The following is a 72089-nucleotide window of genomic DNA, read 5'->3' as shown; positions in this document are numbered from 1 at the left end:
CCAAAAATTTACAAGAGGAAAATTTTATTCAGTATCACTTGGTCGGTTGTATGGTATTCAATAAGAAAATGTTGCCAAGGGTGTACTTCATAGCTCCAAATACTCATAATGATGCAAATCTGACCATAACCATAATTCATGATGTGCTTTCTCATTGGTCTGGTAATCTTCCTGAAGTTTTGTATCTACAATTGGACAACACTTGCCGTGAAAACAGAAATAAGGTTGTTTTTGGATATCTAAACATGCTTGTTGAATTGAGAATTTTTTAGAAGGTAAAGGTTAGTTTCCTTCTTGTTAGGCACACTCATGACCATATTGATTAGATGTTCAGTTGTTTTTCAGTCACATTGAGGAGGAAGGAAGTTGGGAGCTTGCCATCATTAATTGAATGCATTAAGAAATCATACATGCCAGAGCCTACTTTTGATGTGTTGGAAGAAACTGTTGACATGCGAAGGTTTATTCTGGGATCATATGGTGAGGGGAAATGCATTGAACAACTTAATGACATTAGCTTCCAACATCAATTTCGTATCAAAAAAATTGATGGGAAAACACTAATATGGGGCAAGAAGTATTCAACTACTGTAGAATGGGCACCGTCATCAGGTTTGCAATTTTTGAAGTTCATTCCAGATCATCCAATATTTGCATCAAAAATATTGTTATTACAATCAGTTGGTGAAGTTCATAATGCATGTAGACAAAATAGAGATATAAATTATTCTGATTGCCTAGAAGAAATTAAAAAATGTATTAGATATACATATGAGTACTTTGACATTGCTGATTCAGTTTGGTGGGAGTCATTTTTCAATAATCAAAGTGATATCATTTCAACAACAACAAATGAAGATAGACCTTTGAAAAATCCATTTATTTGGCTGCAAAATGTGTCGAATGAACATGAGCGAATAAACATTGTTAAACAACAACAATCTCAAGATATTATTAATTCTTCATAGGTAGAGGAAAGAGAGATGTATATTGGTTCCAAAAGGTCTCGTGCACACCATGAAGCCATGGAATACCTTTACAGGGGTTCAGTACAGGATATTAAGGAGGGTTGCATGATCATAGTGCTAGCAGATGGAGATCCCAATGGCTATCCATTCAATGTTGCTAAAGTTATAAAGGTCTTTATAGCAAATGAGGATGTTACAGGTGTTGAAGTACATTGGTATGCCACAAATACACACCCATTCAATGGTGTGTATAAGCCAGAGATGGTAGTTGACAAAAAAATGGCAAAAAGAGAAAAATGAAGGGTACAAATATAAATCGCTGCCACACAGATATATTAAAATTGGAGGATGTTGACATACTTGTTTATGACTTCAATTTAACAAAGAGAGGAACTCTTTGCTTCAAGACGATAGAAATTTTGAAAAGGTTGTTACCAGAAGGAACAGTGTTGACATGGGAGTCTACTGAAACCAGTCATAGATCTAGAAGAATTTTGAAACCTAAAATGGTGGGCATGCATGTGGACTCATATGGGGCACTAGTTGATGAAAGAGACGAGTATGGAACATCTTCATCAGCATCCAGTCACTCATCTGAAGATGTGAATTCTAATGGTGTGCAAGAAAATGAGTGATTTTGAATAATTGTTTAAGACAATTTATATAACTCATGTTTGCGTCGTATCTTGGAATAAATTTTTTGATTTCCATAGAGTGTTAAATGAGAAGTTATCAATCATTTTTATGTTGTTGGATTATATGTCTTAATTATGATAATTTTTATTGTTTAGAATATCTACAATGCAACATTAAATTAGAGATATAATATATGTTTCATTCAATACAAATAATGACTTTTGAATTCATTTAGTGATGTAATTTGTTCATAATTTCATGGTTTTTTAATTTTATGGTCGAAAAAAATTCAATTTCTTTTGTATCTAGCATGTTATGGTTGGGAAAATGTTGAATTTATACTTAGGAAAGAAAAATGTTATTCTACCGAAAACATTAGTGTGTTTTTCCTCATAAACTACTTTTTTTGGCACATAAAAATTCGGTTTTACTAGCATTTTTTTAAATTTTTGAAGATTGACCCTAAAAAAAATCATTGTTCCAGTATCATCACTTTTTCGGTTTCAAGCTATTTTTTGCACAAAAATTTCGTTTTCACTGCCATTTTTAAAACAAGTTCAAAATTGACCCTAAAAAAAAACCATTGTTCCAGTAGCCACACATTTCCTTTTTAGCATTGTTTTTGATGTTTTTTCGGGTTGTTTTGGCTAGAGTTCCCGTTTTGAGTTTATAGTTCCCGTTTCAAAGTTTACATTGTTAGGATAAATTAAATTTTGAGTTGTCACTCTCTTTATTTTTTGTCTGCTCAAGACAAATGTGACCAGAACACAATCAAGTAGCCATTTACTTGACTAGATACATTGGAGAGAATAGATCACCTAGTGTATATACTTTCAACAGGTGTGGATAACTATGATTCAAGTTTGAAGCCTGAGAAGAAGGCCCTAAGAATTTGGTGATGTGCTATCAAATTTCTTATTTCTTTTAAATTTTTTAGCTATGTAAGTCAGTTATTCAGTTTGCAGTCAGTTGGTTAATTTTTTTTCTTCAGTTTTTATGTTGAATCCATTGCCTAATTGTTAGGCTACTAGTCTGCTTTTGTTCTTAGCACCTCACATAGAGGATGCCATCCCCATTGGAGCCAATGTTAGGGTCATATTATATAGGGTTGAAGTGCCTCCTTCTTGCTATTCATTTTGCGAATATGATGGTCAATTTAGCCCATGGATCACTAAGTGTCATCGCCTAAATGTTTATTTGTCCAAGTAGCCATTCAGTCCTTGAAGTCTTGTGGTCAAAACAAGTCTAAATGTTTGGGATTTTTGTGCATATCAAGTTTGGTTTAAATCCTATTGCAATTGTTTTCATGATAAATTTATCAGAAAATGCTTTCTAATGGTATATCCAGTTCTTCAAACCGACTTCTAGATCAAAAGTTGGAGCAAGCTCAAGTTTACTCTTCAAAACTAGAAAAAGGGAAAATGCCTAAGTATGAGTCTCAGATCCTGCATATCGAAGATTTGGAGAGGAAAGAAGTAGAGGTCAAAGTGAAACAATGATTAGCGATCACTGATATCACATATCGATGATCAAAGGTTCCAATACATAACACAACAACAAAGCAATATCGACGATTTGCGATCACTGATTAGACATATCGGCGGGCCCCAGGTCATATCGCAAATTAGCAATCAGCAAAATGGTAAGCGGGGCATGTTGCGAAATAATGTTGTGGTCTGTGAATTGTGATACAAATCTGCTGCTAGTGTTAAAGCACCAGGAGGACAAATTATAACTTAACAAAGGATTTTATTGGAAAAATAGAGCAGGACGAGGCCTTTTCTCTCTGCTCCAATGGGATACGTGGTGAGAACCAATTGGTTCTAATATTCCATGTGGCATATGACATCAGAAATGACATGGCTATACATGGACATGTGGCATGCATATTTTTCATTTTTAGGGTTCCTAAGGGGGTAATTCAGAGTGACACGTGTCACCACTCACAAAGAGACAAATGGCAGAGGATGCCGTCAGGTCACAGATTGATAATCGCAGGTTGAGGCACATAACTGCATCAATGTTAAACCTTAAAATTGAGAATATATTACCCCTGTATAGAAATTACCTCCATGCAAATTCTAAAACACAAAACAATGCGAGAGCATAACACATAAAACACATATACAAAGAGATTTTCCCCTGGATCCCAAAACCAAGACTACCAGCTTGATTTTTCATTATGTTCCTTTCAATGTTACAATACATATTTATACATGCCAAAGCATCCAATACCATGGAATGAAAACCATTGCATCCAAAACCATGGACCGAAAACCATTGCGTCCAAAACCATGTGCGAAAATCATGCACAAAACCATAGGTAGGTCCACCCAACCTAACATAGGGTCCAAACCAAAAGTTTTCGGGGCACTACCTTGGACCCCATAGAGTGGGGTTACTTGCACCCCTCAAACCCCTTGTGACCCCCCTCCCCCCCCCCCCACCCCCCCACTATGCAATTGGTGCAACGAAGGGGGGCCTCTGCCCTCGTTCTAACCCCCTGATCAACTATGTCGGCTAGTCATGGAAAGAATATAATACAACCCAACATTCTCCCACTTGTTGTTTCTTTCTATAGGGGGCCATAGGAGAGCTTAGTCATTTTTACAGCCCTACAATGCCCATTGTTTCTATACACTGAGAGAACTTCTCAGAGCTCACAAATTTTTTCAATGCATCTGCATTATTCTTCAAAGTGTCCACCTTTACCAACAACATCTTTTTGTCTTCAATCATATCCCTCACAAAGTGATACTGAACATCAATGTGCTTTGTCTTTGAATTATATATAGGGTTCTTTGCCAAGAAAATTTCACTTTGACTGTCACAGTCTATCCATATTGCTCCCTGTACTAACCCCATACTTGAACACAATCTTTTCAACCAAACTACTTCCTTGCTTGCATGAGTGGCTACCATGCATTCTGCCTCTATAGTTGATAGTGCCACTACAGATTGTTTCTTACTCATCCAACTAACTACACCTCCAAATAGGTTAAACACATACCTACTTGTAGATCTTCACTGATCCAGATCTCCAACCTAGTCTGCATCAACAAAGCCACGAATATCCAACACTTTGTCCAATCCTGGTTTTCCTTGGTTGTTGTCCAGTGTTCCTTCCCTAGTTTTGTCATAAACCTGCTAAATACTCCCACTGAATGTGCAATGTCTGAACTAGTATAGACCATCGCATACATCAGGATAACAACTGCACTTGCATATGGAACACGGGACATGTCTTCTTCCTCTTCTTGTGTCTTGGGACATAGGAACCTTCACCGGTTTACTATCCTGCATTTAAACCTCTGCAATATTGTCTCGATATACTTCCTCTGGTTTAACTAGAGCTTCCTCTTTGTCCAATCTCTTTTAATTTCTATGCCCAAAATATAGTTTGCAGCACCAAGATCTTTCATCTCGAATTTTGAGGATAAATGGGTCTTCAAATCCTGGATAATTTCTTTTTCATTTCCAACGAGCAACATATCATCCACATACAAGACCAGATAAATAACATGGTCACCAATTAATTTAAAATACACACAATGATCTGCTTTACTTCTGGTGAAGCCAAGTCCCCGTATAAATGTATCAAATTTCTGATACTACATCCTTGGTGACTGTTTTAACCCATAAAGAGACTTCTTTAACTTGCATACTGGTTCTTTCTTACCCTTCACTGCAAAACCTTCAGGTTGCTTCATGTAGATCTCCTCTTCTAGATCCTCGTGAAGAAATGTTGTCTTCACATTCATCTGTTCTACCTCAAAATCAAAAGCAACAACAACAGATAGAAGTAACCTAATAGAAGCTACCTTGGCAACAAGAGAAAAAATATCACCAAAATTAATTCCCAGCACCTGGAAATAACTTTTTACTACCAACCGAGCTTTGTATTTCTCCACCTTTCCTTCTGCATTTGTCTTCTTCTTCAACACCCATTTGTTGCCAATGGGTTTTCTTCTAGCTGGTAACTCCACCAGATCCCATGCCTCATTTTTGTGCAAAGATTCCATTTCATCAACCACGGCCTCTTTCCAGAGTTTTCCATCCTCTGAATCTACTGCTTCCTTCACATTTCTAGGATCATCATCAGTAATAGATAAAGCAAAATTTGAATAGAAAGCAGATGGACTATACCTTTATTGTTGCCTTCTTTCTTGAACTGATCTTCTCACCCCTGGAGTTTGTGACTCTTCATCTTCTGATTCCTCCTCTATTGTAGAGTCTGAATCTTTCTCCTTAAGCTCAAACCCTGTCTTCTCAAGTTCCTTTGGTTGGACTTCATGTTTAATAACTTCTTTCACTTCTCTGAACACCACATCTCATATCTACACAACCTTCCTTGTTACTGGGTTCCAAAGCTTATAACCCTTTAAACCATCCTTATACCCAATAAAGATGCACTTTTCTGATTTACTATCCAAATTGGTTTTTTTCTCCTTTGGAACATGTACATATGCATCACATCCAAATACCCTCAGATGTGAAAGAGAGTATTTCTTACCAGTCCATACCTCTTGTGGAGTCTTATCCTCCAACACTGATGAAGGTGATCTATTGAATAGGTAACATGCTATCTCCACCACCTCTACCCAAAATTACTGTCCTAACCCGACACCACTAAGCATGCTTTTTTCCCTTTCCATCAACTTCTTGTTCATTCTTTTTGTAACTGCATTTTACTCAGGTGTGTATGGAGTAGTCTTCTGCCGTGCTGTACAACACTTCTTACAGAATTATTCAAATTCCTTCCTGCAAAACTCTCCACAGTTATCTGTCCTCAACACCTTTATCTTCTTCTCTGTCTGGTTTTCTACCACAACCTTAAATTCTTTAAACCTATCAAAGACTTCAAATTTCTTCTTAAGGAAATATATCCATGTATTCCTTGAGAAGTCCTCTATAAATGATACACAGTACACAAACTTACCCAGTGATGGAAACTTCACAAGTTCAAACACATCACTGTGCACAAGTTCTAATTTCTGTTTTTCCCTCTTACCACCAGAGGGGAAACTCATCCGATTCTGCTTCCCATATACACAATTTTCATAGAAATCATAATCTAGAGAGTTATTACCCATACCTTCTACCATACCTTTACCATGAAGTATTCGAAAGCCCTTCTCTCCAATATGTCAAAGCCTTTGATGCCACAACATGGTCTTCTCTCCAAAGACCACTAGATTTTCTACTCCACTCTCAGGAACCACAGAATTGTTGCACCCATCAGCAACAGTGCTACCTTGCAACTTGTACAGAGTTCCAATTCAAACTCCTTGCATCAATACTAGTGCCCCCAAACCATCTTGTAGGTGTCCTTCTCGAACACTGTTTTTACACCTGCATCATCTAGCTTGCTTACAAAAATTAAATTTCTGGCCAATGCAGGAATATGTAGAACACCCTGAAGTGTTCTAACCCTTCCACCTTGCAACTTCAACTTTACTTTTCCACGACCAATTATTCTAGCCTTCCTATCATCGCTTAAGAAGACATCACCACAATCGTATTTCTCATACTCGCAAAACCACTCTCTATGGGGAGTGAAGTGAAAGGATGCACCTAAGTTAATCAACCATGCCTCGTGATCTACATGTGTACTTGAAGAAGCCAAGTACACATCCCCACTTTCATCTGAGGTGGTTTTCGCCTCTGCAAAAGGAGCATCATCAGATCCCTTTCCTTTGTCAGGAGCTTTAGATTTACAGTCCCTTTTGTAGATACCTTCCTTTCCGCATTTCTAGCACACCACCTTTACAGGTTTTCTTGGAGATTTAGATCTCCCTCTAGATTTAGATCTCCCACTCGATGACTTATTTTTCTTTTTGTTCTGGGACCATCCTCATACAGACAAGGCATCACCATTCTGCCTCTCCATATTTTTCCATCTCATCTCCTTTGTCAGCAAAGATGAGACTATTTCATCAAACTACAAGGCAGTTGCATTGCTACCTATTACAATAACCATACTATCCCACGAATCTGGTAGAGAACACAAAAAACTAATGCACTTACCTTCATTTGAAATTTTGATATCAATAGATGATAATGGACTTACCACAGTATTAAACGCATTCATATGCTCTATCATCGAGTCTCCATCTTTCATCCCCAGGTTATACAACTTTTTCTATAGGAATAGTTTATTCATCAAAGACTTACATTGGTACAAAGTCCCTAACTTGTCCCATAAAGCCTTTGCCATAGCTTCCCCTGATACATTCAACAATACTGAATCTGAGACACACAATCGTATTGTGCTCTTTGCCTTCCGATCCAACTTCTTCCATTCTTCATCAGACACTCTTGTTATTTTCGTACCTGAATCTACCGCGATCAACTGATATTTATCCACCAACAAATCTTCCATCTTGAGTTTCCACAACTCAAAACTCTAACCATTAAATTTCTTGATCTCTATCTTTCCACTACTCACCATCTTCTTTCACCACCAGAATCAATCCCTCAGATCTCCCACTGAACAGGGTCTACCACAGGCCCAAGTGAAACCCCTTAGCAAAAAAGGCATCCCCTTGAAGCCAAAACAACTCTGATACCAAATGTGGGTTTTAAACCCGTACAAAAATTACCTACATACAAATTATAAAACATAGAAAATAAAAAATGCGAGAGCATAACACATAAAACACATATACACAGACATTTCCCCTAGATCCCAAAACCAAGACTATCAACTTGATTTTTCATTATGTTCCTTTCAATGTTACAATACATATTTATACATGCCAAGGCATCCAATACCATGGACCGAAAACCATCACGTCCAAAACCATGGACCGAAAACCATCGCGTCCAAAACCATGTGCGAAAATCATGCACAAAACCATAGGTAGGTATACCGAACCCAACATTGGGTCCAAAACCAAATTTTTTTAGGGTGCTGCCTCGCACCCCATAGAGTGGGGTTACCTGCACCCCTCAAACCCCTTGTGACCCCCCCGCTACGCAATCAGCGAAAGGAAGGGGGGGCTCTGCCCCCGTTCTAACCCCCCGATTAACTATGTCGCTAGTCGTGGAAAGAATATAACACAACCCAACAACATCTTTGCATCAAAGTTAAACCTTACAATTGAGAATCTATGATTAAGGGGTTCCGATGTGGGGGATGGTCCATGGTCACATATAATTTAAAGAACCAAAGGTTGGGGCTGATAACCAAGGGCTATCTCACATCAACAATCGCAAAGGTGGGTGACAATATGATATATGTGTGTGTGTGTTGTGTTTTATTTATTTAAATAAAAGTCGAGAAGAAAAAGAGTTAACAAAGATTTTAGATGATAAACTTGGCATGGGTCCTCTCCTATCACCTCTCCATGTCTATCAGGCCACATCACACATCGAAGATCAAAGGATTGATATTGTCACTGCTCCAAAGTAGAAAAATCTGATTGAAAGATCTGATATTGGGTTTGTAATGCAATGATATTTCAAAGAATCGACCCCCGTCCCAGCCACAGGGTTAAAACCCCTAAATGTTTTGGCCCTGAATCCCTAGGCCCTAATCATGTAGTTTTCGCCTACATCCCAGGAGCTAGATATATCACAAAGTTCACACCCCGTACAATTCAAAGTGGCACACTATAGAAAGCTCTGATTATGTTAAATTTCTTATGTAATAAGCCTTTGTCTCACCCATAGTCACAAAGTTAAGAAATGTGGGAATGTATTAAGGCACGCCAACAGAGACAGTTACTTAGTTACAATGCAACACAGAGGGGCCATTGTTTCTTCTTTTTTTCATACCAAAGGTAGAGGAAAATGATAAGACCAAAAGTGACCCGATAAGGCAGAAAGTGAATGAAACAAGGAATTAGAAGGATTTTTAGTAGGTTTTTTGGCACAATGGAAGGGAGTTCAGGATTTTCTGGAGGACTACAGGCAGATGAGGATGAAGATGATTTTCTGAGTTAATGTTGTTCCTATATTTGACCCAAATCTTGCTATTCTGATAAAATGTACCTTTTGATCCACTTAGTTGGATAAATGCAATGTACTTGGTCTTAGGCTGAAATGGTATTTAATGGCTAAATATACAATGTAATAAAATAATGGGGAATTGTTGAGAGTAGGAAGAGGCCCTGTATGTAAACATTTTTAATAAAAAAGCTTAGAGCACTTTGTTATCAGTTTCAAAGATTCTTGTGGTGTGCGTTTTCAAGTTTGTGTTTCCTTTGTGTTAATCTAATATTCATTTCTGAAGCTATTATCTTGAATTCATTCCTATATGCTCAAGATAATTGTGGATCTTATACATGATAGAATTATTTATTGCTCTATCATGGTTCTTCTAAATATTTGGTCATTAGTTATGTAACAAAATTAATAGCCATATGCTTTGTTACATTTGATTGAATAGTTTTGCGTTTCCTTCATTATTCACTATACTACAACTGATAATTGACTTGAAATATGTGCACCTAACTTACCTTTGTTATATAGATGGCACATGTATTCCCTGATGTTTTATGCTTTTATAATTCAGTGGCCCTTTCTCTCAACAATTTACATTAAATCTCATATCATTTAATTTCCAAACTAAATAACCAGTCTAAAATCCATATCCTATAAATATTTGTGATAGATAGTTGATCTAGTGAGAGAGCCCTCTCCAAGGTTAGGGACACTGGACCTTAACCTGCAAGTGCTTTGTGGTTACCTCTGGGATCCCTTTCCTCAACCTTAAGGGATTTACAGAGTGATAACATCTTCTATGTTCCTTTTTTAAATAGTAATGGTGAATTTATATTATGATATAGGCATTGTCCTTGATAGAAACCCACTTAGATGAAAGATCATAGTACAACAGGTTAATAGCAAAGAATTACAGATCAGTCTACATAGAATGAAGAAAGAGAGGTATACACAGGTTCACCTTGACCAAGGTGCGTATACATGAAAGTTCACTGACCACAAGTAGCGTATACATACACACGCACTTTCACAGAAGGAAAAGTGCGTATACCTTAGAAAACTAAGTTTTTGGTCTGAAGTATTTGGTCCATGGTATTGATCCAAGGTATCTGGTCCGAGGTATTGACCCTAGGTATTTGGTCCAAGGTATTTGTCCTAAGTGGTTTAGGTCCATGGTATTAAGAAAGGCCTAAAACTATAAAAGGAGGAGAAGATCATTAGGCCAAGGTGTGCAAGTATCGAATATCTGATGAAGTGTGAGATCTAATATGTAGGTTATTGGCTTATGGTGTTGTGCTTGATCTGAACCAGGGATGAACCTTAGTGGTTGATGGAGGATAAGATCTAATGATGGATTGAGATCTTAAGGCTTGAAATTAATTATCTTTATATGGTTTGATCATGTTTATTCTAGATCTTTATACTGATGCATGTGTTGTTTTGTAAATATTATGATCTGGGTTTAACTAAAATCTAGAATAGCTACAAAATTATGAATTAATATTTGCATATGTATGCGCTGGTTGGCTTTAAGAAAAGCGTGTATACATGCAGATTCGACATATGGAAGTAGCGTATACCTTATAAAATATGTTTCATTTGTTTCTGTTTGCTATTGCAAAGTTCTGGGTTCTGGTTATTGTATTCTGGTGACAGTATTTTGAATGATAAAATTGATGGGTGTCAAAGTGATTAATTTATTCTGATGTGGTTAGGTTAGAAATTGATTGGTTGATGCAGACGTATTTGATAATTGAATTACAGTTATGATGTTATTGATGGATCCATTCTGAAAATTTATGAAACGTGGTTCTTGGAGGAAGAAAGAAGGTCATAGCCTTCTGTAGGTCGCAGCCTACGTACTAGTAAACATATCAGCTAGTACAAGAGTTAGGGGATTGTAGCTCCCTTCTAGGAGAAGCTAGGGATCGAGAGAAGGTTGTAACCTTCTATAGGTAGAAGCCTGCGTACTGGTATAAGTCTGCACCAATACAAAATTGTAAACCGATTTTCTTATTATTAAAAGAAGACAGAGATGATAGAAGCAGGTGGTTTTCACCCACATTTGGTTTCCACCTTATATCTTGGTGTTCATGTGTGTTGCTTATGTGTGATGATTTATTTTGCTTTTACTGCATTGTCTAATAAATCTCTAATATACTGGTTAAAGTTCAATGCATGATAAATTGGGTAAATCAAAAGTTCTCTGCATATGTTGGTTTCCTTAAGTACAGTCACGTATATACGCTAGTTCACTTAGCTAAAGTAGCGTATACAAATTTGTTTGGAAAATTAAATTATTGATCTGATAATACTGATTCACACCCCCCCCCCCCCCCCCTCAGTATTATTTCCAACAATTGGTATCAGAGCAGGTCTTTCAGAAGAAGCTTGATCGCTTGAAGGGAGATCCATCATCATGAGTAATCAAGAAAGCATGGGATCCATCAGACCACCAATCTTTGATAGGAGAAACTTTTTTTATTGGAAGATAAGAACCACAACCTATCTACAATCACTTGGAATAGATGTTTGGGAAATCGTGGAAGGAGGATATACATTTCCATCAACAATTCCTACAGATATGGCAAGTAAAAATCAATATGAAACCAATGCCAGGGCTGTCAATACATTATTGGGAAGTTTGTCACAATCAGAGTTTTTCAAAGTTATGTAGCTCAAATTAGGCAAAGAAATATGGGACAAAATTGTTCTAAGCTATGAAGGAGACTCTCAAGTAAAACGTGCTAAACTGCAAACTCTCAGAATTCAATATGAAACTCTTAAGATGCACAATGATGAAAGTATAGCTAGGTATATATGATATTATTAATTGCATGAAGAATTTGGGTGAAGAGATAAAGGAAGTTACCTTAGTTGAGAAAGTTTTAAGATCCTTGTCTGCTAAATTTGAATCAAAAGTATTTTCCATAGAAGAAAAACAGGATCTACAGACTATCACTATGACATAGTTGCACAGAATCTTAACTGCCTTTGAGATGAGAAAAGGAGGCCCATCAGATATGAGAGAAGCCACATTTAAAGCTTCAACAATAGAAAAGGAAGAATTCAATGAATTAGGAAATATTTTATAAGAAGAAGATGAAGTAAACTTTGTTAAGAAGCTTCAATAGGGTTCCAAAGATTTACAGGTAAACTACCTTTCAAATGTTTTTCTTATGGTAGAGTGGGTCATTATGCTGCCAAATGTCCTCATAAAGATAAATATGATAAAGGGAAGGAATCTGCAAAATGGAATAGAAAACAAAGTTTGAGTAAAAAGGTTTACTATACTCATGAAGATAGCGATGGTTTATTAAATAGTGATGAAGATGAAAATAGTAATGACTATAGACTTTTAATGGCTTATGAAGATGATAATTTTTGGGATGATTTAGAAGAAGATGACCTTCATGAAGAAATCTCTAAACTCAAAATTTGTTTAGAAGAAAAGAATATGATTATAGATACCTTGATATACCAACTTGCTGAAAGAGAAAAACACAATGAAAAGCTAGAATTGGAAATTGTGGGTCTAAGAAAGGATCTTGAGAAAACCAAATCTCTCAATCTTAGATTTGCTAAAGTATTAGAAACCTTAAATGAAATTATCAAAGTGCAGTGTTCTCCTTTGATAAAGACAAGTATTGGATATAATGAAGAAGCATATCAATCACAGAAGCCATCAACCTCCAGTAAAAGCTATCTTGATGCAGCAAAGAACAATGAACAATATGACAATCGTCTGCAAAGGCATAAAGCAAATCACCAGGTAAATCAAGCTCAATTTTCATCAAGGATGAACATAAGCCACAACCAACCTCAGGTGAATCATACTCAATTTGCTTCAAAGAGGAATATCAATAGAAACTACAATCACCAGGTCAATAGATTCAATAATCGCAGGAGCTTCTTTAATGGTCAATGTTTCTCATGTCATAATTTTGGACACAAAGCTACTCAATGTGTTGTTTACAAAACTATCATGACTAGAGAAGCACGAAATCAAAGGAATGTGACAGGGATCAGGAAAAGTTCCTATAATAACGTTTCTCTTCTTGAAAATGAAATAGAATGCTCAATCTATAACAAATTTTGCCATGAGGAGTCTGAATGCAAGAGTAAATTTCGGCAAATATCTCAAAAGGAGAAAACTCCATTAAATCCCAAAATATGGAGAAAGGAAGAACCACAAAAAAAAGATGTGGTATAGCTTGTATGTAGAAGGACAAGAAAATCAGTGGTACATTGATAGTGGATGCTCAAAACACATGACAGGTGACAAGAAAAACTTCACTCATAATGCCTTGGAAAAGGAAAAGAATGTGTCATTTGGAAAAGACACTCATGTTGTCATAAAAGGTAAAGGCTCTATTTTCTTGAAAGAAAAGGTTAAAGGTGGGAATGTTATGTATGTAGATGGTCTAAAGCATAACCTGTTGAGTGTCAATCAAATGTGTGATCAAGGAAATGAAGTGGTGTTTCGATCAAATGGATGTGTTTTTCGTGAGATTGATACAGGAGAAACTGTGATCAAAGGTACAAGAAATCCAAACAACTTATACATACTCAAGGGAGGACAATAACAATGCTATCTAAGAAAAAATGATGAAAATTGGCTATGGCATAGAAGATTGGGACATCTAATCTTTTCTCAAATAAGAAAAGCATGTAGATTCCTTGTTGTTCGTGATCTTCCAATATTAGCATTCTTGAAAATACAATATGAAAACCATGTCAATTCAGTAAGCAAACAAGATCTCACTTCATTGAAAAAGAAGGGTCAGCTAGTAAGCCTCTTGAACTTGTTCATACTGATTTATGTGGACCATCAAGGAAAAAGTCACCTCGTGGAGAAGAATACTTTATATTGTTCATTGATGATATTTCCAGAATGTGCTGGATAGGTCTTCTAAAGCATAAAGATGAAGCATTTGAAAAGTTAAAAGCCTTCAAAGCTTTGGTTGAAAATGAATCAAATCACAAAATCAAATGCCTCAAATCTGATCGAGGAGGGGAATTTACCTTGGATGAATTCTTTGACTTTTGTGAACAACATGGAATAAAAAGGCAGTTCTCCACTGTAAGGACTCAGCAAAATGGAGTGGTAGAAAGAATGAATAGAATTTTTCAACAAATGGCTCGAGCTATGCTAGATGAATCTAGAACTCCTGCAACCTTCTAGGGTGAATCTGCATTCACTGCCATCACTATTCTCAACTAAGAAAATGTTGAGGTAAATAGCACTCAAACTCCACATGACCTTTGATATGGTAAGACTCCTATTGTAAAATAATTTAATGTTTTTGGAAGCAAATGTTACATCAAAAGGACTGAGGAGAAACTTGGTAAGTTTGAACCCAGAGAAGATGAAGGTATTCTTCTTGGTTACTCTTCCTGAAGTAAAGGATATAAATGTTATAATAAAAGACCTAGGAAAATTATTGAAAGAATTGATGTTGTGATTGATGAAGCATGCAAAATTCCAAAACATATAAAAAATGAAGATTATGACAATGAAGAAGATGGGGATTATTTTCCCACATCAAATCACACTGATTCTGAAGAAGAAACCAATGAAGCACCAGAAGAGGAGATAATAGTAGAAGAAAAGATTCCATCCATGTATGTTCAGAAAAATCATCCAGAAACTCAAATTTTAGGGGGAAAAGAGGCAGGTGTATAGACAAGAAGAACTATTACAGAAAGCTCAAGCTATCTAGTATTACTATCCTCCACTGAACCTCAAAATGTAAATGAAGAATGCAAAGACGAATGTTGGGTCAAGGCTATGAATGAAGAACTTGAGCAAATTGAAAAGAATAATACTTGGGAATTAGTTCCTAGGCCTCATGATAAGAATATCATAGGAACTAAATGGATATTCAAAAACAAGCTGAATGAAAATGGAGAAGTTATTAGAAACAAGGCTAGACTTGTTTGTAAAGGATATGCTCAACGAGACGGTATAGATTTTGAAGAAACTTTTGCACCTGCTGCTAGACTTTAATCCATAAGGATGTTCCTTGTTCTTTCTAGTTTTCAGAAATTCAAAGTATACCAAATGGATGTAAAATATGCCTTCCTTAATGGAGACTTAGAAGAAGAAGTCTATATTGAACAACCAGAAGGATTCATTCTTGGAAATGATGCAAAACTTGCATGCAGACTCAGAAAGGCTCTCTATGGTCTAAATCTGGCTCCAAGGGCCTGGTATTACTGTCTTGACAAATATCTCCACCAACGAGGTTTTTCAAAGGGGTCAACAGATAGCAATATATAGACAAATATTGACACTGATAAATTGCTAATAATTGTTGTTTATGTTGATAATATCATTTTTGGTAGCAATGAAGAATCCATGAGTCAGAATTTTGCTTTAGTAATGCAGCAAGAATTTGAAATGTCCTTTCTTGGGGAGTTTACCTATTCTCTTGGTCTACAAGTTCAACAAAATAAAGATGGTATTTTTCTTTCACAAACCAAATATCTCAAACACATCTTGAAAAATTATGGCATGGAAGATTCTAAACCAATATGTACCCCAATGGTAACGGGATGTAGTCTCAGCTCAAATGATGAATCAGCAGTAGTACATCAACCAACTTACAAATCCATGATTGGCGGTCTACTTTATCTAATGGGTACCCAACCTGACATCATGCACGAAGTAGGAATAGTTGGAAGATTCCAAGCAAATCCAAAGGAATAACACCTTCAGGCAGTTAAAAGGATTTTCAAATATCTTCAAGGAACACAGAACTTTGGTTTATGGTATCCTAGAGATACAGATATTACTCTTCATGCATATACATATGCAGATTGGGCAGGAAGTGTTGATGACAAAAAAATCACTAGTGGTGGTGCATTCTATATGGGTTCCAGGTTAATGTTTTAGTTCAACAAGAAACAAAGTTCAATTGCATTATCTACAGATGAAGCAAAATATGTGGCTACTGCATCTTGCTGCACACAACTACTTTGGATGATGCAAACCTTGCAAGACATTCAGATCACATGTACTCCACCCATCTCCATTCTATGTGATAATACAAGTACCATCAGTATTTCAAAGAATCCAGTCATGCACTCCAAGACCAAGCACATACCCATCAAATATCATTTTCTACGTGAACAAGTGCTTGAACAAAAGGTCAAATTGGAGTATGTTCCCTCCAAAGAATAGGTTGTTGATATATTCACCAAACCACTGCCCAGAGAGACATTTGAATATCTCAGACAAAAGCTGGGAGTAATTGCTACATCATCATGCTGTTAAATCCTATTTTTCAAAGAAAGGTTGTTATACGTGAGTTTCATGAAGCGTAGTCGCGTACATACGTGGGTTTCTGTGGGCACAATTGCATATATGTTGGTTTGAGGAAAAGCCGTGGGCCAAACTCAGAAAAAAGGGGTCTGATATGGTTCTGTCAATTATATGCTCTCTTTGATGATGGTTACAATCTGTTGATAACATGTGGAAATATATTGGTCCTCATAAAGTTGTTGATAACTTGATGTATATCTGATTGATGATGATGCTTTGATATTTCTTTCTAATATATGAAATAATAAGATATGATAGTAAAAATCTAGCAGTAGGTTCAAGGGGAGCATATGCTTCTAATAATGCATTGTTGGCATTATCTTAGAAGATCTTGGTACAGGTCTGCATAATTTTTTTGATTCAAAAGACTCTTTTGATGATGGAAATATACAGGTTGTTGATCCTGATGTTGCTGATGGTGCAAATCATATATGGTGTATGATAGTTGCTGATGACTATCATGGTCTTGTTGATGTCCTTATTATAAATTTCATGCATATATTTTAATGTAAATGTCATGAAAATACCTAATTTGTAACCCCACTATGCATGGGATGGATGATGTAATATCTATTGTTTTTGTCATGTATAAACAATTGGTATATCCCCACTTGGTTGGGTGGATGAGTCAAATTTGGTATATCCCCACTTGGTTGGGAGATGGATGTATGTATGAGTCATTGGTGATAGGAAGGTCATTGGTGATGTATGTATAGAGTCATGTACACTTCAGCATATCAGAGAATTCAGCATGTACTCAGGGGGAGCATGACTAGCATAATGTATGTTAGAGGGGGAGCATGACCCTTTGCCCTTGATGTCAAAGGGGGAGAGTGACTTGGTGTTGTTGTTTCCATCAAGTCCAAAGGGGGAGATTGTTTGCATTATGATATAAGTATTGTCCTTGATGGCAACTCACTCAGATAAAAGATCACAGTACAAGTTAACAACAAAGAATTATAGATCAATCTACACAGAATGAAGAAAGAGAGGTATATGCAGGTTCACCCTTACCAAGGTGCATATACATGCAAGTTCACTGACCACAAGTAGCATATACGTACACACACACTTTCACAGAAGGAAAAGTGCGTATACCTTGGAAAACTAAGTTTTTGGTCTGAAGTATTTGGTCCATGGTATTTTGATCCATGGTATTGGTCCAAGGTATCTGGTCTGAGGTATTGACCCTAGGTATTTTGTCCAAGGTATTGGTCCTAAATGGTTTTGGTCCATGGTATTGAGAAAGACCTAAAACTCTAAAAGGAGGAGAAGATCATTAGGCCAAGGTGTGAAAGTATCAAATATCTGATGAAGTGTGAGATCTAGTATGTAGGTTATTGGCTTATGGTGTTGTGCTTGATCTGAACCAGAGATGAACCTTAGTGGTTGATGGAGGATAAGATTTAATGATGGATCCGGATCTTAAGGCTTGAAATGAATTATCTTTATATGGTTTGATCATGTTTATTCTAGATCTGTACACTAACTTATGTGTTGTTCTATAAATATTATGGTCCGGGTTTAACTGAAGTCTGGAATAGATGCAGAATTATGAATTAATATTTGTAGATGTATACACTTGTTGGCTTTGATAAAAGTGCGTATACACACAAGTTCGACACATGGAAGTAACGTATACCTTATAAAATTTGTTTAAGTTGTTTCTGTTTCCTGTTGCAGAGTTCTGGGTTTTGGTTTAGGTTCTGGTTAGTGTATTCTAGTGAAAATATTATGAATGATCAAATTGATGGGTTGTCAAAGTGATTGATTGATTCATATGTGGTTGGTTCAGAAAGTGATTGGTTGATGTAGATGTAGTTGATGATTGAATTACAGTTATGATGTTGTTGATGGATCTAGTCTGAAAATTTAGGAAACGTGGTCCTTGGAGGAAGAAAGAAGGTCGTAGCCTTCTGTATGTCGCAGCCTAAGTAATAGTAAACATATCGGCTAGTACAAGAGTTAGGGGGTTGTAGCTCCCTTCCAGGAGAAGCTAGAGAATGAGAGAAGGTTGTAACCTTCTGCAGGTAGAAGCCTGCATACTAGTATAAGTCTACACCAGTACAAAATTGTAAACATATTTCCTTAGTATTAAAATAAGACAGAGATGACAGAAGCAAGTGGTTTTCACCCACATTGGGTTTCCACTTTATAGCTTGGTGTTCATGTGTGTTGCTTATGTGTGATGCTTTATTCTACTTTTACTACATTGTCTAATAAATCTCTGATATATTGGTTAAATTTCAATGCATGATAAATTGGGTAAATCAAAAGTTCTCTGCATATACGCTGGTTTCCTTGAGTACAGTCGCGTATACATGGTAGTTCACTTAGCTGAAGTAGAGTATAAAAATCTGTTTGCAAATTAAATTATTGATCTAATAATACTAATTCACCCCCTCTCTCAGTATTATTTCCAACAATTTGGTCATTAGTTATGTAACAAAATTAATAACCATATGCTTTGTTACATTTGACTGAATAGTTTTGTGTTTCCTTCATTCTTCGCTATACCACAACTGATAATTGACTTGAAATATGTGCGCCTAGCTTGCCTTTGTTATATAGATGGCACATGTATTTCGTGATTTTCTATGATATTATACTTCAGTGGACCTTTCTCTCAACAATTTTCATTAAATATCATATCATTTAATTTCCAAACTCAATAACTAGTCTAAAATCCATATCCTATCAATATGTGTGATAGATAGTTGATCCAGTGAGAGAGCCCTCTCCAAGGTTAGGGGGACTGGACCTTAACCTACAAGTGCTTTGTGGTTACCTCTGGGATCCCTTTCCTCAACCTTAAGGGATTTACAGAGTGCTAACATCTTCTATGTTCTTATTTTAAATAGTAATGGTGAATTTATATTAATAAAAAATTGTTTCTGAAACACAAAATAAATACATTGGAGTGGCTATTACAAATAAAATTTCTTCCATAAATATAAAAATAAAAGAGCTAAAAACCATCCTCTGCCCAAAAAAAGAAGGGGGGAAACATCCACTACTAAACCTTCTAAATATTACACCTACTGCTTCTTGAGAACATGAATAGATTCTTACAACATTTCTAGGATTTGAGAGAAATTGACCCACCACCAGACCCATGGTGTTGTCGGGAAAAGTGTCTACTCAGAACGCCCCTATCCCACTAAGGTGTGACAGTGCCTTAGCAAAAAACAAGGAAAACTACTTTCGTATTCTTCTTTATGAAATGTAACCGAAGAGGAATAGGATGAACCAACCTGTGTCTTGCGCTAGTCCTTTGATCCAATCTCTCTCCTCTTTGACAGCTTCCAGCTACCTGCTCCCTTACTTGCCCATCTTCACCAAGTTCTTGCAAGATCATAGAAGAGGAAAACTACACAAAGACATAGATTTACATTCATAAATAGCTTAGGATCAGATTTAAGCTAAACATGCAAATATAACAAAAACATCATTGATACACAAGCATGTAGGAGAAACTCAAATAGTTTTATTGATATCACAAGAAGGTCCAGGAGGAGTTACAACCGATGATTCCTGATCCAGCATCAACCCCCCAGCAAAGGAATCCCCTCTTCACCTCCAACAAAGCATAAATCACCCAATGCACTGATCTCTATCTCAAAACCAACAGCAATTCTCTGCAAAGTACCAAATTCCAGCCTCTGGATCTCTGGGATGAGGGATCCATATATAGATGTATGCAAAGAGGATGAGTCAGCTTATGATTTGACTTGTGGCTTCTCTCTGTCAGTTCTTGCTTCCACTTGGAGACTGAGAGCCTCTTACTCATCCTTGGTCGAACTCACTGAGGCAAGTGTCATTGGGGAAGATTCTGGAAGCTTCCATTGTCTGTCCACCTCGCGGAATGACACTGCCATTTGTCATTTCCCGCTCAGCGCACCCTGGTAGTGCATTTAGGTGTGTTGCAATGCACCTAGCTAGTGTACTGGGGTGCTATGCAACGTAGCTAGCTAGTGGAGCAGCTGAAATGATCCTGATTTGACTGGTTCTGAGCAGTTTCTGGTGGAGAACTTCTGGGAGAAGCTGTAATTGGTTCACCTTGTTCCTCTAGGGGTAGGAACAACACTTTTAGGGACTTAGGATCCCTTGTTTTATGGACATTTCATGCTTATAGCTGTAAGGCACAAAAATGTCTATAACACATGGGAGGCAACATAATTCTCGACACTAGTTTTTGGCGTTTTCTTGCTTTAATATTTCCTAATTCTTCTTAAGAAATAGGAAGAAAGTAGATTATTTTGTAACACATTTGAATAGGAAGGAGAAGAATATGTTATCTCATCCTCATCCTTTGCTCCAACTTCTTATTTGTTCTTTTCTATAAGAGGGATTTTATTAGTATCCTTGGACAAATACTTTTCCTTAAGGGATGAATTAATATTCTTTGGAGACACTTGACCTGGGATTGAATAATCAACTTGGGCCTCATCACCCATAAATTTTGCCTCTAGGGGCTTCAAAAATTCATACCTATTATTGGAGGGAGGATTCTGATGAGTTTCAAGCTTGCTAGAATGCAACCTCTTAGTCAAATGCTTCTTATGTTTCCTTGTAACTGGTTTGAATGCACCTTGCTCATTGTTACTATGAGGATATGGTGGATGATTGGGAGAAAGTTAAGAAGCTAGAGCCTTAGGACAACTTTTTTCAAAGTTCCCATACTCATGAAAAAAATTACATTTAAAGGAAACATGTTCATAATACGAGGCCTGAATATTGGACCAATTGCCCAAGTAAGTTGAATTGTCTGGACAAGGCCTCTTGAAATATCCATTTAAACACAAATTATGGCACAAGATAATTTATCCTCCTTGGCCATATAATCAGAAGTAAATTGGCACAATTTATCTCCTACAGTATTGAAAATACCTTCACCCCAACAAAGAATGAGAATATATAGTAATATGATTCACAATGGTGTAGAAAAAAATTTCGTCATGGCATTGAAATACAAATACCAGTGGATGAGAAACATTCCTCTAGTTCCAATGAAATAAGATACAAATCTATAGATCTGATCTTTATCCTCCTTGTTTTAAAAAATAAAAGCATAATAATTGTTTCCACAATAAAATATACCAATGGGCTCATGATTTACCCAATTAACAAAATTATAGCTAGGCAAAGGGCCAATGAACTTATCAATCAACCCTCTTTCCTTCAATGTAGTCAAATTCTTCTTCACAAAGGAGGAAAACCCAAAATCAAGAGATGGAATTGACTCTACCTTTTTAAAAAATCTGCATGGGAGACCCATTAAATAAGTAATGATCTCAACCACACAATAACTAGAGAAACACTAAGAAAAAAATCTGACAATAGGAAAAAACCCAACTAGCTACAAACACATGGAACAATAAAAGAACAAACGAGCTAATAGCAAACCAAGCTAGTTGAAAACATAAACAAACCCCGATTCAATAGAAAAAGCTCCAGATCTACCATGAAGACTGAAAAATTTGTGCTCAACCACAAACGAAACCCTAGATTTAACCTTGATTCAATAGAAAAAATTGTAGACCTAACATGAAGAATGAAAAGATATGCACTTAGCCACAAATGAAACCCTAGATCTATAAAAAAATGATCAACACGAGGGAGAGGAACAACGATGGCTAAGAAATACTAACCACTCACTCCCGTGATATCTCCAGCTCCATTGCTACTTTGTTCTGTGTTCTTAACATCTAAATTCTCTCCTCTTTTTCTTCTTTGTTTCACAATTAACTTTTATTTTCTTAACTTATATTGATTTTTATTTTATTTTATCAATATTTTATTCTTAATTTTTTTCTAATTGTTTTTTTAATAATAAATTTATATTTCTTCCCTTATTCTTACTTTTTCTTTGGTAGTATTTTTTTTCAATCTCTTTTTTTACTTTAACAATTTATCTCTTTAATTGTTTTTATGTTTTAACTTAAGTTTTATATATATATTAGTTATTAGTTATTTATTTCAATTTCCTTTATAATTGATCTCCTGACTTGTTTTTATGTTATAACTTAAATTTCAAATTTATTAGTTATATGTATATATAGTATTGTTATTTATTATATTATATATTACATCACTCTTTTGAATTTTTTAGAAGTATAATCTAACTCTTTAATGTTTTGGTCTTTTTTTGGGTATATTTTCTGGTTGATTTTGCCCAAAATATAATAGGACTTTGTTGGAATTTACTAAGGAACCATCTCTTCTTAAGTATCAAGTTAAAGAACAAGAATAGTTCATAGATAAGATACCTCTTTCATTTCCAAATCGGTAATTTTTTTTCCTTTGAAAATTGAAAGTAGGGTCCAATAGTTGCCTCTTATAACAACTATTAAGTCATGTGCCTTGGTCTTGTATTTCCATTCTTAGCCTTTTCAATAGGTTGGTCCATTTCTAGATCATCTTCGTACCCTTCTACTTTCGTTTCTAGGAAGGGTTATGACTTGAGTGTTGTAAAATGTAACTAGGTTCGGTCTTCATAATGACACAATATTTGTAAATGATAAAATAAAAGAAATAAAATTATTTTGGTATGCCTTGCTACATGGGTTTCATGAGTAAGAATTTTATTTGTTAGTGGCTCCTATTTAGAGCCTTATGATTTATTATTGAGTCAACGAGTCAGCGTCATATGAAGAAGCTCTTCTTGAGCCTATGTTTAATGTATACAAGTCTATAGAAATGTCTAGAAGCCCTACAAAGACAATCACAATCCCTCTTGAAGAAGTCGGCCTCCAAACAATATAAAAAGATGTTAGGATATTCCAACACATAGGAAATAGTTAAGTATAACATGGTCTAGTGTAGACTTAGGTAAAATGTGTTTCTTCCATATGTACTTTTGTAACTTACAAACCGATATTCATGATATGTAGTGATCCAATAGTTCATTCTCTCCTCAGTATTACCGACACTTGATCCATGGCTTAACACTCGATTTTTCCATGATCTCTATTTAAATAACATGGAGGGTCATTTGTAAGGTGACTGTTCATGAGAGAAGCTTATGTAAATTTCTTTCTCTTATTAATAAATTTCCTGAAGTGGTCGTGTTGGCTTAGGTTGTGGACTATTTCCCTCTTTGAGGGTTTTAACCACGTCAAGAATACTGGTGTATTGATCTATGATCTATTTGTGAGTGGTTTCCTTTGGTGTTCTATCTGAGGAACATACCCTGTAAATTCCTACATGGTATCAGAGCTATTTGAGATCCGCATCCATTGGTGATCCAAATCTAAAGCGGGTACAAGTGCATGTAACTATCGTTCCCTAGATCTACTGTTTCTAACTGCTTTCGGGCCGAGAGGATTGCTCTATTCTGTTAGGAGCATCTATTCCAATGAGGAACCCATTTCATTTCACGTGAAAAGGTTTGTGATAGCCCTAACTACGTCATTTTTAAGATTTGGAGGTATACAGTCTTTATTTGTAGTTTTCGTTATTCATCTCTTTGTTTATTTCGGTTTATTTAGCTCTTTTTTTTTTATTACTGGATCTATACCTTTCATTTATGTGTATGCTCTTTGCCTGTGACTTTGTACGATCTGGGCAAATCAGAAACAGAAAGGAAGGATTTTTCTCATGCATATGCTCTTTTCTACCGAGTGTTAGTGTGATCTCAGAAAATCAAAAACATTGAGGAAAATATTTAGTTTTTGGTGAAAACTAACTTCAAGCCATAAGGTTTGGTTTTTATTAATGTCCATGTTGAGTTGTGTGGTTTTTTGTTTTTTAGGCCAAAAAGAGCTTTTTGAAGTAAGCACGCACCCCAAAGCATTAGTGGCTAATAATAATAATAATAATAATAAGCACACACCCCAAAGCTTCAATGACAAAAAAAAAACCTAACCTCTTTTTCAAAAGTTACTAACCTTTTAAACTAGCTCACTTGGTCCAAAGTTGCTTTATGAGAATAGAGGTCTTGAGTTCAAGTCTTTCTTTTTGTTAAGTTACTTTTTCAAAAATCACATGTAACTTATGTTCTAAAGCTACTTTATGTAAAAGTGTTCTCACCCATTATAAAAAGTGAGTTAGTTCTAATTCTAAAGTCTCTTTATCCTTCATTTAAGTTACAATTTAGTGGGTAGCTCATAAAGTACCATTGTAAAAGTGACTTTCACTTATTTATAAAAGTGGGTCATAATTTTTTTTATTCTTTTTTTAAGTGAGCTAATTAGGTTAAGCTTGGAAAGGGGGGTATTTTTTTTTTTAAATATAACATTATCATTCACTTCCACACATTCACGCACTTCGTCGGCATCTTCAACAACTTTTCTTCAAAAAGCCATAACTTCTTCATCCAGAAGCCTTTTTTAGAGCCTATTTTTTTGAATCAGCCTAATTTTTAGAGATATTTCCATTGGAACGCTTAATTTCAGCATTTACAGCTTCAGTTTATGTTAAATTGGAAATTCCATGCCAAGTTATTCTTGACAGCACTAACTACTTCCAATGGTGGTCCTACATTGTGGATTTACTTAGAAGCAAAGGTGAAAGTAAAACCATTGAATTTTCACCACACAATGTTGTAATTAAGGACCTAAGAGATCCTAAATAGATTTTAACTACTGACATTGCTGATGATTCTACAAGGTTGTATAAGTTTAACAACTTTGGGTCATCAACTCTTCCCTCGGTATTTATTGCTCATAATGATGAAGTGAGCAAACTTTGGCATGAGCGATTCGGTCACTTAAAATATCGCTCCATTCAAAATCTATGTAAAGAAAATATGGGGACAGGTCTTCCTATGGTATCTTCCAAAGATAGTGTTTGTTCCATATGTGTACTGGGAAAACATCATCGAGATAGTTTTGAAAAACGTGCCACTTGGCATGCCTAAAATCCTTTACAACTTGTGCATAGTGATTTATGTGGTCCACTTCCAGTGGTTTCATTATCTGGCTACAATTATTTCTTAACTTTCATTAATGTTTTCTCTAGACACACTTGGATATACTTCTTAAAATTCAAGAGTGAAGTATTTAACATGTTCTTGGCCTTTAAGGAATTTGTTGAAAAACAATCTGGACACCAAATTCTTAAGCTAAGATCTGATAATGGCGGAGAATATGTTAACAACAAATTCATCAACTTTTGCACTGAGCATGGAATTCAAATGCAAAATATTGTTCCATATACTCCACAAAAAAATGGTGTAGCTTAAAGGAAGAATCACACATTAAAGGAAATGGCTAATTGTATGCTTCAATCTAAAGGACTTAGTCTTAATTTTTTGGCAGAAGCAATTAATTGTGCAAATTACATAGTAAATCACACTCCTACTAAGGTTTTAAAGACTATCACTCAGAAGAAGCATGGAGCTCAATTAAACTAGATGTAAGTCACTTTCATGTTTTTGGAAGTGAATCATGGACCCATATTCTAGATGAGAAGCATGGAGCTCAATTAAACCATATGTAAGTCACTTTCGTGTTTTTGGAAGTGAAGCATGGGCCCATATTCCAGATGAGAAACATAAAGCCTTAGAACCTAAGAGTGAAAAATGTATTTTTGTTGGATATTCTGAAGATGTCAAAGAATATAGACTTCTTTCACCTAAGTCCAAAAATATTATCATTAGAAGAGATGTAAATTTTGCTGAAAATATATTGGCCTATGAGCCTAGTTCCACAAATGTGCCACCTATCTCTATCCCTTCTACTTCTGAAAATATTTCTTCTTTAGATGATGACAGTGAGGATGACAATCATCCCCCACCTTCTCAAGATCCTCCTTACCCAAGAAGAACATCTTCCAAGGAAGCAACAAATCATCCTCATCAAAGGAGTAACCTTTTCTCTTGGAGAAAGGATTCTTCATTAGAAAGAAGACCATCCAAGATGAAGCTCTAATACATCTTCTTCAACTAGTGATCAAGTAGAAGAGTTACCTTCACTTGTCAAGTACGTACCTTTCATTCATTAATTTATTTGGTAAAATGACTTCATGGTTGCAAGGATATTTATAAGTTGGATAGGTCATCAAAATTCCTTGCATAAGAAAGGAGGATAGATATAGTCCCCGAAAGAAAATTCATTGATATTAATGGAAAAGTCTCTAAAGGTCAAGAATTTTTTGAATGCATGGAAAAGGATCAAGGGACTCATAGGATTCTTATGAAATTAGTCAAAGGTACTCTCATCCATATGTAGTAGTGGAGACATCCAAGAGATATACGAAATGCTAGAAGATATATTCTCTGAAAATGCAGTAAAGAAGGTCATATCACTTAGACCTGATCTACACAAAATTGAAGGTTTAAAAAATGAAGAGATATTTTTATAAGATCTCAATTGGGAGATCTGGGAGAGATGATAAGACTATAATAATTATTCTTAAATGCACTAAAGTTACCTCACTTGAAAACTTGTGGTCTCTATGATAGATAGAAAAAGACAAGTTGAGGGAAAAAGTGTTGAAGGTTAAAGGACTCAAACATTTGCAGAAAGGAAAGGTAAGTTTAGTCCTCAAACAAGACAAAACAATATAACTAAGATTCAATGTTATGAAAAGAAAGTTCGTATCATTAGAAAGATGGAAGAAGCTGAAGAAAAGGGCCAAGGAAAGAGGGAGTAACAAATCTCTACTATGATTGAGATGGTATCCCTCACAAAAGGGTCTTATCATAATATCCTAAATATTTTGTTATGGATATGACCATGATAAATAATAAGATGCACTATGACATCATGAAAGCATTGGAAGCAAGAGCTCATGATATCACCATGGGGAATCATGAAGGACGGAAGGATACAAAATCCGTGATAGTCAAACATGAATGATATAGCTCTTGGGAACCCCATTGAACATTGAAGGAAAGGATGAAGTCATATAGAACAAGGCTCATCATACATCAAGTCAAAAAGGAAACATTTTCTAGATAGGGATATGCAAGATCCTCAATATTCTTTGATGGAATCCTCATCGGAAGGTTCAGTAATCTATAAAGGAAGCAAGTGTTTCATCAAGAACTCCAACTTATGGAATTCATGGGATGATGGTACAATGACATGAGAAATGGAGCATATGAAGGGTTTGAGGATATTTTCAATCAAGGAAGTTGTTGGGAGAAGCCTAGATGACCTAAAGGTAAAATGAAGTTTGTATGCTTGTATTTAATATTATAAAGTCATGTCTTATGGTTGCGGGTAACATGAATCAATACTTCTATCTTGAGAAGCATTATCAAGGGAAAAGTAACTCCTCCTCTGAAAGGATGTAGGAAGACATAAGTCACACTAGATGAAATCAACATAATATGTCCTCATATGAAGTGTGAGGTGATTAACTACAATTATGAAACTATGATTGGAACCTCTTGGGAATGAAATGTGTAAGGAAGGAAGAGAATGTGAGATATTCAACCATGATGAAGGAAATCAACATCCAAAATATCAAGAAGATTTGACTAGGAAATATCCTAGAAAGATATGAAGACTCTCATGGAAGTCTAAAAAATATGGAGACCCTTGACAATGTATATCTTTGGGATATGTGTCAACATGTATGCAAGATGTTGATACCTATAGGAAGATGTCATGATGAAGAGCCATCTCATAAGGTACTATTTGACTTAATGTCATGTTTTGATTTCTTGAATAATATCTGGATGAGGTCATGCAAGGCTATTGGAATAAGAGTTGTAAGTGCAAGTATGACTAGCATTCATGTGGTGGATAGAAATTCCTGAAAGAATCACGATAAGAAAGAAGTAGCCATATGAATAAGGTTCTAGATATGTACCAAGAAGGTGAGTTTCCATGAAGAAAGAAATGACCTGATAACTAAGGAGGAAACTGATCGATGGCTAATGCCCTACAAAGAAGCTCGATTGAATTTCATGACATCAAGGAAATAATTGATTAAACAGCTAAAGGATCCATGAATAATAAGTTGACGATGGAAAGAGAGTCCCCAGTTGAGAGGGAGATCTAAAAAATACCTAATTAAGAGGGAGCTTTGGTACATTCCTTTACAGGAATGGACATATCTTCCCTAGTTGAGAGGGAGCGATAGACACAACATTCTTGTCTTCACTTGGGAAGAAAGAATGGAGGATTGGGTAATCATCTGGCATCTGATGCTCTTTAAGGATGTGTAGGGCATCCAAGATAAGAGTAGGCAAGAGGACCAATATTATTCGAGGGCTGGGAACCCAAGATAAGAATAGTTCTAGAAGGTCATACTCAATGGACACCCAGGTGGGTATGAACCTTGAGAGATAGTGATGAAGGTGTCTATAGTCATTGGTATCATAAACATTGTGATCTGATTTGATGAGAGATAGAGATGTCAATTAAGGCCTTGCTGTGGAAACAATGTTGGTTACTATGATGCTATACAGATGGGTTACCAATCTGATTCTTCTTATGAGAAATTATTTAGATTGAGAATGAGAAAGTATGATTATGAATACCTCCCTAGTTAAGAGGGAGTGTTGTAAAATGTAACTAGGTTTGGCCTTCATAATGACATGATCGTTGTAAATGATAATATAAAATAAATAAAATAATTTTTGTATGCCTTGCTACATGGGTTTCATGAGAAAGAATTTTATTTTTTAGTGGCTCCCATTGAGAGCTTTAGGATTTATTATTGAGTCAAAGAGTCAATGTCATATGAATAATATCTTCTTGAGCCTATGATTAATGTATACAAGTCTATAGAAATGTTTAGAAGCCCTCCAAATACAAGCACAATCCCTCTTGAAGAAGTCAACCTCCAAACAATATAACAAGAAGTCACGTCGGCTCATATAAGGAGACACAATGGTTCTCTCTCTCATGTTGGCTTATATGCATGACTAACCACTATATATAAGCACGTTAGGATCTGCATTACAAGAAGACAAAACTCAGATGCCTTTGAAACTTCAATGGGTAATTACAGGAGGTAATTACAGTTGCAAGACTTCACAATCTCAAAGAATTTGGTCATGCATCTCTCTTCTTCATATGGGTAACACAAAGATGAATTTTTTGGCCTCCTCACAGTCTTAATGACTACAGTCTCAACCTCCTCACAACCTTGGTGATCACAATCTCAACCTACCAATCCAGTGATCACTGAAGCACCCTTACAGTCTCAACATATTTGTGAAGAGGAGGATCTTGGAGGGACACTCTCTATCTCGACATACATTCTAGACGCAACTATAATCTCAGTATAGAAGTAATCATATAGACACAATCATGATCTTGATGGACACATAGCTACAAGGTCATGATCTCGGTGAATCTAGATGCAAAACTCTGATATATACATATCTCAGTATAATATCTCATTGTTATGGTGAATATCTCAATGAAGGTGCAACATAGTTTTAGTATTAATGATCTTGGTGATGCAGTAGTGATGGCCTCGGTGTTGTAGAAATGATGACTTCAGTAGTATTGCCGATGATCTCAGCAGTGACAAAGAAGAGGATTGGTGTATTGGCCTTGGAGTGGCCCAATAAGTCAAGGGTCATGGTCTCTGTATTTGTCAATTGGAATCTTTATAAGAAGAATTTTGTGTAGGTTTTCCTCTCAAAGAGTGAGAGGTTTTGGCCTTGGAAGAAAGCCAACATCTTGTGTTCTTGTCTCTTTTATTTTGGTAACTATTTGATGAACTAAGAAGGCCACTATAATAATAACAAGAAAATATTGTGCTAATAATAAAAGGTTAAAAGTACCTCACAAATAGTTATGATGGCGAGAAAAATCTTATTAACCTAATTTGCCCTAAATTCTTCAACATTGAGTCCCAAACCCAAGGCCTAAAAGGGAGTCCCTAGTGAGGGAGGTATCACCCTAGATAATCTTCCTTCTTCCATGGTTGGAAGAAAATTGAATCTAAATAAATCACAACAAAACATTGTTATGGACATAAAAAGAGGAAGATAAGTTACTATCACGAGGGCCCTCGGAGCAAGGAAAACCATGATCAAGGTAATGAGAGTTAGATGGTTAGATCTTGAGGGTTATATGGTTAGATCTTTCATAGACAGAGCAAAAGAATTGGTGCACAATTTTAGGGATTTATTCCAAGAACCTTGGGGATGCCTTGTTTAGGTAATTTTGAAAATAATTAGAAAGGTTCCTTGGTCTATATCAGATGAAATGAATGAATCTGTAATTGTCGAAGTCACAAATGGTTAAATCTTGAATGCACTTTCATCGATGAAGAGATGAAAGAGCCCTGGCCTAGATGGATTAATAGTGGAGTTATATATAGGCTTATATGAGTACATTAAAAAGGACCTCCCTAAATTTGTGCAGAATCTTAGCAATAGGGGAAATGCTTGAGTCCTTTAATTCCACTTTTATAGTGCTTATTCCTAAAAATCAAAATAATACCTATTATGATTATGACATTTTATTCCAACATGATGTAAAATGTGTTATAAAAGTGACATTGCATAAACTAAACCCCATATTAGGTGACTTCAGTTTAGAAGAGAAGTTCAATTTCCTATAGCACTAACACATTCACAATGTCATGGACACTTTCTAGAAAGAAATATACTCCATTAATAATTCCAAGCTTGCAACTCTTACTCTCAATTTGGACCTCGCAAAGGGCTTTGATAATGTTATCTTGATTTTTTTGAGCATGTTTCTCATCCAAATCAATGATCATTTTGAATATAATAAATTGGATAATGGGATTCATTTAGTTAGTTTCATTCGTAATATAAATCAATGGATTGAATTCCAATTTTCTCTGTGCTTTTTCATGCATTAGATAAGGACATTTTTTGTTTCCTTTCTTTTTTCTTTTAATGGTGAAAATTAAAAAAAACTATTAACGGATGATGCTAAATTGAAAGGGGATTTGAAAGGGGTAAGGGTCTCTAATTTCTAAAACCTTACTCATCTTCTCTTCATGGACAATGTTATACCTTTTTCCTATGGGTCCTTTAATAAATTTTAGACCCCATAGAGTATTATGGATCTTTTCTACAAAGCTTTGGGAAAGGTTATCAATTTATCCAAGTCTTGCTTTTCTTCTAATCTCATTCCTAATCCCTTGGTGAATTTTAGATAACCTTCTTCCCTTTCCCAAGTAGGAGTTTGATGCAGGATTTAAGCATCTTGGTTTTTTTTAAAGCCTAATTCATACTATTTCACAAATTGGATTTGGATTTACAAAAATATTGAAGCTCAAATCTCCATGTGGGTTAACAAGATGCTATCCCATGGAGGACACCTAATCCTTCTAAAGGTAATATTGGAATGTACCCCAATAGATTGGATATCCATTGAAAATGTACCAAGAGGATTTTACAAATATAAGGAAAAGGAGTTTTCAATTCTTGTGGTCAAGCAATTCTTATAAGGAAGGAATTCCTCTGGTGCAATGGTAAAAAAATGTGACAACTATAAAGCTAGGGAGTTGGGGTTTGAAAATTATTTATTTTTTCATCCAATCCTTAATAACCAAAAGTATTTGGATATTGATTCACGCGTCGTCTCTTTTGGGTAGGGTTAAGAGTTTGAAATATCTTAATGGATTGACAATGTATGAGTGGTACACAACTCCTAAAAACTCATGAAAATATGGTTCTATGATGCGGAAAGATTTGATAAATGCATTCAAAAAAATTGACACATAGACAATGTGGTAAGTGAGAAATGGTTTAAAGGTAAGAGTAGGGGAATACCCATGGATTCGAGTGGCGGAAAAATTCGAGCTTTCAAATCACTTATCCAATCTATTCACAATGTTGGTGTTTTCTCTCTAGCAAATGTAAGAGCTCAATCCTCACAGGAGTGGGGGTGAAAAGATTGGAATTATACCTCTAACTTAAGGTTGAGAGAGGAAGAGGTGGATGAGTAGCATAATTACATCAGTAATCTATATTCCATTTTCATAAGGATTTCATATGAGGTTGAAGATTCTCCATGCTAGTCTAAAAACCCCTGCATGATCTGATAATCACCCTATGCATGACATCAGTTGAGGATTTATTAAACAAAAAGGTATTACAGACCCATGTGCTGGTGTGTGTGATTTGTGTTATTGAAACAACAGATTGATTAGATTGCCAATATACATAAAATAAGTGGAAAGACAACAGAGAAATATAGTAAGCAACACAAAGACACAAACACTTTTTAATAAGGAGTTCACCCTATTCTCCAGGGCTACGTCTCCGGTCCAACTTCAGTGGTGGCCTTGTTTTATTGTGTCTTTCAATAGAGAAATTACAATACAGGGACTCAACATGAGTTCTCCTGAAGCAGATTTTGCTTGGTAGGCTGGTTCTTAGATTCCCCAAGCCACTCAGAGTACAAAGACTCTTTTTCTTCCTACCAGCTCTGTGACCCTCAGTCTACAGTGGAAAGAGCCAACTGTGATGCTCAATCTAGATAGATTCCTCTATGGGAAGGCTTCAATCTTCAAGCTCTCTGGTGCTCGACGCTGCCTGTGGTCAGCTAGGCCCTCTGTCTCCTCTGCTTGGCTTTACTGCTCTTTATGTTCAGTCCTCCTCTCAGGGTTCACTGTTCACTGTCTCTCTTGGTCACTTGGACTCTTCTCTATTCCTCCTCTCTCTGAATCTTTATTCGACTATCTCTATTCATGGCTTTAGCCATTTGATCTCCATGCATGTCTAGTTCCTCTCCCGCCTATGTCGATTCGCCTACTGCCTGCGTGCTTGGAGTTCCCTATTCGGCGTCAGCATGAATGCTCGGGAAGTAGCCATGTGTCTCCATCGGAACAGCGCCAGCCTGTTCGTCGATTCGTTTCTTCAGTTATGTCGTGGATACGTTCTTTCTCCACCGTGGCAGTCAACAGATTCCAAATCCCCTTAAATTGCGGCTTAATTCCCTATCAATTATGCTTTTGTCTATCGAGTGCAATCTCAGTCATCCGATATAGGCTCCTCCCGATCCAACGTCATACGCACGTCGAGCGCGGTTGACTTGCTCGACCGATAACACGCGATCACGACGGTTTTCTCTCACCTCCTCTGCCACGCATTGATCGCTAAGTGGGATCACTCTACTCTCCTCCAAAACCTCTTACCGTTCAAGGGCGCCCTGATCAAAACCGTCCGTTTCCAGGTTGTGGGTCCCACCTTGGTACGTTAGTGCTTTTTGTTTCTCTGCCCGCGGTTCTCTGACTCCCAACGTGACCAAGGGCTTAAGGCCCCTCCATTTCGGCCCTGTTTACCCAACGATGCGCAGTTAGCGCTAGGCGCTAATCGCGCATCGAAAATCAACTCCTTTTCCCATTCCAGGGCTCCTAGGGGCTACATCGACGTCGTGCACAGTCTCCATGGGCCTCGGTCAATGCTCTTTGACCGAGGTCCTCGTCGTTCCACACCGGCTGCCATGGCCACTAGTTCAGGGTGTTTTCAATTGCTGTTTTGGATTCTTCAAGGATTTGTTTCGTACTGATACAGTCATGGTTCTTTGACAGTCGTTTATGGATCCTATTTGGATCACGGCCTCCCTACTAAAAAAGCTTTTGGACCACCAAAAGTTGGTTTTCTTCAAGCATCGACTAAGTGAGGAAACTGTTGTCTCACTTGTCCAATCTCAATCCACTTCGTAGTGCTCGACTTCAAACCTTTAAGCCCAATCTTGAGGTATTCCACCTGTCCACTGCATGTCATCCTTACCTTCCTATCCAGCATTGTATCTTCCTGCAACTCGTTAAGATATTCAGGTAACAGTTCGTCAACAGAAGGTAATCGACTTTGCTCTTCAGGGTCCTCAATCATTGAAGGTTCAAACAACCTCAAGAAATCTACATTCACGACTGAGTAGATGTGCATGTAAGCTGGCAGGTCAAGGCGAAAAGAATTTTCACCAATCTTCTCAAGTATCTTGAAGGGTCCATACCTGATAGGTTTTAGCTTCTTACTTCACCTTGCATCTTGTCCTTGCTGATATATAGCTAGACTTGGTCTCCAACTTGAAAAATATGCTCCATCGGATGCTTATCATGCCTAGCCTTGTACTTGGCTTGGCTCTTTTCCAGTTGCTCTTGTACTGCCTGGTGGATCTCCTGGATCTGTTCAATGAACCTAGTTTCCCTGTCCACATCACTGTGCCTATCAACCATGGTATCTTTACCAAAGACAAAATCCAAGGGAGACCTTGGTATGAAACCAAAGCAGGTCTCAAAAGGAGATCTCTAGGTAGAAGAGTGTTTGGCTCTATTGTAAGCATGCTGCACATAACACAAGTGTTCATCCCAAAGCTTAGGGTGTTTGCTGCAATATCCTCTCAGTAACTGGATCACTGTCCTGTTAACTACTTTTGTCTGGCCATCTGTTTGTGGATGAAAAACTGTGCTTTTCTTTAATTTGGTGTCCATTAGTTCCCATAGACTAGACCAAAACTTTCCCACAAATCGGGTGTCTCGATCAGATACAATAGAAGTGGGTAATCCAAAATGAACCCATACATGTTCAAAGAATAATTTTGTAGTTTGTTCAGCTATAACCTGTTTACTACAGGGTATCAAAATACACATTTTGCTGAACCTATCCACAACAACATATAAATAATCATGAACTTTCCTAGATTTAAGCAGTCCTCCAACAAAATCCATGGAAATGCTTTCCCAAGGGTGAGAAGGAATTGGCAGTGGAGTGTACAAGCCTAGTTTTTTGTTGTTGGGCTTGCTTTTAGCACACATAGCACATCCCTTTACGTATCTAGAAACTGTCTCACTCATTCTCGGCCAATAACAGAACCTTTGCAGCTGTGCAACTGTTTTACTTACCCCAAAGTGGCCTGATATCAGAGAAGTGTGTGCTTCCCTAATTATCTTTGCTCTCTCAATTTGTGGAATGCATAGTTTCCCACAATGATATAAGAGTCGGTCCTTCACATGATAGTCCAATTCTTCTACTCTTTTTCCTTGACTCAAAGTTGCATATACATCTTTAAAATCCATATCCTAAGCATACTGTTCTATGTAGATTTCACGCAGCACAGAGTTATGCCTAAGTATGGTAGATGCATTGATAATGGGTCTAGATAACATGTCTGCAACCTTGTTATGTATGCCCTTTTTATATCTGATGACTAAATGAAACTGTTGTAGAAAACCCATCCATCTATAATTTCTTGATTGTTGCAGCTTAGTTTTGGAGTGTAGGTATTGAAGTGGTTGATGAGCAGTATGTATTGCTGTTTCTTTACACATTAAGTAATGTTTCCACTTTTTCACACTCTGAACTAATGCATACAATTCTTTATCATAGGTAGGATAGTTAATTACTGTAGGATTAAAAGTCTCAGAATGATAACATATGGGTTTACCATGCTGTGTCAACACTGCTCCCATGGCATAGTCACTGGCATCAGTTTGGATCTCAAATGGTCTTTGTAGATCTGTCAGTGCTAGTACAGGTGCTGTACTAATTTTTTCTTTCAAGGTGTAAAAGGCTTTCTGCTGTTTGCCTCCCCACTGAAACACCTTGTTCAATCCTGTCAAAGCATGTAAGGGAGTTGCAATTGAGGAAAAATTTGAAATGAACTTCCTCCAATACTATGTTGCTCCTAAGAAGCTTCTCACTTCTGTAGCAGAATTGGGTTTAGGCCAATTTACAATGACTGCCACTTTAGAGGGATCTATTTTCAATTCACCTCCCCCTACTATATGACCCAAATAATATAGAGAGGTTTTGCCAAATTCACATTTGAAGAGTTTAACATAAATTTTTTCTCTTTTCAAAACATCTAATGTCTGCTTAACATGCTTTAAATGTTCTTCCCACTTTTTACTAAAAATCAGAATGTCATCTAGATACACAATAAGAAAATCATCAAGAAAAGGTCTGAGTACATCATTCATTAATCTCATGAAAGTAGCAGGGGCATTGGTCAAGCCAAAAGGCATAACCAACCATTCATACAATCCCTGCTTTGTTTTGAAAGCAATATTCCATGCATCTTGCTCTGTAACTCTGACCTGATGGTATCCACTTTGCAAATCCAGCTTGGTGAAATAAACAACTTCCTTCAGTTGATATAAAAGATCATCTATGCGAGGAAGGGGATAACGATTTTTTATTGTTATTTTATTCAGTGCTTGGTAATCAATGCACATTATCCACGAGCCATCTTTCTTTCTCACCAAAACGATTGGTGACCCACATGGTGATGTGCTAGGCTTGATGAACCCTTTCTCTAGCAAATCCTGCACCTGCTTCTTGATTTCAGCATTCTCTAAAGCAGATAACCTGTACATCCCAATGTTAGGAAAAGGAACATCTTGTTGCAAAATAATATCATGTACTATTCCCTTTTTGGGTGGCAGACCTTGAGGTTCTTGAATTAAGACATCATACTCTGAAACAATATTTTCTATATCAGCGTGCTGATCAAAATTACAACCCTCAAATACATTGGTTTTATCAGTTTTCTTTTCCTTTACAACCATTAGTAAGAACTGTTTGTAGGAATTTATCATTATTTTCATCTGTCCTGAGTTTATGAGAGTATAATTATTTTTGAGCTTATGAGCTCTTACAAAGTATTCAATTCCATCTTTAACAAGTAGATACTTGTTCTCGGCTCTATAGAAAATAGCCTTTATATCATACTAGTAAGGACTTCCTAAAACAATTCCACATATATCCAAAGGAATTACATCTAACTCAACCTCATCTACAAATGCTGACCCAAAAGAAAACTTGAGTTTGCACTGTCTAGTCACTTGTAGTTGTGCTTTGTCATTCAACCATCCTAATGGGTATAGTTTCTTATGAGGTGTAGTTGCTAGTCCCAATTTCTTTACAATTGCTTCAAAATTCAGATTTACTTGTGAGCCACTATTGAACAAAGTATCAATCTTTTGATTTTTGGAAACAACTCGAATATGGAAAAGCTCATGTCTTTTTCTCTCATGTTCTTCATCAATAACAGATTAAACAGAATTAATAGTAGATGCTTCAGAATTCTTACCTTTTATACATGTGCCTGCAGTGGTTGTTTCATCTCCCGAGTCTGACCCCAAATCTTTCTAAATAGCTGCAACAGTCTTCTTCTTCTTGCCCTCGGACTTCTTAGGCCTCAGCTCTGGATGTAGAATCCAACAGTGCTTATCATCATGCCCCTCCTTTTTACAGTGAGTGCATGAAGCTTTTCCTTTCTGTGCAGTGTTAGCCTTCCTTTCTTTCCACTTCTGCTTTCTTTTCTCCTTGCTCTTGCTTACAGTGGGTTGGGATGGTCCCCCAAATTCTGGATTTCCATTCTTTCCTCTAGCTTCTAGATGAGTAGCTTGTGTAGATACCTCATCTATACTAGTGGGATTAAACATGAGGATGGTATGCCTCATGTAGCTGTGTAGACCACCAATGTACTTCAAAAGAGTTTCTGGTGAGTCTAATGAAATACCCAACATCAATGCTCTCTTTCTGAACTCTTGTGTTGGCATTATGATTCTGGTTTGGCTCTATGGTACAGGTGTTGTACTTGATGGAAACTCACTCTAGTAGCAAAACTCAGCTCAGGCTCTCAAAATTATGAAAATTACGAGGTTCGCAGGTGAGTGGTTCAAAAGGTGCGAACCCGCAGGTTCGTCATTCATGAAGTGCGGTCATACCCGCAGGTTACCCGTTCATGAAGTGCGGTCCCCCAGTTCACTCACGTCAAGGCAGAGAAGTGCACTCACATGGGGTTTCTTATGTTTGGCCCGTGGTATTTAGCCCGTCGTTCATGATCCTATGGTTTTGACCCCTAGTATAGGATCTTATTTAGCCCCGGTTTGGATCCCTTGTATTGGTTATTGATGGTTTTGTCCCATGGCGTGAATAAGGGCTTGACTATAAATAGGGAAGGAGATCTCTTGGCTGATACATCTTTGCAAGTTGAATATCTTAAGATCTGAATTTTTGGGTTATCAGCTTTAAAAAGCTAGATCTAAATCAAGGTAAAATTTAAAGGTGAATCTATTGCTAAGTCGCGATCTCTCGGGCGCATGATCAGATCTGTGGATCTAACTGTCTGTAGTACATTGGAGGACTGTTAATTTGGCCCTAATCAGAGGTTCGCAGGCGATCTACAGCGTGAGTGCAGGGGTACGCAGTACAGAAGAAGGCGCAGTGCAGGTATACGCAGCCCAGCTGAAGGCGCAGTGCGGGGTACGCAGTTCAGAAGAGGGCACAGTGCGGGTATACGCAGCGCAGATAAAGGCACAGTGCGGGGTACGCAGTACAGAAGAAGACGAAGTGCGGGTATACGCAGCGAAGCTGAAGGTAAAGTGCGGGTATCCGCAGGCTTATATTGGTGAAGTTGCAGACCTGTTTTGAAATATTTGTTGGCCGTCGGTTTTTATTTGCTGTTGTGTTTTGGGTTTAGGTTACTGGTGTTGGTTTTCTGTTTACAGCATTCTGAGAAGTTTGGGTGGCTCATTGGTTTGATCGTATAAGGAGATTGGTTGATTCACATGTACTTGATGTTTATTTGATGGTTAATGAAAAGTGGTCCTTTGAAAAAATAGGGGGTTGTAGCTCCCTTCCAGGAGATACTGGAAAACGAGAGAGAGTTGTAGCTCTCTACAGGTTGTAGCCTGCGTACTGGTAAAGGACTGCACCACTACAAAACCATTGTAAAAGGAGTTTCTAATTGAAAGAAGATAGAGACATATTGCAGCAGGTGGTTTTCACCCACATTGGGTTTCCACCTTATATCTGGTGTTCTTTGGTGTGACTATCTGTTTTTCTTGTTCATGCTCATAAGGATAAGATCGACAAGGGAAAGGAACCTATTAGATGGAACAAGAAACAGAATGCAAATAAGAAAAGCTACTACACTCATGAAGACAGTGATGGTCTATCAAATAGTGATGAAGATGAACGAGGTAATGACTATAAACTTTTAATGGCCTTTGAAGATGATGACTACATGGATGCTACAGATGTGGATAGTTTTTATGAAGATATTTCTAGACTCAAGACATGTATAGAAGAAAAGAATGTGATCATTGATACTCTACAATTTCAAATTGATGACAACAAAAAATTTCTTGAAAAGTTAGAATGTGAAATTGTTGGCCTTAGAAACGAAATTGAGAAAACAAAGGCTATTAATCTTAAGTTTGTCAAAGTATCTGAAACTCTGGATGAGATCATCAATGTACAGCGTTCTCCTCTAAACAAGACAGGTCTGGGGTATAATGGAGAAACATCTCAAGCATCCACCTCAAAGAGTTATCTTGATGTAGCAAGAAGGAATGAGCAAAAGCACAATGGAGATCACCAGGTAAAGCAGGGACGAATTACATCAAGAATAAACAAAGACTACGAGGTAAACCAGGGGCAATCTGTCTTAAGGGTGAACAAAAACTACAACCAGCCACAGGTAAAATCTTCTCAATTTGCCTCAAGAATGGATGACAATAGAAATTACAATCATTTGGCCGGTAGATTTGATAACCGCAGAAGTTTCTTCAATGGCCAATGTTTCTCTTGCCATAAATTTGGTCACAAAGTAGCTCAATGTGTTGCATATAAAACAATCATGACTAGAGAAGCTCAAAAACAAAGAAGTATGACTGGGATTACAAAAAGGACCTATAACAACTTTTCTGCTCTTGAAAATGAAATTGAATGCTCTATTTGTAATAACTTCGGTCATGAAGATTTTGAATGCAGGAGCAGACAAGCCTCAAGCACCAGAACATGGAGAATAAAGGAACCACAATCAGAAAGATGTGGGATAGCCTTTTATGCAGAGGGATAGGAAAATCTATGGTACATCGACAGTGGATGTTCAAAGCATATGATAGGTGATAAAGAAAAACTTGAATCATATTCTGCTTTAGAAAAGGGAAAGAAAGTTTCTTTTGGAAATGATACTCCTGCAGCTATAAAAGGAAAAGGCACAGCTCAGTTGAAAGAAAGGTTAAAGCTGGAAATGTTTTGTATGTTGATGGCTTGAAGCATAACCTTCTGAGTATTAGTCAGATGTGAGATCAAGGAACCGAGGTAATATTTCGATCAAATGGATGTAGTGTTCGTGATCTTGATACAGGGAAAACAGTGATCAAAGGTAGAAGAACTCCAAATAATCTATACATATTTGAAGAAGGACAACAACAATGCTATTTGAGCAAGGATGATGAACATTGGTTATGGCACCGGAGGTTGGGGCATCTAAGCTTTTCACAAATAAGGAAGGCATGCAAATATCAGGTAGTTCGTGGTCTTCCAGATATCAAAATTCCAGACAACACCATATGCAAATCATGTCAGTTTGGTAAGCAAACCAGAACCAACTTCTCGGAGAAGGAAGGATCAGCCAGCAGGCCTCTTGAACTAGTCCATACAGATGTATGTGGTCCTTTCAGGACAAGGTCACCTTGAGGAGAAGAATACTTGATATTATTCATTAACGATTTCTACAGGTTTGTTTGGTTAGGACTTTTGAAGCACAAAGAAGAAGCACTCGAAAAATTCAAATCCTTCAAAGCCTTGGTTGAAAATGAATCATGTTACAAAATTAAGTGCCTCAGGTCCGACAGAGGTGGGGAGTTTACCTCAAATGAATTTTTTGATTTCTGTGAAGAACATGGGATAAGAAGGGAATTCTCTACAGCTAGAACTCCTCAGCAAAATGGAGTGGTGGAAAGGATGAACAGAACAGTCCAACAAATGGCTCGTACTATGCTTGATGAGCTTGGAACTCCCACAACTTTCTGGGGTGAAGCTGCATATGTTGCGGTTGTTATTCTCAACAAAACAAATGTCCGACTGAACAACACTCAAACTCCTCATGAGCTCTGGTATGGTGAGACTCCTTCGGCAAAGCATTTCAAAATTTTTGGGAGCAAATGCTATATTAAGAATACTGATGAGCAACCTGGAAAACTTGAACCTAGAGCAGATGAAGGCATTCTTCTTGGTTATTCTCCACACAGCAAAGCATATAAGTGCTACAATAAAAGACTTGGAAGAATTGTTGACAGCATTGATGTGGTGGTTGATGAAAAAGGATACATTCCTAGGCAAGTAAATCATGAAAATATCGAAGAAAATGAAGACTACCCTCAAAGGCAGAATGATGAAGAAGAAGAACCTCAAGGAGCACTAGAGGAACAGATAAGGATAGAAGAGAAGACTCCATCAAGGTACGTTCAGAAGAATCATCCAGAATCTCAGATTTTGGGGTGGAAAGAAGTAGGTGTACAAACAAGAAGAACAATTGCAGAAGATTCAAGCTATTTGGCATTACTCTCCTCCACTGAACCAAAAAATGTAAGAGAGGCATGCAAAGATGAATGTTGGGTCAAAGCAATGGATGAAGAACTTGAGCAGATCGAAAAGAATAACACTTGGGAGTTGGTTCCTAGACCAAAGGATAAGAATGTTATAGGGACAAAATGGATCTTCAAGAATAAGTTAAATGAAAATGGGGAAGTAATAAGAAACAAGGCCAGACTTGTTTGTAAAGGGTATGCCCAGCAAGAAGCAATAGATTTTGAAGAAACTTTTGCTCCTGTTGCAAGACTTGAGGCCATCTGAATGTTCCTTGCTCTCTCAAGCTTTCAAAAGTTCAAAGTATTTCAAATGGATGTGAAATCAGCTTTTCTGAATGGAGACTTAGAAGAAGAAGTATACATTGAGTAGCCAGATGGTTTCATTCTTGGAAATGATCCAAATCTTGTATGCAGATTGAAAAAGGCTCTCTATGGTCTTAAACAAGCTCCAAGGGCTTGGTACTATCGTTTGGACAAATATCTTCATCAACAAGGTTTTTCAAAAGGATCAACAGATAGCAATCTTTATATAAAAATTGAAAATGACAAATTGCTAATAGTTGTTGTGTATGTAGATGATATTATCTTTGGCAGCAATGAAGAAGCTATGAGTCAAAGCTTTGCCTTGGTGATGCTGAAAGAATTCGAAATGTCTTTGCTTGGAGAACTTACATATTTTCTTGGATTGCAAATCCAACAAAATGAATGAGGGATCTTCTTGTCTCAAACCAAGTATCTCAAGCCGATTTTGAAGAAATATGGTATGGAAGATGCAAAACTTGTATGTACACCCATGGTCATAGGATGTAACCTCAGTGCAATTGATGAATCAGTAGCAGTGCATCAACCAACCTATAGATCTATGATTGGAAGTCTACTTTATTTGACAGGTACCCGACCAGACATCATGCATGCAGTGGGAATAGTTGGAAGATTCCATGCAAATCCAAAAGAAACTTATCTTCAGGAAGTGAAGAGAATTTTCAAATATCTTCAAGGGACTCAAAACTATGGCTTATGGTATCCTAGAAATACAGATCTCACACTTCATGCTTATACAGATGCAGATTGGGCCGGAAGCGTGGATGACAGGAAGAGCACAAGTGGTGGTGCATTCTTTATGGGTTCCATATTAGTATCTTGGTTCAGCAAGAAACAAAGTTCAATTGCTGTGTCTATAGCTGAAGCGGAATATGTGGCTGCTGCATCTTGCTGCACTCAACTCCTTTGGATGATGAAGACCTTGCAAGATTTTCAAATCACTTCTACACCACCTATCTCCATCTTATGTGATAATACAAGTGCAATCAGCGTTTCAAAGAACCCAGTCATGCATTCAAAGACCATGCATATACCAATCAAGTATCACTTTCTCCGGGAACAAGTGCTTGAACAAAAGGTCAAGTTGGAGTATGTTCCTTCTAAGGAACAAGTTGCTGATATACTCACCAAACCATTGCCTAGGGAGACCTTTGAATACCTCAGGAAAAAGCTGGGGGTTGTTGATGCATCATCTTGTTGTTGAATCTCTTCTATTTCAAGAGATTGTTGGTTGTATGCAAGGTTCATCTGGGGTATACGCGTACATCTGCCAGGTTGCGATTGGTCGAAGATCGAATGGCATAGGCTCAAGGGGAGAATTGTTGGCATTATGGAGGAAGTACTGAAGGAGATCATGGATACTGATCTGAATATTGCTGCAATATGTCTCTATCTCTTTCATGGTCATTTATGGTGTTTGGTGTTTGGTGGATTATGGTTTTTCTTGAAGAAATTTCTTTCCTTTGCAGATCTAGTTTATAGTCAGGGGGAGCATAACCCTTTTCCCTTGATGTCAAAGGGGGAGAATGACGTTGAGGATCGTGAGGTTGCCATCAAGTCCAAAGGGGGAGATTGTTGGCATTATGTTTCTGGTTTGGCTCTATGGTACAGGTGTTTTAATTGATGGCAACTCACTCTAGTAGCAAAACTCAATTCAGGCTCTCAAAATGATGAAAATTACAAGGTTCGCAGGAGAGTGGTTCAAAAGGTGCGAACCCGCAGGTTCGTCGTTCATGAAGTGCGGTCATACCTGCAGGTTACCCGTTCATGAAGTGTGGTCCCCCAGTTCACTCACTTCAAGGCAGAGAAGTGCGCTCACGTAAGGTTTCTTATGTTTGGCCCGTGGTATTTAGCCCGTCGTTCATGATCCTATGGTTTTGGCCCGTGGTATAGGATCTTATTTAGCCCCGGTTTGAATCCCTTGTATTGGTTATTGATGGTTTTGTCCCATGGTGTGAATAAGGGCTTGACTATAAATAGGGAAGGAGATCTCTTGGCTGATACATCTTTGAAAGTTGAATATCTTAAGATCTGAATTTTTGGGTTATCAGCTTTAAAAAGCTAGATCTAAATCAAGGTAAAATTTAAAGGCGAATCTATTGCTAAGTCATGATCTCTCGGGCGCATGATCAGATCTATGGATCTGACTGTCTATAGTACATTGGAGGACTGTTAATTTCACCCTAATCAGAGGTTCGCAGGCGATCTACAGCGTGAGTGCGGGGGTACGCAGTACAGAAGAAGGCGCAGTGCGGGTATACGCAGCGCAGCTGAAGGCGCAGTGCGGGGTACGCAGTTCAGAAGAGGGCACAGTGCAAGTATACACAGCGCAGCTAAAGGCACAATGCGGGGTACGCAGTACAGAAGAAGACGAAGTGCGGGTATACGCAGTGAAGCTGAAGGTGAAGTGCGAGTATCCGCAGGCTTATATTGGTGAAGTTGCAGACTTGTTTTGAAATATTTGTTGGCTGTCGGTTTTTATTTGCTGCTGTGTTCTGGGTTTAGGTTACTGGTGTTGGTTTTCTGTTTACAACATTCTGAGAAGTTTGGGGTGCTCATTGGTTTGATTGTATAAGGAGATTGGTTGATTCACATGTACTTGATGTTTATTTGATGGTTAATGAAAAGTGGTCCTTTGAAAAAATAGGGGGTTGTAGCTCCCTTCCAGGAGAGACTGGAAAACGAGAGAGAGTTGTAGCTCTCTCCAGGTTGCAGCCTGCGTACTGGTAAAGGACTGCACCAGTACAAAATCATTGTAAAAGGAGTTTCTAATTGAAAGAAGATAGAGACATATTGCAGCAGGTAGTTTTCACCCACATTGGGTTTCCACCTTATATCTGGTGTTCTTTGGTGTGACTATCTGTTTTTCTTGTTCATGCTCATTATTTTATGGTACTAACATACAATATCTGAAGAATAATTCAAAGTATAAATATATTGAAAAGAATTTGATAATATTGATTCAGCCCCCCCTCTCAGTATTATTTCCAACAATTGGTATCAGAGCAAGTCTTCTGAAGGAGCTTGATCGCTTGAAGGAAGATCTATCATCATGAGCAACTACGAGAGGGAAGCATCAATCAGGCCACAGATTTTTGGTGGGTCAAACTTCATGTATTGGAAGGTAAGAGTTACTGCCTATCTTCAATCGTTGGGTACAGAAGTCTGGGACATCATAGAAACAGGGTATACTTTTCCATCAGCTACTCCTACAGATCCAGCTGAGAAGAAGAAATATGAAACAAATGCAAAGGCAGTCAATACTCTTCTAGGATGTCTATCTCAATCAGAATTTGTGAAAGTTATGCAGTAAAAATCCGCAAAAGAAATATGGGACAAGATTGTTCTGAGCTATGAAGGAGATGATTAGGTAAAACGTGCAAAACTTCAAACCCTCAGGATTCAATATGAAAATCTCAAGATGTACAATGATGAAAGTGTGGCTAACTATTTTCTTCGTGTGGATGAGATTGTTATTTGTATGAAAAATTTGGGTGAAGAAATAAAAGAGGTTGTTGTGGTTGAAAAAGTTCTAAGATCTTTATCACCTAGGTTTGAATCTAAAGTTTCTGCTATAGAAGAAAAGGAGAATCTACAACATCTTAAAATGTCACAACTGCATGGAATTCTAACTGCTTATGAAATGAGGAAAGGAGGTCCATCTGACAGGAGAGAAGCTGCCTTCAAGGCTTTAGGCAAAGGAGAGTACTATGAATCAGGACATGGGTCAGAAGAAGAAGAAGAATCAAATTTTGTCAGAAATCTTCAACGGGGTGCTGGACGGTTCAGAGGTAAGTTACCCTTCAAATGCTTTGCTTGTGGAAGAGTAGGTCACTATAATGCCAAATTTCCTCATAAGGATAAGATCGACAAGGGAAAGGAACCTATTAGATGGAACAAGAAACAGAATGCAGAAAAGAAAAGCTACTACACTCATGAAGACAGTCATGGTCTATCAAATAGTGATGAAGATGAACGAGGTAATGACTATAAACTTTTAATGGCCTTTGAAGATGATGACTACATGGATGCTACAGATGTGGATAGTTTTTATGAAGAGATTTCTAGACTCAAGACATGTATAGAAGAAAAGAATGTGATCATTGATACTCTACAATTTCAAATTGATGAAAAAGAAAAATTTCTTGAAAAGTTAGAATGTGAAATTGTTGGCCTTAGAAAAGAAATTGAGAAAAAAAAGGCTATTAATCTTAAGTTTGTCAAAGGATCTGAAACTCAGGATGAGATCATCAATGTACAGCGTTCTCCGCTAAACAAGACAGGTCTGGGGTATAATGGAGAAACATCTCAAGCATCCACCTCAAAGATTTATCTTGATGCAACAAGAAGGAATGAGCAAAAGCACAATGGAGATCACCAGGTAAAGCAGGGATGAATTACATCAAGAACAAACAAAGACTACGAGGTAAACCAAGGGCAATCTGTCTTAAGGTGAACAAAAGCTACAACTAGCCACAGGTAAAATCTTCTCAATTTGCTTCAAGAATGGATGACAATAGAAATTACAATCATTTGGCCGGTAGATTTGATAACCGCAGAAGTTTCTTCAATGGCCAATGTTTCTCTTGCCATAACTTTGGTCACAAAGTAGCTCAATGTGTTGCATATAAAACAATCATGACTAGAGAAGCTCAAAAACAAAGAAGTGTGACTGGGATTACAAAAAGGACCTATAACAACTTTTTGGCTCTTGAAAATGAAATTGAATGCTCTATTTGTAATAACTTTGGTCATGAAGATTCTGAATGTAGGAGAAGACAAGCCTCAAGCACCAGAACATGGAGAATAAAGGAACCACAATCAGAAAGATGTGGGATAGCCTTTTATGCAGAGGGACAGGAAAATCTATTGTACATCGATAGTGGATGTTCGAAGCATATGACAGGTGATAAAGAAAAACTTGAATCATATTCTACTTTAGAAAAGGGAAAGAAAGTTTCTTTTGGAAATGATACTCCTGCAGCTATAAAAGGAAAAGGCACAGCTCAGTTGAAAGAAAAGGTCAAAGTTGGAAATGTTTTGTATGTTGATGGCTTGAAGCATAACCTTCTGAGTGTCAGTCAGATGTGCGATCAAGGAACCAAGGTAATATTTCGATCAAATGGATGTAGTGTTCGTGATCTTGATACAGGGAAAACAGTGATCAAAGGTAGAAGAACTCCAAATAATCTATACATATTTGAAGAAGGACAACAACAATGCTATTTGAGCAAGGATGATGAACATTGGTTATGGCACCGGAGGTTGGGGCATCTAAGCTTTTCACAAATAAGGAAGGCATGCAAATATCAGGCAGTTCATGGTCTTCCAGATATCAAAATTCCAGACAACACCATATGCAAATCATGTCAGTTTGGTAAGCAAACCAGAACCAACTTCCCGGAGAAGGAAGGATTAGCCAACAGGCCTCTTGAACTAGTACATACAGATGTATGTGGTCCTTTCAGGACAAGGTCACCTCGAGGAGAAGAATACTTGATATTATTCATTGATGATTTCTCCAAGTTTGTTTGGTTGGGACATTTTAAGCACAAAGACGAAGCATTCGAAAACTTCAAATCCTTCAAAGCCTTGGTTGAAAATGAATCAGGTTACAAAATTAAGTGCCTCAGGTCTGACAGAGGTGGGGAGTTTACCTCAAATGAATTTTTCAATTTCTGTGAAGAACATGGGATAAGAAGGGAATTCTCTACAGCTAGAACTCCTCAGCAAAATGGAGTGGTGGAAAGGATGAACAAAACAATCCAACAAATGGCTCGTGCTATGCTTGATGAGTCTGGAACTCCCGCAACTTTCTGGGGTGAAGCTGCATATGCTGCGGTTGTTATTCTCAACAAAACAAATGTCCTAGTGAACAGCACTCAAACTCCTCATGAGCTCTGGTATGGTGAAACTCCTTCCGTAAAGCATTTCAAAATTTTTGGGAGAAAATGCTATATTAAGAATACTGATGAGCAACTTGGAAAACTTGAACCTAGAGCAGATGAAGGCATTCTTCTTGGTTATTCTCCACAGAGCAGAGCATATAAGTGCTACAATAAAAGACTTGGAAGAATTGTTGACAGCATTGATGTGGTGGTTGATGAAAAAGGATACATTCCTAGGCAAGTAAATCATGAAAATATCGAAGAAAATGAAGACTACCCTCAAAGGCAGAATGATGAAGAAGAAGAACCTCAAGGAGCACTAGAGGAACAAATAAGGATAGAAGAGAAGACTCCATCAAGGTACGTTCAGAAGAATCATCCAGAATCTCAGATTTTGGGGCAGAAAGAAGCAGGTGTACAAACAAGAAGAACAATTGCAGAAGCTTCAAGCTATTTGGCATTACTCTCCTCCACTTAACCACAAAATGTAATAGAGGCATGCAAAGATGAATGTTGGGTCACAACAATGGATGAAGAACTTGAGCAGATCGAAAAGAATAACACTTGGGAGTTGGTTCCTAGACCAAAGGATAATAATGTTATAGGGACAAAATGGATCTTCAAGAATAAGTTAAATGAAAATGGGGAAGTAATTAGAAACAAGGCCAAACTTGTTTGTAAAGGGTATGCCTAACAAGAAGGAATAGATTTTGAAGAAACTTTTGCTCCTGTTGCAAGACTTGAGGCCATCCGAATGTTCCTTGCTCTCTCAAGCTTTCAAAAGTTCAAAGTATTTCAAATGGACGTGAAATCAGCTTTTCTGAATGGAGACTTAGAAGAAGAAGTATACATTGAGCAGCGAGATGGTTTCATTCTTGGAAATGATCCAAATCTTGTATTCAGTCTGAAAAAGGCTCTCTATGGTCTTAAACAAGCTCCAAGGGCTTGGTACTATCGTTTGGACAAATATCTTCATCAACAAGGTTTTTCAAAAGGATCAGCAGATAGCAATCTTTATATAAAAATTGAAAATGACAAATTTCTAATACTTGTTGTGTATGTAGATGATATTAACTTTGGCAGCAATGAAGAAGCTATGAGTCAAAGCTTTGCCTTGGTGATGCAGAAAGAATTCGAAATGTCTTTTCTTGGAGAACTGACATATTTTCTTGGATTGCAAATCCAACAAAATGAAGGAGGGATCCTCTTGTCTCAAACCAAGTATCTCAAGCTGATATTGAAGAAATATGTTATGGAAGATGCAAAACCTGTATGTACACCCATGGTCACAGGATGTAACCTCAGTGCAAATGATGAATCAGCTGCAGTGCATCAACCAACCTACAGATCTATGATTGGAAGTCTACTTTATTTGACAGGTACCCGACCAGACATCATGCATGCAGTGGGAATAGTTGGAAGATTTCAGGCAAATCCAAAGGAAACTCATCTTTAGGCAACAAAGAGATTTTTCAAATATCTTCAAGGGACTCAAAACTATGGCTTATGGTATCCTAGAAATACATATCTCACACTTCATGCTTATACAGATGCAGATTGGGCCGGAAGCGTGGATGACAGGAAGAGCACAAGTGGTGGTGCATTCTTTATGGGTTCCAGATTAGTATCTTAGTTCAGCAAGAAACAAAGTTCAATTGCTTTGTCTACAGCTGAAGCGGAATATGTGGCTGCTGCATCTTGCTGCACTCAACTCCTTTGGATGATGCAGACCTTGCAGGATTTTCAAATCACTTGTACACCACCTATCTCCATCTTATGTGATAATACAAGTGCAATCAGCATTTCAAAGAACCCAGTCATGCATTCAAAGACCAAGCATATACCAATCAAGTATCACTTTCTTCGGGAACAAGTGCTTGAACAAAAGGTCAATTTGGAGTATGTTCCTTCTAAGGAGCAAGTTGCTAATATACTCACCAAACCATTGCCCAGGGATACCTTTGAATACCTCAGGCAAAAGTTGGGGGTTGTTGATGCATCATCTTGTTGTTGAATCTCTTCTATTTCAAGAGATTGTTGGTTGTACGCAAGGTTCATCTGGGGTATACGCGTACATCTGCCGGGTTGCGGATTGGTCGAAGATCGAATGGCACAGGCTCAAGGGGAGCATTGTTGGCATTATGGAGGAAGTACTGAAGGAGATCATGGATACTGATCTGAATATTGCTGCAATATGTCTCTATCTCTTTCATGGTCATTTATGGTGTTTGGTGTTTGGTGGATTATGGTTTTTCTTGAAGAAATTTCTTTCCTTTGCAGATCTAGTTTATAGTCAGGGGGATCATGTTCTTAGGGGGAGCATAACCCTTTGCCCTTGATGTCAAAGGGGGAGAATGACGTTGAGGATCGTGAGGTTGACATCAAGTCCAAAGGGGGAGATTGTTGGCATTATGTTTCTGGTTTGGCTCTATGGTACAGGTGTTTTACTTAATGGCAACTCACTCTACTAGCAAAAATCAGTTCAGGCTCTCAAAATGATGAAAATTACGAGGTTCGCAGGTGAGTGGTTCAAAAGGTGTGGACCCGCAGGTTCGTCGTTCATGAAGTGCGGTCATACCCGCAGGTTACCCGTTCATGAAGTGCGGTCCCCCAGTTCACTCACTTCAAGGTAGAGAAGCGCGCTCACGTGGGGTTTCTTATGTTTGGCCCGTGGTATTTAGCCTGTCGTTCATGATCCTATGGTTTTGGCCCGTGGTATAGGATCTTATTTAGCCCCGGTGTGAATAAGGGCTTGACTATAAATAGGGAAGGAGATCTCTTGGCTGATACATCTTTGAAAGTTGAATATCTTAAGATCTGAATTTTTGGGTTATCAGCTTTTAAAAGCTAGATCTAAATCAAGGTAAAATTTAAAGGCAAATCTATTGCTAAGTCGTGATCTCTCGGGCGCATGATCAGATCTGTGGATCTGAATGTCTGTAGTACATTGGAGGACTGTTAATTTCACCCTAATCAGAGGTTCGTAGGCAATCTACAGCATGAGTGCGGGGATACGTAGTACAGAAGAAGGTGCAGTGCGGGTATACGCAGCGCATCAGAAGGCGCAGTGCGGGGTACGCAGTTCAGAAGAGGGCACAGTGTGGGTATACGCAGCGCAGCTAAAGGCACAGTGCAGGGTACGCAGTACAGAAGAAGACGAAGTGCGGGTATACGCAGTGAAGCTGAATGTGAAGTGCGGGTATCCACAGGCTTATATTGGTGAAGTTGCGGACCTGTTTTGAAATATTTGTTGGCTGCCGGTTTTTATTTGCTGCTGTGTTCTGGGTTTAGGTTACTGATGTTGGTTTTCTGTTTACAGCATTCTGAGAAGTTTGGGTGGCTCATTGGTTTGATTGTATAAGGAGATTGGTTGATTCACATGTACTTGATGTTTATTTGATGGTTAATGAAAAGTGGCCCTTTGAAAAGGTAGGGGGCTGTAGCTCCCTTCCAGGAGAGACTAGAAAATGAGAGAGAGTTGTAGCTTTCTGCAAGTTGCAACCTGCGTACTGGTAAAGGACTACACCAGTACAAAATCATTGTAAAAGGAGTTTCTAATTGAAAGAAGATAGAGACATATTGCAGCAGGTGGTTTTCACCCACATTGGGTTTCCACCTTATATCTGGTGTTCTTTGGTGTGACTATCTGTTTTTCTTGTTCATGCTCATTATTTTATGGTACTGACATACAATATCTGAAGAATAATTCAAAGTATAAATATATTGAAAAGAATTTGATAATACTGATTCACCCCCCCCCCCTCTCAGTATTATTTCCAACATCTTGAGTATACCCTTTTCCACTTTTCCCTTCCAACTGCCGAAGAGTTTGCCAACTCATCATGGCTTGTTGCATGTAGGCCAATGGATAGAACTGCTTTTTGATTGCAGTAACAAATTCACTCCAGACAGAGATGGTCTTACCATGCTTCCTCATATCAGCTTGGGTTCTGCCTTCCCACCAAACCAAGGCAGTGCCTCCTAGGCGTAGGCTTGCCAGCTGAATCTTACTCTTGTCTGAGTCTATATTTTGTACTCTGCAATACACATCAATTTGTCTAATCCAATTGTCCAACTTTTCAACATTTATCTCTCCATCATATATAGGCAAATCAAATTTAACATCTAACTTAATCAAAGATGCTTTCTTATTATGCACAGGGCTATTAGGAGGTGTAAGGAAGCTTTCTTCTTTCCCCTTTCCTTTGGAGTGTTCATGGGAATGAAATTCATCTTCTTCTTTATCTTGCTTAGAGCCTGATGAATCTTCACCCTTATGCTTTCTAAAGTCCCTACACATTTCTTCTACCATAGACTTTATAGCTAGGAAACTTTCTATGAATTGAGGGTCTGGCCCTATAGAACCTTCTTCTGACATTGTCTTCCGAGAATAGACTCTCCCAATTTCAGGATTAGTTTCCACCAACTCTCCTTCTCCTAATTTGAGCTTTGATCTAGTGAGCATTCACAGCTAAACCAACACAAGCTTGTCTAACCTTATAGCCTAGAGCTCTAATACCACTTGATCTGATAATCACCCTATGAGTGATCTCAGTTGAAGATTTATTAAACAAAAAGGTATTACAGACCCATGTGCTGGTGTGTGTGATGTGTGTTATTGAAACAACGAATCGATCAGATTGCCAATACATAGAAAATAAGTGGAGAGACAGCAGAGAAATACAATAAGAAACACAAAGACACAAACACTTTTTAATAAGGAGTTCACCCTATTCTCCAGGGCTATGTCTCCGGTCCAGCCTCAGTGGTGGCCTTATTTTATTGTGTCTTTCAGCAGAGAAATTACAATACAGGGACTCAACATGAGTTCTCCTGAAGCAGATTTTTCTTAGTAGGGTGGTTCTTGGATTCTCCAAGCCCCTTGGAGTACACAGACTCTTATTCTTCCTACCAGCTCTATGACCCTCAGTCTATAGTGGAAAGAGCCAACTGTCATGCTTAATCTAGACAGACTCCTCTATGGGAAGGCTTGAATCTTCAAGCTCTCTGGTGCTCGACACTGCCTATGGTCAGCTCAGCCCTCTGTCTCCTCTGCTTGGCTTTACTGCTCTCTATGTTCAGTCCTCCTCTCAAGGTTCACTATTCAATGTCTCTCTTGGTCGCTTGGATTCTTCTCTATTCCTCCTCTCTCTAAATCTTTATTCAACTGTCTCTGTTCATGGATTTAGCCATTCGATCTCCATGCCTATTTGGTTCCTCTCCCACCTACGTCGATTCGCCTACTTCCTGCGCGCTTGGAGTTCCCTGTTCGGCGTCAACATAAATGCTCGGGAAGTAGCCACGTGTCTCCATTGGAACAACGCCAGCCTGTTCATCGATTCATTTCTTTGGTTATGTCATGGATACGTTCTTTCTCCACCATGGCGGTCAACGGATTCCAAATCCCCTTAAATCGCGGCTTAATTCCTTGTCGATTCCGCTTCTATCTATTGGGCGCAATCTCAGCCATCTGATCTCAGCTCCACTTAATCCAACATCATACGCACGTCAAGCGCGGTTGACTTGCTCGACCGATAACGCACAATCATGGCGGTTTTTCTCTCACCTCCGCTGCCACGCGTCAGTCACTGAGTGGGATCACTCCACTCTCCTCCAAAACCTCTTACCGTTCAAGGGCACCCCGATCAAAACCGCTGGTTTCCAGGTCGTGGGTCCCACCTTGGTATGTTGGCGCTTTTCGTTTCTCTGCCCGTTCTCTGGCTCCCAACATGACCAAGGGCTTAAGGCCCCTCCATTTCAGCCCTGTTTGCTCAGCTAGGTGCTAATCTCACATTGAAAATTAGCTCCTTTTCCCGTTCCGGGACTCCCAAGGGCTACATTGACCTCCTGTGCAGTCTCCATGGGCCTCGGTCAGCGTTCTTTGACCAAGGTCCTTGTCGTTCCACGCCGGCTGCCATGGCCACTGGTTCAGGGTGTTTTCAATTGTTGTTTTCGATTCTTCAAGGATTTGTTTCGTCTCGATACAGTGATGGTTCTCTGACAGTCGTTTATGGATCCGATTTGGATAACTACACAAGTGAGTTTACTAAAAAATTGTGATACAATGTTCAAATGGAATCTCACATTATGGAAGGCAAATAATGGTGGTGGGATCATATTTGGAATATTCATGGCTCCTTAAAATATAAACTAGTCTTATGGTTATATCTCCGCAACAAGCTTCTCACCTAGTGTAATGAACCATTTCGATCTATAAGCAAAAGAGTATTAGCATGCATACGATGTTACATGCATATGATAGCTACATATGCACACATCACATGCCTTGCACTAGTATAATTATTAACTAATTAGGAAAAATGTTTAAATGAATGAAAAGGGACTAAAACACCTAAATTATCAAGAAGATAGATATTACCTAAAATCCGACATTCAAAAGATACATATGAAATACTTCGTACTTATAAGGTTGTTAAATAAAATTTACAATTCCAATCATTCTAATATAAATATTGATCATTATAGAGTTTAAAATTATAAGTTAATTATTATTAATATATATGTATATAAATATATATTTATAAGTTAAATTTTTTAAATTAATATCATAAACATTTGATAACTATTGACTTTGTTATTATAATTAAATTTTTATAAAAGATAAAAATTTTATAAAATTTTGATAAAAGATAAAATCATTTGAGTTTAAAACATGTCAAACATTTTAAGATATATATTCATATCCTCACCTCACTTTACACGTAAAGTTAAATATGCCAAATAAAATATGATAAGGGTAGTGGGAAGAGGGGGTGATCACCTAGGAAGGGTACTTATCCCAAGCACACTGAGGCAGAAAGGGAGGAATTTTTGGGGAAAAGGAAGATGAGAAGGATAGTATGAGATCTGAATTGGAGCCGAGGATACAATTATTCTTGAAGCTTTTGGGCAGAAGGGACCAAAATACTCCGATTGGGAAGTATTTTGGAGCTGAGTACCAAGGTTGTGCTCATCTTGGTTGGGAGGTTTTGGTATTTTAGTAATGGGAGTGGGAGAAAATCGGGAAACATCTCCAAGCTAATTTCCAGGTATTCCTATGCACTTAATTTTCAAATTCAATGTCTCGTTAATGATAAATTTAAGGTAAATTATGAATTCTGGCATAATTCTTAGGACATACGTCAGATTTTGGTAACAACAACTATTATATATATATATATATATAGATATATATTATTTATGTAAATGAGGACCTCACACCTAGGATAATGGAATAACAAGGGAATGTAAAGGATCCAATAGATGTGCCTTGTGTAAATCATATGTTGAATCTATATCTCATTGAATCTATATGTCACCATGTAGTCTAGGTTTAGAGGATTGTGTTGACATCTATTCTATTGAGAGGAAAACCCTTTGGTAAGTTTCTCTTATTAAAGATTCTTATTGATCAATGCCAAACCCTATAACCTTGACTAGAATGTCCTCCAAGCAAAATTCAAGTCCTTTCTCCTTTCTGCACTTTCTTCCTCGGCATGTCCTCCTTTCGGCACTTTGTCCTCCTCCTTTTGGCACTTCGTTCTTCTTTCAGCTGTTGGTACACCTTTTTTTCACTTTCTCTAGATGAGATGATTCTCTTCTATACTTAGAGATATCATTTCTTTATGTCTACACCTTCCTTCAAATGAAATACTTCTTGAGATGAGAGTGTAGACTAAAGTAACTGTATAGTAGCCCTAGATTCTCGCATGTGTGGGAGGTTCACTTGATGTTATATACCCTTCTCTCCTTTGCTTGATTACCTTTCATCTATGCTTAAGTAGGAGACCTTCTAGGCCTAGATTTAGCCCCAAACAAAGAGAGATGGATGACTATGAGTTGTTCCTATCATAACCGCAGGGACAACCCTATGTTTCCTTGCACGTGTGACTACCACTGCCCTAGAACATTCCTCCTTAACTTCGGTTGTGTACCCTTCTTCCTCGCTGCACTTGAAGACTCTTTTCCTTCGCTCTTTTCCACCTTTTCTAGTCCTTTTACTTCTTTGATTTCAGATCTACTTGATTGGGATTGTAATGGAGTGGGAAACCTCTATTTATATAGGATTTTCCCTCCTTTTAGGCCAACTAGAAGGTCAACATGGTAACTGTTTGTAGGCCAACTTTTTGAGCAGACTTCAGATGGTTTCTATGGTGGTGTAACATGCTTGAAGGAGCTTCTTTGATGGTGCCTTTTCATAGGAGGATACTTGACTTTTCTTGGAGGTATTCTCTTGACCTTAATACATAATCATACATGATGTAACATGCCCTTAAGGCCTTCAACATTTCCTTTTGACTATTTGACTCACCTATAGCACTTAGCATGTGCTAAACCTATTTCAATGAGCAAGAAACTCATTGACATATATTATAAAAATAATATTTCTTTTCTTGAATAAGAACAAATATCAAAAGTACATTTATGAAGACCGAGCCTAGTTACATTTCCTTCAATAAAGGGGAGCCACCCAACTATGGTTGTAGGTGTTGTGTTTTATAAAAAACAATCTCATTATTATCATGTCGGATATGCCCCAGGATGGGGCTCAAATATCAAAGCACATTTTGTTACTTTATGGACCATCCTTTACTTTTCTCTAAAACAAGGCATAGGTAAGTTGCAGATAATGGCAGATTCAAAGACCGTGATTGATTGGGAAAACAAGAAAATTGTGGTGGAATTTGTATTCTAGGCTCTCTTTTACATGATATTCAATTTGCTATACAATCCTTCCAAGAGATATTATTTAGGCATATATATAGGAAGCTTAATAAAAATTCATATGAATTATCAAAGAAAGCTTTGTCATTTTGCCCAGGTTCCTTTGGTTGTTACGAGGTCTAAGATGGGTAAGAAATGGATTCCATGAAATTCCTCTATCAACTCTTAAAACGTTTTCTATCCTTTTATGTTTTTTTTATTGGGCCTAAAATAGGCTCAATTTTATTTGTATAGTTGTTACTAATAAAGACATAAATTTATACAATATTTGTGCAAAGACTCTTATGAAGCATAATGATCTTGCAGGTTAAGGAAAATAGGGTCCATTGTAACCCAATTTGTTAAACAACCTGTGAGAATATAAACATATATAATCCCCATCAATTATACAGAAAAATAATCTTAAAAAAAAATGTTTGTAATATATCAATTTGTGTAAATATGTATGTTATTTTGAAATACTAAACATGATGCATTTATATTCATTTTATATTCACACTCATTTCTTCATATTTTGTTTAATATCTCTTATTTATATTTCCTTTATATTCCTGATATTTGATCGTTTTGCTTGGTTCCAAAATAAATAAATAAATAAATAAATATATATATATATATATATATATATATATATAGATATCGGTTCTTCGTTCAGATCTGCGGTTGCATGTAAACGCATATATCTCTGCGGCTCTCTGCGGATCTCGCTCAGGGATCTGTTTTCGTTAGCAAGGGATCTGTTTCCGTTGACATTTTAGCAGTTGCGGCTCTCCATACATCCAGCGGCTCTCTGCGGCTCTCCATTGAGGGTTCTCTACACATCCAGCGGCTCTCTGCGGCTCTCCATTGAGGGTTCTCGCATATATATCCAGCACTCGCATTCTGAACTCGCATATATTTAAACGCATGTATTTAAACGCATGTAAACGCATATATTCTATATTATGTGAGATAATAGAATGGAGAATATAGTATTCTTGCAGATCTCGCAGATCTCTTCTGGTTCAGATCTCGCAGGTCTTTACTCGATAAGACAGAACTTCAGGGCTTTGCGTTGATCTCGCAGGTCTAGTATTCTCGCAGATCTCGCAGATCTCTTCTGGTTCAAATCTCGCAGATCCTCTTTAGATCTGCGGTTTGGCTTTCGATCTGGTGCAGATCTGCGTAAAATATGGCTCCGAGCTTCGCAAAAATAACTGGTGGCTCATCCACCTCTGGAGGGCAATCTCCTGCCCATATCGTGAGTGAAGCCCCAGCTCCCACTATCCAAGTGGTCCAGGACTCACTCGATGAAGCTTTGAAGTTCTCCGAAAGTGCCCTAATTTGCCGGTTCAATGGTTTTTTGCCGCGGCTGATAGCACTCCACAATTGGATCTCGGAGGTATGGAAGCCTATCATTTATGATGAAATAAATATCTACCCCTGTGCTAGAGGTTTCTTTATAGTAGATTTTGAAAATCCTGAAAGCAGACAATGTATTCTAGATTCCGACCCTTGGTTTTGGGAAAAATCAGGCCTATTCATGAAGCCATGGAACCCATCATTCGATCCCTCTACAGCAGTGATAACCTCAGCACCAGTTTGGGTGAGATTGCCAAGCCTACCCTTGCATCTCTGGAATCTCTCCTCGCTAAAAGCCATCGGAAATGCAATTGGGAAATTTTACTGCAGGTGCCCAGAAACAAGGAATATGCCAGAACCACCTATGCACGCATCTGTGTGGAAATGGATTTCAGCGCCGGATTCCCAGCTGAAATAAACCTAACAAGTAAAGACTATGTGTGGAACCAGAAGCTTGATTATGAAAGTGTCCTCTTCAGATGTCGATCGTGCTTTGAGACGGGGCATCTAGCCAAAAATTGCCCAAAAGCCTCTGAGAAAAATTTTGCTAGAAAAAACCACCATAGATCTACATGGTGGGAAGGAGCACAAAAAGAACACTACACTGTCATCAAAGAAGAATATTCTAGAGAAAACTCTGAGTCACAAGAAATCAAGGAAGAAGGAAACAACTCTCAAAGCAAGCAAGGAGAAAGCCCGCCCCAACAAATCAACAGTTATGAGGATTTGAATACCGCAGAAAATAAATCTTCATTTAACAGCGAAGCAGATCTCCTAAACCAAACTTCTCTGACTATAGATCACGAAGCTAAGACACCAATGTCCCAAGAACCAGAAGAGATGAAGGAGATGCAAGACAAAGGAAGTTGGAAGACCGTAGAGAAAAGAAAGAAAGCTACAACACCAATCTCGCCAAGAAAGACGAGGAGCCAGACAAGTAAAAATTAAGAAAATTGTAGGTCCGATAGACCAATTTGGTCTCAGTGGACGTTAACCATCATCATCATCATCATCATCATCATCATATATATATATATATATATATATATATATATATATATATATATATATATATATATATATATATAGATATATATATATATATTCTAATTTTATTTATTTATTTATTTTTATTATTTTTAATATTTTATTTATTCTCATTAATTTAACTTTAAATTATTATTATTATTATTTAAAAAATTAAATATCCTTTATTTGGTTCCTAATTTAATCTTTAACAATTTAATATTGTTCTCGGAGTTGTTTTTAGTGGGATTTTTTGGAGTTTCCAGTGTCGACGGAAAAATTTGTGGTGAAATCTTGATTTATGTTATTTAAACTAGTTTCTTTACTATATATATGGATTCAACAACCTGAAAAACCCCTTGGGCACTTCTATTGTGTAGGGTTACCCATCAAACTTGTGATTTCAATGAATTCCTACCGGATTTTAGAGAAATTAGATCGGAACAATCCACTAAAAAAGCTTCCAAAAAGTTGCACCAAAGACAACTCGATTGTTCTCTACTATATTATTAACCTAAATCTATCTTAACTCTGCATCTACAAGAGATATGCATCTCAAGAGATTTTATCCATATATGAATCTATTCTAAAAGAAATTTGCATCTCCAAAGATTTGGTCCCTCAAAACAACTTGATAAATCTAGAGTTAGGATGAATTTAAACTAATTTAATTATTAATTATTAATTTTTTATTCTATTTTATTTTTATTTTTATCTATTTTAGCTGAACCATTTTTTTTTATAATCATAATTATTACTTATCTAATTTAATTTAATTTTTATTATTTTTATTTTTATGTAATTTGACTAACGAAAATGTTAAACATGACATTACATTACATCTCTACCATATTGGGTTGGAGAGTGCCTTTTGATGCAATAAATTACATTATTTGTTTGATGTTTTTTAACATGTACTCTAACTTATAGACAAAATGACCTTTTTCATGACATTTTTTTTTCTGGTTAATTTTAATCAAAATTGAACCGAGATTTTTAGAAAATTGAGTTAAAATTGTTTAATCTGCATAATTTGAGTGCCCTAGGAGTTTATCAAGGCGCTGAATCTATTTACACATTCAAAAATATATTTTAAACAACAAAAAAATCTTGAAATTGTATTGTTCGATTTTGGTGAATTCCAGTGAAAAAGGTTATTTTGTCTATAAGTTAGACTACAATGTTTTTAATGCCATTTATCTTCAATATTTTTTTTGTTTTTTAATATTTATGTGGAGAAGCATGACCAATTTGGAATAGGGTGTCTAGAATTTTGACTCTAAAAGAGGGATTAAATCTATTTTCACTCTAAAAGATGTTTGCATATCAAGAGATTTGATTCCTCTCTGCGCTTGGTAAATCCAGACTTAAGATGGATCTAAGTTGGTTTAATTATTAATTATAATTAATTATAATTATAATTAATTATAATTATAATTATAATTAATTATAATTATAATTACAATTATAATTATTAGTAAATAATTTTTGTTTGCTTGTTTGTCAAGTGGTTCGCGTTCATCAGAGATTACATTAGGCTTGGGTTGTGGCTTGAGAAATTGCGACCTAGGGACATCTAAGCCATCAAAATCACCTGAGGATCGCGCCCAGTCGAGGCCGCACTAGCCCTTCACATGATTGGACTTTTTGCCCATGGAGTTTTGAACCAGTGAAATGCACATCACTGAGTAACTTAACAATACAGCCCATCATCGCTTATTCTATGCCCCGTGGGATTAGTTATTAATGATGTTTATTTTTTTCTAAGTAGTATTGATCTATTAATATATTACAAAAAAGTTACAGAGAAACCTGATCTCAGAGAAGTTAAGCATCAGTCATCATCTCAAAATGCAACTGTTGGTGTTGGACTGCCCCAACAGAGGGGAAACCATTCCAAGAAGCGTTAGAGACTGCCCCTATTATTGGGGAAACTAGCCATTGAACCATGACAACAATTTTGTAGTAAGCCTTGTTTTTTCAAAATGAACCAAAAAGACAGGAAAAATGCAAATCCTGAACCAAAAATACAGGAATAGAGCCAAGGAACAATATGAAATTTCCACTTGGCAGAGAGACACCAGAGAAAACAAGACATTTGGCGTGGAGACAGAACACAAACAGACCACAAAACCACATAATGTAGAAACATATCCACCTGGAAGTCGAAGTCCTATGCTTGAGACCAAGAGACCACAAAACAATGTGATAAATCCATCTGGGAGCCAAAGGCCTGAGCATGAGGCCACGTGTTAGGATGGAGGATCCTCCAGAGCTGGCTCTTCCTCAATTCGGCAAGAAAACCGATACTAATCGTCTTCCTCTTCAGACGCGCCTCAAACTTGAATGTTTGGAGCCTCCACAGTGCCCTCTGCATCCATCTGTCACTTACCAGTATCCCCACCTTTGCCTTTGCCATGCAGAGCCTGACTGCTTTCACCTTGCTGCATGTTACTCATCCCATGACTTCCTGGCTCTACCCTGTTCTGCTTGTTCCCACGACCAGACAGAGTATCTTGCGCTGCAGATTCCTCCTTGAAAGAAATTGTGATGGTAGCAATAATTGTAGGCCTGTTTAGGGAACTACAGAAACGAAATTGGGTGTTGTGAGGGCCAGAAAGAGGAACGAGTGGGAGCTCCATGGTGTGGACAACATTGTCCCGCCAACCTCTCCCACTTCTGGTATTCGGGTAGCTGGGAAATTCAGTGGTTGAGTCTGGGGAGTCAGAGGAGGAGCTGGTAGAAACTCGTGAGCGGTTAAAGCCTCCATGCGAGCCTCCACGTCTACTGCACATGCGGTGCCTGAGGCGAGGCATTGCTGAATTGATAGCAGAAGTATTGGGCTGAAGGCGACGTTGAGCGAGAGCAGGGGAGGGTGAGCCACAATCAAGATGACAATGACGAGAATGCGAGAAATGAAAACCATTACCAAAATCCTGACAAGGGAGAATCAGGCAGTGACTACCTGTAGCAGTTTTGAGACAAGGTTCGGCCGCTTGCAGAGAACAAACGCCATGGAGAAGGGGAGGAGAAACTATACGGTTTGCAGAGGCCATGGTGTGGAAGGAAATAAGCTCATCACAGCTTTCAGAGACAATAAATGTCGCCTGCAAGGTGTGTTTACTCCAACTGCGGTGGGCTCTCAGGACGATGCGCTTAGCCAGATGGCCTCCCAACCCGCCAGCAGACCGTCTTATCAGTTAAATGTTGTTGATGACACCCGCATCTGGGTGAGTTATTAATGATGTTAATAATATATTAAATTATAATTAATTAATAATAATATTATCCTTTTTATTAAGATTTCAACCCATGATTATTAAAATCTTTATGTTTTTTAATTAATCTCTTCTCATGTTTTATGTTTTTTTATTTAATTTTTTTTTTTTTAGATTTATGTAATTTGAACGAGCCAAAATATTTTATTGATAATTATAATTATAATTATTAATTATTAAATTAATTTAAATTTAATTTTGATCTAATTTTTATCAATTCAAAATTTTTATAGACATTAAATTACATTACAAATCTCTACCATACTAGGTTGGAGAGCACCTCTCAGTGCAATTACATTTTTTGTTTGAAGGTTTTTAAAGATGGATCTAGGCTGGTTTAATTTCCCCCTTTAAATAGGTTATATTCCACGTGAATACCATGGGTCAATATCATTTTTATTTTATTTTTATAGGGTTATTTTTATTTTGTTATTTTTACTTTTATATTTATTTTTATATTATATTAATATTTTTATTTTATTTATTTATATTTTAATTTTTTAATTTTATTTTCAAGTCGTTACATTACATAACGATGTCTCTACTATACTAGGCTCGAGAGCTTCTCTGAACACAATTATGGATAATTATTAGATGGATGGTAGGGATTTAACATCCACTAAATATCATAAAATATTTATAATAACATATAAAAATCAAAAGGTTAAATTTATATTCGAAATAGTTATGTTCCTTTTTCCATTTTAATTAAATTGATTGATTAAAAAAATCATATGAACAGTAACACGTGTCATATAAAGTGAATTATGGTTTTTTCGGCAGCTCGTATTGATAACTCATGGTATTGATCCATATTATTGTAACAAATACAATTTACAAATCTAGAATCTTCAAATGAAATGATGTTTATGCCATAAGGCATTTCCCTTTGAGAAGAACTCCTTTGGTTGCCGCTTTGCACTCTTCTGTGCCATTAGATCCATTGTTAGACGAATGAGAGTTCTTCCACCCTTAGATCTCATTTTTTTAACTGCTAACCAAATCTTGATTTGTGTAACGGTTCAACTTATTGATGTTTAAAATAATAATTATAACCCATGACCATCTCTCTCTCCATTGCGGGTTTCGACAAAGAAAGGGAACAAAAGGGACACATATATGTTCTTATAAGCATGCATTAATGGCGAACGAGGCAGAATGATGGAGTTTACCAATATATTCAAGATGTAATTTTCATTTAGAAATAAATACAAATATTTTGAGATTTCGACCCCAGATAAGGTTTGCAGTATAAGATATATAGCGTTCTGTTCTAGGTATTGAGATGCTTTTCTCTTAGAATATGTGTTCAATATAATCAAATCATAATTCGAAAAGCCTAACCTTCAAATATTTTCGAGGTAAGATAGGATGGGTTATATAATATTGATTATTCAACTGCAACACTACTAACTAGAGTGTAATTAGACCAGACAACCAACTTGCGAATACCAAGAGATGAGGAATGAGTTATTTCGGATCAGGGCCTTCGCTGATTATTGGCCTATGGTGTTGATGTTTATCTTGAGCAATCTCCTCACATTGCAAGTTGCAAAACAACCACAAAATTTGGATTAAGAGATTAATAATTAATAAAAATAAAAATATTAATAATTTGGATTAAATTTTTACTAACACTCTATGTTAAATTTGGCAAAGCAAGTGCAACTTAGGGTTCATAAAAATAAGAATATCCATAAAGTTTGTAGGAAGGTAAGTTAGTAGGAAGGTCAACTGATAGATTTTCAATGAGCTAACACAAAGAATTCGAAAATTAACTAAAAACTTTAGAAATAGATACAACATTTGACTCAACTTCAAATTTAATAATAAAATTTATAATTAACAATAATATTTAAATTATTTAATTAAATGTATTTAAATTTTGTTCTAAATTTATAACTTAATAATAATAATAATAATAATAATAATAATAAAATTTCTTTCATCAAGAAAAAATATGAAACATACATATTTCCAAATCAAAAGACACATAATCACACTTTTTTCATAAATCAACAATATTGGTAAAAATTCAATGTCAAACCTCTTGAGAAATCTCACGATTTTCCTGCAATTCCAAGCCGTTAAACGATCACGTAATTTCATATTAGTTTTAAATTTTTTTAGAATTGAGATTTCTGTGATTTGAATTGAGTTGATTTTTGTTTCAAAATGTATCACATTAAAAAATGCAATAATTAAAATGGCTTCCAATGCCAAGTTGTTCAATGATCCAGGCATTAAGTTTTAAAGTTTTTCAAAATTAAACTTCTATAATTTGAATTGAGTTGATATTTTTTATTCTGGATTCATATCATTTATTTAAAAATAAAAATAAAAAAATAACATTACCTCATAGTTTTCTTATGAAGAAACTCAATTTGCAAACACTTGATAATGAAGTATTATGTTTCATGAAATTCCAATTTTAAACCTCCCCTTCATTAAAAATATTACTTCTCACTTTTAATTTTTTAATACAACAAAAATAAAATGAATTTATATTGTTATAATTTACATTAACTAGATCAAATTCTCAATCCCTGTGACTTCAACCGATACAAAACATCTCAGTAGGCACCATTCCAGGCCAGCAGGGATTTTACATCTCTAATGTTATACCCAACAGTCCAGGCTGACACTGTCTGTTAAACTTGGCAACACAAGTTTCAAATCAACAAACATTCCTCTCAGGGACTTTGCGTTAATGTTCGTTATTAACCGCAGAAAGGAAGGAACTGTTCATGAGATAAATAAGATGAAAATATATTAATATTGGTGGAGTCTTTGTTTTGAATGCTTTGCAATAATTTCAGCTTGACATAGGTTAGGTTTAAATATTAATGTTTTAGATTTTTTTTTAGAGTGCTTTTATTAATATTCAGAAATAGTCTCCATGGTTATCTCAATTGGTCGAGTTTTTTCTAAAAGCACTTTGCTAATGGAAGGTCATAGGGTAACCCTTAGGGTTAGGCTTTGTTGATCCCTTTAGGTGGATCTACCTAGATATTTCCCAAAAAAAGAAAATATTGAGAAATATAGAAAATAAATAAATTAAAAAATAACATTAATAATTATTTTGATAAGTGCAGTTTATTTGGGAATAAGGTTTTAATTTATTTTTTAGTCAAATACACAATTTAATGGATAAATTAATATAAATCAATTGTTCCTCATTTCAAATCATTTTCTCAACCCTTAGAATATCTCACAATGAATTGTCTAATCATGTCCCCATTTTTCTATCCCCATTTTTCTTAGATCATCTATCGATTCAAATAAACATTCACACCCACTTTGTTTCAACCACTATTGGTTTTCTAAAGAGGATTTTAAAAAAATCTCAAAGACACATGATCACACTTACATCCTACAATTAAGTAATATGATATAGTAATTAACTTGTACATGTAACACAAAAATTAGAAACTTGAAGAAAATCTAAGAAATTACTAAGAGTAAAAATCAGAGTTAAGGAAACTGATGAATAAAATGTTTTATTTTTAATTTTAAATTGGGTAACTACATATGTATATGTGCATGTGAATGACACATGCTAGCATGAATATTTTAGATAAAAGTAAATTATAATTTTGCATGGGTGAGATGAATGGCATGAGCCACAAAGGCTATAAAAAGAGGGTTTGGGATAAAAAAATATTTTTTTGATACATCCTAATGCTACATGGATGTCATAATGATAAATGAACTTTGATTAATATTGTTGAAAGTTTAGTTAATTGATTGTTATAGAGAAATGAGATATTATCAAGTTTAACATCCATATATCATGGAGAAAAATTAAGAATGTGAATCTTACCTCAATTTCAATCGTGAAATAAAAAATAGCAGTTGTGAAATAAAAACACCAATATAAACTATAGTAATTAACTTATACATTGTTGTGAAGACAAATCCCCTCTGTGGACATAGGCGATTTCTATAGCCTAATGAGTGGGTCTAGTAAGAAACTGAGCAAACTAATTTAGACTTTCCTAGCTTATGTTTAAAAATACGGAGAGAAGGAGAAACCTACCTCACTCTAATGCTAATTGCTCAATCCTTCAGTGATGGTTTCAATCTCGTAGCTTCCAGGGTCGCTCCTTTCTTTTTCTTTACGTCCGAGTACCTACAAGAGAGATCAAAAGACAATACAACATACAAGAACATACATAATACATATCAAACATAAACTACTTGATAGATCAAGCAGTATCAAGCTAAATGCATAAATATTTAGACATTTATGGAAAGTGAACATTAGATGTATGTATTAATGAATAAAAAAGAGAAGCATATAAACATTGCCTTAATGTTGGAGACCTCCTTTTGGTGGATGTCCAAGTCCAAGACAAGACTCTTCAAGCACTCCTTCTCCAAGTTAAATGGGTAGCATTTAGGCAGAATTTCAGCATAAGAATGTAGGCAATCAATGACCAACCATTTGAGGATGGAGGGGATTTGATTTATAGGAAGGGAGAGGGAGTTAGGGATGCACAAAAGAGGGAGGAAGGTCCACATCTCAAGGGGAAGGCCATTAAAGTTGGGATCAATAGCTTCAAATGGGAGAGATCGACCACATCCCTACCCAGCAACATCCATCTCGTTGTTTCTTGAAACTCCCAGTATACAAAGCTTCTCCATTTGAAGAAAACCTGCCATAAGAGGTTCATCGTGACTTTTCATATCAAAACTTGGGATAGTAGCGCTAGCTCAAAGAACTGTAGCCTGCCATCAGCACAAGAAAGTAGTGGAGCAAAGAGATTTGGTTTTGAAATTTAGGGTTTCAGTCAACATTCTCCAGAATTGACTCAAGGAAATTTTTCGGCCATTCTTCAGGGATTTTTCAGTATGTGTTTCATGATGAATACACTTCACAGTTGTCAACATTTTGGCACTTCGGGATGTGGAATAGGAAGTGAATAGGAGGCGTGAAAAAATATTGTGTAACAAATTCCCCCTAAAGCATGAAAGCAGAACAAGGAGTGATGAGTGAAATGACTTAAAAGTCAAGGAAATGACCGGAAAAAGACCGTCAGGAGACCTGCAAATCAAGCATATAAATATACATATCTGATATCTCCGATATAAACATGCCTAAAGATACATGAATAGACATAAAATAATACATGAATCCATGGCATGGGCACAACCATTTGAAAAGAAGGGATCATGTGAATGGATCCACAGTGTGGACACAACCATCTTAATAGAAAGGATAATATATATGACCCACGGTACGGTCACAACCATCTGTATAATGATGTGTACAATCATAAATAACTCACAACTCCACCCAACCTAGATTTTATCGGATGGAACCCAGGGTCTTGAGCTCTGTCATGATTTGATAAATGTACAAATTCTAGCATGCGAATAGATGTGTCGAAGTCGAACATGACAAAAAACTACTTGATTATTATTCAATGATGTAACCATTAACAGGCATGATAGAAACCATCAATAATGATAATGGATATCAAGGTGCCATCAACACAATCCATGAATGTGGATAATGAGGATGAAGTCAAACACTTTAAGAATCATTCGATCAAAGGCTAGTGATGTAAACCTTTCAATGAATGTGAAGAAATTTCCATTGAGGCATGCAAGCTCTAAGGTATTGGAAGGGAGTTTCTAGATCATCTTCCTGGACAATAAGCTGAAGCTGACATGAAGAAATCCATCGAAGGAGGGCCATAATGTATCCCACATCATCAACATGAAATAAAGGATATAGTAGAGTAGGTAAGTTTGATTTAGGATTGTGACAAAATTATTTGATAATGTATAAGTGGTAAAAGTTGCAGATAAGACTTCTCTTGAACATATCAGTGACACGACTCCAAAGTTTGGCATCATTTGACTCAACATGGGATCAGAGGTCATGATGATGAAGCAGTATAATTAGAGGAGAGGCAAAAGTGATGTCCCAAACCTAGGAATGCAAGTGATGAAGTGAGGATATCCAAAACCTGACATGAGCAATAGATAAGTGTCATGTTCAAGGGCGACATGCTGCCTTTACCAAAATACAAGAGATGTTCGCTTTCATTTTTCCCCCACTATTTCTAGTGAGTGCCCCATTATTTTTAATCGCAAGATTGAAGGGGATAACATATGCTTTCCATATAAGTTCATCCTTCAGATGAATCCATCCTAGTAAGTTTAATGACTCCTAGGAAGGAGAAACTTGATCTTGTCATGATGACAAGTCTTGCATCATTTAAGTTTTACGAGCCCGGCGAAGGTGAAACTCGACATATCTATTCACATGCTAGAATACGATGGATGTTTTATAAGTTAATCAAACAAATATGGAGATCAAATGGAAAGAAAGAGGACACAAAGCCGAAGACCATCAAGCAGCCCAAGACCCAGATTGCATTGCTACCCTTTAAGATTGTGGGTTGTTGAAATTCTTCCAAATTCCTAGTATTAGGAGACAAGTAGATTTATTGAAACATTTGATTATATGGTGGGATGTAGATCGCCAACTATTCATGATTAGGGATGAGGAATGTGAAATTGATGTCGCAAACATTTATTTCATTACTGGTTTGTATAGAAAGGGACAACAGATTCATTTGTCTAGTTCTTGCATTGGAGGGGAGAGTAATGATATGCTGATTGCAATATATTGTCGAGGCACTCAAAAGACTCACAATGGGAAGATAGATATAATGACCATTACAAATATCCCAATACGAAAAATCCTTCATACTATGGCTCGAATAGCTAGGGATCAAGCGTTACATGAAGAAACAAAGTCTCATTTATAGTACACAATCGATTGTCTAAGTCCCACGATCTTCAACTTGTGCGAGGGTTTGTTGGTCAATATGAAGAGCCAAATTACGAAGTGCAAGTCTGGAAGGCTGAAACAATTTAGTTTTAGATCCATCTTGGTGACATTCTTCCTAGAACATGTGCCATTATTTCAATATCAGTGGATGCACCAGCGCCCAAAGATCCACGGTTGATGAGGTGGGGTGAGCTTATGCCTCAGTAGGGACGCGGTCAATGAATATTCCCCCCTAGTATTTTTTGGATGGCTAAGACAAAAAATAATCATGTTAGATGATTGGGCATACACTGGCAAAAATTTCCAAGGAGTTCTTGATCTTCCACTTCCACCAGGCGCACAGTGGATTGACGCAGGTAAAAACTAGTTTTTAAAGCTTTTGAAGGTTTTAATATGTGTGTGTGTGTGTGTGTGTGTGTGTGTGTGTGTGTGTGTGTGTGTGTGTGTGTGTGTGTGTGTGTGTGTGTGTGTGTGTGTGTGTGTGTGTGTGTGTGTGTGTGTTTGTGTGTGTGTGTGTGTGTGTGTATTGAGATTTGACACTTGATATTTTTGTAGATGTTGGACTAGAGAGACCTCCAAGGGTTTCTCCAATGGCCAGGTGAGTGGAACGCTGGATAGAGGATGCTCCTTATGAGGAGGGATAAGACCCCATTGTTGAGGTGGAGCATAATCTAGAAGTCTTGACAAGGGGCATTCCTAATTATGCATCGATTGATGAGGTGCCACTGCAATATTAGAGGCACATTGTAGGGGTACCTGCCAGACTACGTCGGTTACTAAATTTATTCATTAAATTTTTGTTGTGATATCATGAGCACCATGTGGGCGAATAACCATCTTTGGTATTTATTTTCCACACTTATGTAGGATTAAGAATCCATGTGTCTCAGAACACAGTTTTTAACATTTTGATGTAATAAATTTGTTGCAAACACACACTCTCTCTCTATATATATACATGTTTCCCTATTATGTTCATGCTGTAGCAGCTACAACCACCCTCCAAAATTTTTCCTTACCTTCATTTTGGAGCCTCCCTACCAACCTTTCACAGCAACATGTCTTGTCTTCTCAAGTACACAAACTTCAATGGTTTTCTTGCAGAATAACAACCTGTCCATCAAAGCTTGTTGCATCACCCTCACAGTCTATTTCACCAAACTTGGTCCAACTGAAGGTTGAGAAACTCCCTCAAGAAATTGCACAATTCTCCAGGGAAACTAGCCTTCCATCCAGAGATTGTGCAATTCTATCTAGCAGCCTGCTGGGCTCCAAATTTGTGCAAATCTTCTTGTCACTGTTCATTGAGAAAATTGCATAATTCCTCCCAGCAGGGCTTCTCAGCCCAAAAATTGTGCAATTCCGAGTAGGAAACAGCTACTCTACCCAGAAATTGTGCAATCCCTTTGGGAAGCCAGTCTAACTCCCTCCCATAAATGTGTATTTTTTCTTCCCAGCTGAGCAGACTATTGCATGTGTAGTTGAAATTACCAGTTCCCTTCGGGACTGAGCAAAAATAATATTCATGCATGGGCTTCTCCTCCCAAGACAACATGCAAAGGCATCCCTTGATTCAGGGATATATTTTTAGCAGCTAGAGGTTACATGCAAGGACCATATCAGAAACCTCCCGCCAAGTGTCGTTTTTCCTAGATTTGTGGCATGCCCATCACAACCTCGATCTTATCAAAACTCATCAACTGGACACTGCAGAGCTCATTACTCACATCGACCTTGTAGCTCTGGAATCCCACATTGCATCTAAGAGTCATCGGCACATTCAACTTAGCTGTCTTAGGGTAAGCCCGCTGCTCATGACTTGCGATGTGTTTTTTTCGCTTTTTGTTGTTCGCTTTGTGTGAGTGTTGTCTTCTTGATTTCAGTGAGAACTTGTTGTCACTTGCATGCATACTAGCATATACTAGCACCTTTTTAGTTTTTGTTTGCATCTCACTACTGTTGCATGCACGACACTGTTTTGCACTGACGGTTGCCATTGTGGCGACTCACTTCACACACATGCATGCTTTCCCATTTTCCGAATCCTACACTTGTTGTTTGCATGAATGATCATTCACTCTTATTTGCACATGCATTTAGATTTCTCATGTTTTCAGTTGCCCGTAAGCCGAATTGGGCTGCCTTGGCCTAGACCATGCCTTGCCCCACTAGCACTGTGCATTTCTATAAGCAAAAGCTTTGCCTTCCCTCCAAAAATTGTGCAAGACTATCTAGTCACTGAAATCTAGGCTTGCATTGCTCAATTCTTGGAGACAATGTCTCGTTGGCCCCATAAACTGCATAATGCAATTTGCTGGTTGCGTGTCATTGCTGACTGAAATTGCACTTTACATAGTTTTAGTCCTCAATAGGCCAAGTTGGACTGTGCATTGCATAGTTCTAGTAGTCAGTCAACTTCGTGATAGCCCGAACTATGCCTTGCGTAGTTTTGGCAGTCAGTTTCCCAACCTCCCTATGGAAATTGTGTGACCTTCATGATCAATCACACAATTATGTTGCAAGTCAGTTCTTAAGTTCGTTTTGGTTTTCGACTGAGAAATTTCTTGCCATGAGTGTTTCCATGTCTTCAGGTATCACAGG

Source organism: Pinus tabuliformis, chromosome 6 (genome assembly GCF_031772625.1).
Source record: "Pinus tabuliformis cultivar Carrire ecotype Pingquan chromosome 6, CPIR1, whole genome shotgun sequence".
In the NCBI taxonomy this organism is placed as follows: domain Eukaryota; kingdom Viridiplantae; phylum Streptophyta; class Pinopsida; order Pinales; family Pinaceae; genus Pinus; species Pinus tabuliformis.
Note: the sequence above shows the minus strand (reverse complement) of the source record.